The following is a 72,089-nucleotide window of genomic DNA, read 5'->3' as shown; positions in this document are numbered from 1 at the left end:
AATAATGGATAGGAATTGGTCATAAGTAAAGATGAAAATTAATATAGTCATTTGGTTGCATGATTAAAAAATCTAATCAAAATAAATTACCTGAGTGCTTATAATAGAGAATTACATGTTTTTCATTCACTTATTGTTATATCTTTCTTTGAATTTATAGTGGTTGTTGTAAATGAACACATATTTCACATTTCTAGAAGATATTTGACCATTTTCTACTATAAGAGATGAACACTATGTAAGGAGAACTAGTAAATAAGAAATCTAATCTCTAAGGTACACCCACCTTGGTCCTCTAGAGGCCAAAGTGTATAAAGCCCTTTATGCTTTTTTAAGTTGGTTGAGATTTGAATGAGTTCTTGCTGACCATAGGAAATAGCTAGCCCCTAAGCATCCACTTACATTTTTCATTCTAGTGGGTTTTTTAAGGCTTGTAGTTTTATAATTCCAACAAAATGGCAACTCTGATAGGGAGTTGTTTGAAGAAACCCATGTTCTAAATTACTGGAGTCTCTTGTGTTTTTCCCATGCTTGTACTATTTTTTTCCTAGTGACAAACCTTGAGAAATAAAAAATTCCAAATCAACAAGAGGAATGTGATGTGGATTTTGTTTGAAATGGTGCCTTGTTTGCAAAGTAGAGTTTACATTTCCCAGAGTATACAATATTAAAGTCTTTTAGGATCAGGCCATTATGTTAGATCTATTTTTCAAAAGTTTCTTTTTTCATGAAATTTTATCTCCTCTATTCATAATAAATTTCTTTTCCCCTAGTGGGTGGTGACTCTATCAAGGTTTTACTAACTAGTGCTAATATTATAAGTAAGGAATGGATGATAGAAGGAAAAAGACAAGAGCATAAGAAAGTTTTGCCTAAAAAGAAAGGGGAGTCTATTCATACATGGAAGCCTAGAGATAATCCACAATAACAATCCCTAGTTGAGAAATAATTTTAGTCCCATAGTTCTATGTCTAAGAGTACTAGGCTTCTAGGTAATCTCTTTACAACTCCTTTTCGAGAAGACCAACTTTACCAAGATAAAATGGTGTCATCCATGGGAGATACTAGTTTTAGACTAGGTATTTTAGGAGGAATAAACCAACATCTAAGACTTAGAAGCATTTAGTCAACTATATCTCACCCTAGACATGTTCCTTTTATTGAGAGAAACCTCATTGATCTAAGTGACCCTATAGAATCATAAAAAACTATTACTAATCCTGATGATCTATTGATAGAAGTAAACACATTTTTTTGGAAAAGGAGAAAGAAAAAATCACCATGAATTCTCTCATTGAGAGAGACAACCTTCTTAGGAGAATGGTTTCTCTACAGGAACAAAATAAGAAATTAGAAGATATGTCTAGTTCTTTGCATCCAAATCTATTTGGAAATGTTAAGGGTATGAGATCTAAAGTTCAAAAGCATGAGTAGATTTTAAAAGCAAAATAAGGTCTAGTTATTGTAAAAATTTAGCCATATAATCCTATTGGAAAGGAGAATGGAATCTAAGTAATTGTTCTTACCACTAAAGCCACTGATAAAGGTAAGTAGAAGGTAACTAGTTTCAAGATAAATGAACCCACTATTACATCCAAGAATTTCCCTACCATGTCAAAAATAGACCTACAATTGGAGAAGGCTAGGAAGGAACAAGAGGATGTAGCTAAGGAACTTGAGAAGGTAGAGAATGAGGCTCAAGCAACAAAAATGAGGAAGAAAATTCAATTTTTGACATCTAGCTCTAGTCTAAATACAAAATAGAGTTAATCCTCATTAGGAATACCTTCTAATACAACTTGTGGGCCCATAGTTAGTAATTTCATTGCTTCTCAAGTTGGCCCTTCTTCTTCTTCTTCCATAGTAGAATAGAAAACTAGCTTTTGCCTAGTAAAAACAAATATTCAAACCCAAGTTGTTGGATCTAGTTCTACTAGTCTTGTAGGTTATACAAAGAGAGCTATGTATATGTAGGGATATAAGAAAATATCCTTCTTAGGTATCCCTAGTCATCCAAACCCTATTCCAAATGATATAAGGGATAAGGCTTCAAAAATTTCTAGAAATAATATTATAAGTGGTGAAGAACACCTTAGGAAGTTTAAGGATATGTTGAATGATTATGAAGTTGAACATGAAGATGTGGTCATGAAATAATTTGTGCATTCCCTCATAGAAGATGCCAAAGATTAGTATAGGAGACTGCCTGATAATAGTGTTAGTTCTTGTGAAGATTTTAAGAAGTGTTTCAAAGAATAGTATGGAGATAATACTAATGCTAGCTTTATATTGAATGAGTTAAACAATATAAAGAAAATTCAAAATGAGTCTACATTTGACTTCAATGTCAAATTTCAAAAGGGGATGTACAAATTATTCCAATTAATGAGGTTGGAGGAAAATATTTTCCTTACTACCTATTTTGATTCTTTTGACAACAAAATGGCTTACATTTTAAGGGATCATGATCCTAGAACATTAAGAGATGCCCTTAGAATGGCTATGAAAATTGAAAATAATAGGAAGGCCTCTGGAAAACTAGGAAGAAGAGATGATCATAAGCTTTTCAATCCTCGTAGCAATAAGGAAGAAGGTGATAAGCCTCATGCTAATAGGTAACCTAAGGAAGATAAGGAAGATTAGATGCTGACTATATTTAAGAACATGAATCCTCAAGTGGGAAATTCCCACAAAGAAAATATTGGTGGTAAGCCATAGTTCAGCAATTTTAGCAAACAAAATGGAATGCAAAATTTCCCTTATACCAACTAGTGGAAGGATGGGAAACCCTTTGTTCTTCCTATCAAGAATGGTAATGAGAAAAATACCCTAGATCCCTTGCAAAAGACATCTATTAACAAGGTTGATGACCCTCAATGGTCTATAGTTTTTTAGTCACCTCATGAACTAGAACAGTGTTGTTGCATTATCTCTTTCTACTAATCAAGGTGAAGGTGAGTAATAGTTATAGTAATAAAGATGTAAGATGCAACATGTTTGAGTCATGTTATGATGATGTCTCTGATTGTGATGATAATGATAATGACATTCATGAAAGAAGACAATTCCATAGTGCAGTACATCATCAAATCTTCTTAGATGAAGATGAAGAGGAAGACACAACTTGTAATTTGGTCACATCAAAGGATGAGGTAATTTTAAGGATGCCTACCAAAGAAGAGATTGATGAAAAAATGGTTGCCCAAGTAAAAACTAGGGGTATGTTGAAAATAACTAAAGGAAGCATAGTTTCTATCCAAAGAAGACATAAGTAAGTAAACCTAAGGACAAATGTAGTATCAAGGTTAACACTATAAATAAAAAGTGGGAAGGCAAGAAAGGGGATATTGCAAGAGATCCTAATCCTCAAAATAATGAAAATAAAAAAGAAGAGGTCATTGTTGGTTACTATTGTGAATGAAAATCAAAAGAACCAGAACATAGAAAGTTCATCTGATAAGAAAAAGGAAATAAAAGGTATGTCTATAGATAATCCTACCGTCTCTCCAATTGATATGCTATCAGTATTAGCTCAAATTAGAGTAAAAGTTTCTTTGTTAGAATTATTAAGGATTGCTGAACATAAGAATAAAGCCATAGCATGGGCCAAAGGTGTAGTTGATAAGATTGGTCATGATTGTAATTCAAATCAAATCCCTAGTGAGCTTAAGATAGCATTAGAAATTGAAGTTTTTATGTCTCAAATTCCACCCATGTATCTAGATGATTCAATAAATCAATGTTTGGGAAGTGTTGACCCCATTTTCCTAAGAATTATTGTAAATGGAAAAATATTGAAGAATTGTATGATTGAATCTAGAGCATCAAATATAGTAATGCCTTTTGAGGTAATGAAAGAATTGGGATTAAAATTATACACTCCTTAGGGTAGATGTTGTACTATGGATAAAAGAGAATTTACTTTCATAGGAAAAATAAGTGCATTGCCTTACAAGTTATTTGCTTATCCTAATAAAGAACAAATAGTGAGTGTACTAGTTGTAGGTATCCCACCCAAACATGGCATGTCATTATCTAGGAAATGGAATGTATTAATGGGGAAAAGTCTCCAATGTGATTTATCATATGCAACATTTCAGATTGATGATAAGGTGGTAAAAGTAAATAGGGAGCCTAAAAGTGTCTATATGATTGAGTAATAAATTGAAGATGACATAACATGTTTTGTAGACACTGATGTTAATGCATTTAGGGATGAAGTTTTGGTATTATAGAAAGAAAAAATTAAGTCACCCATTGTAGTGGAAGTTGAGTTAGAATCAACAAGGGATGATTTATGGGAAATTTACTTTGATGGAGCTTTCTGCAAGGAAGGACCAGGGGTAGGTTTTCCTTTGATTTCTCTTGATGATTGCACTTATAAGTTCACTTTTACTTTGAACTTTCCATGTACAAATAATATAGTAGAGTATGAGGCTTTACTGTTAGGATTAAGATTGTCACATAAACATGGTATTCGGTGATTATATGCAATTGGTGATTATGAGTTAATTTTTTCCCAAATAAGAGGAATATATGTCTCAAAAAATAAAAGATTGAAATAATATACAAATCTTGTTTGGGATGTAATAAATGTTTTTGATGCTTTTGGGATAACATGGAAGGATAGGAGTAATAACAAGATGGCTGACTTGTCAAAAAATATTACTATAAATCCTAATGCCATAACCTTTGTTGTCTTATCAAAGGTAGAAATACAATCCAGACCCTCAATCTCTGATAATATCTAGAATTGGTAGGTCTTTCAAGAAGACAAAGATATTATAAGGTTTTTAAATTGTGAAGACAAATTTTGGGGACAAGAAATTGATTGTGCAACACTTGTGGAGATAGTAGATGGTAAGAATACCATTTTTGGTGAAGAGGTGGTTTAGTTAAAAACAAACAAGATTCCTAAAGGGTTGGTTGTATTAGAAACTATTTTTGATAACCATGATAGATTCAAGAAAGCTGAAATTGAACATGATACAAAGGACTTAGATGAGATCAATCTTGGAGCCAAAGAAGCCCCAAAGAAAGTATATATAAGGAAGAAGTTATCTCCTAAAATCAAGTAGACTTTGTTTAGTTTACTAAGAAAGTATAGACATGTTTTCCTGGTCATATGATGATTTCAAGGCCTATAGAGGGGATCTCTTTTAGCATGAAGTTCCATTGAAAGAGAGGGAGATAAACCTTTCAGACAAAAATAGAGGACTATAAATCCAACTCTTGCACCAAAGATGCAAGAAGATTTGATAAAGTTGAGGGATGTAGAAATCATCAAACCAATTAGGCATTCCTCCTGGGTGTCAAAGCTAGTTCCTATTAGGAAGAAAAATGGTGATATAAGACTATGTATTAATTTCATAAATTTGAACATCTCATCATTGAAGGATAATTATGGTTTGCCAAATATGGAGGCTATGTTACAAAGAATCACTAGGTAAGAGTTAATGTCTATGATGGATGGCTTCTTTAGATACAATAAAGTGGTTGTAAAGTAATTAGAGCAATACAAGACTGTATTTACAACACCTTGGGGAACATATGTTTACATTAGAAGTCCTTTTGGTTTAATTTTTGTTGGTGCTACTTTTTAGAGAGCCATGAATGTGGTCTTTGCAAATATAATTGATAGGTTTTTAGTGGTGTATCAAGATGATATAACAACATAATCAAAGGATGAAAATTATTATTGCATACATCTTGAAAAGGTATTTATCAAACCTCTAAAGTATGGTATCTCTTTGAATCCTAGGAAGTGTGCCTTTGTTGTTACTAAGGGTAAATTATTGGGTCATGTGTTTGAAAAAGGAGTTAGAATAGACCTAGAGAGGGTAGAAGCTATAGATAAGATTTAGAATCCTAAGAATGTGAAAGGCATTCAATCTTTCTTTGGGAAAATATACTTAATCATGAATATTTCCAAGATGTTAAAGAAGGGCTATGAAATTAGATGGGATGATGAAACAAGTACGGCTTTTCAAAGAATAAAACAAGAAATAAAAGATGCTACTATTTTAAGGGCCCCTATTTATTCTAAGCCAATGCACATATTTTCTTTTGCTTCATTCTATACCATTGCAATAGTTTTACTATAGAAGAATGAGGATGGGTATAAATGACCAATGACATTTTTTAGTAAGTCCTTGGAGGTTGCAGAATTGAAGTGTGACATAAATGAAAAGTAGGCTTATGCATTGGTCATAGTTGTGAAGGCATTTAGATGCTATCTAATGGGAGCTATAGTAATTGCTTTTGTACCTAGTGTTGTGTTGAAGGATATATTCTCACACCAAGAAATTTTAGGGAGAAGTTGTAGAGGGATCAATGGGATTCAAGAGTTCAACATAGATATCCAAATTACCAAGTTGGTGAGAGGACAAGGACTTGCTAAGTTGATGAAAGAGGCTAATCTTGAAGTAAATAAAATAAACCATCTTGATGATGGTTGCAAAAATCAATTATGTGATATGGACATCTATGACTAGTACAAGGATGTAATATATTATTTTCAATATATGAAAACTCCATCGGGATTGAGTGGCAATCAAAAAAGAGCCTTAAAACTGCAAGTTATCAAATATCTTATTGTAAGTGGACAGTTATGGTGGAGGAGTATAGAAGGTGTACTAATAAAATGTGTTGATGAAAATAATTCAACAATAATCCTAAATGAAATTCATGGTGGAATATGTGGAGGCTATTATATGGCTAAGATAACAACTCATAAAGTGATCAGAGCGAGATTTTGGTGGCCTACTCTTTTTAAGGATGCATATGAACTTGTGAAAAAGTGTGATTCTTGTCAAATATTTAATGGTATGTTGAAATTTTTGGAAATATGCCATTGAAACTAGTAGAATTCCAAGCACCATTTCAATAGTGGGGAATTGATTTTGTAGGGGAAACTACAAATAAGTCAAGTGGAGGGCATGCTTGGATTCTGTTAGCCACTGATTAGTTTGCAAAATGGGTAGAGGAAATCCCAACTAGAAAGTCTACTAGAAAAGTAGTAATGGTTTGTATCTTTATTAGGTTTGGTTGCCTTAAGAAGATAGTCAAAGACAATGCAATGTGTTTTAGATTAGAAGAATGTAAGGTCTTCTATGAACAATATGGCATTATTAGGTCTACTTCATCACCATACCATCCCCAAGGAAATGGATAGGCATAATCTAGTAATAAGAACCTACTAAAAATTATTAAGAGAGTCTTAGATGAGAATAAAAGTGCTTGGGATTCAAAATTTCCATTAGCACTATGGGCTGACAAGGTAACGATAAAAAAGGCCATAGGATGTGCACCATTTGATCTAGTATATGGAATACAAGCCAAGTTACCCCAAAATAATTTGAGGGGAATGTAAAATTTTTCCCAGTAATATGATGAAGGTCCATCATTGATGAAATTTAGATTAGAATGAATGATATTGTATAATTGGATGAGACAAGAAGAGATTCTTTTGCAAAAAATGCAAGGTTCTAGGTCCAGGTAAAACATCTGTATGATAAAAAGATAGTAACAAAAAAGTTTCAACCTAAGAATGTGGTATTACTATGGAATACTAGGCTAGATAAAAAGGGCAAGCATCGAAAATTTGATCCCATTTGGTTAGGTCCATACTTGATTCATGAAAATTGGGTAGAGGATTCTTATTTTATCAAAGAGCTGTCACAAAGTATTTTGGAGTTGTTAGCTCCTAGAAAATTCTTGAAAATATATTTATATTAAAATACTTATTTTTCCATGAACAAAAGTCTAGGATTTTTTATATTCTATAACTTTGTGTACACCCTTATGTTTCCTATTTGTTCTATTGGTTTCCCTTGCTTTATTAGGTGTTGCTCTTCAATGTTGTCATTTTTTCTATCATTTGTGTGGTCTACTTAATCCACAAATTCTTGATTCATGCATGGATACAAGTTATCCACCATCCCCAGAAAGAGCCACTAATGGTCTAAATTTTCACTCAACTTAAAATTTTGATGTTGTTTGAAAATAAAGAAGAAACTATATTTCAATTACTTAAGGTTTCTTAGAATTTTGTCATTCCTCAGGAAGAAAACCTAAATTATTACCACTACCTTATGGTTCATGAGATTAGTCATAATTTGGTATGTAGTTAATTAAAGGGATACATTAAAACTTATTTTATGGACCTATTTTCCATATCCTTAGGTTCTTTCCTTTATTTCATATATTATAAAGTTATGATCTTAAGTGTTTTAAGTTGCAATGTCACAGAATCCTTTTGATCACTTCATCTCCCCATTACATTGTTTAACCATTTTATAGATTGTGAAGTAGAGAAGCAATTAGTTACAAGGTCATTAAAACATCATGGGAAACAAGGTTAACTCTCAAATTAAAGTTTCAAAGTTGCAAAGCATAGCCATGATAGTCAAGTTTTAAGTCATCGCTACATCTCCTATAGTTAACAATAACTTGGGGTTAAAGTGGAGAATTGGAGATAGTTAGTCATCATAGTGTCATGGGGTTAAGAGGTGAGTTAATTTTTATAGTTATGAAGCCATGAAAATTGTGAAAATTAACTTTATGGTAGTGTACCATACATCACAAGGTTTAAATATGTTATGTATCTGATAGCTACAAGGTGGTGAGAATGCTAAAGCAATTTTTTTTGCAGTATCATGTATATAATGAATGTTAATTCATAAGCCATGGAGAAGTTGCAAAGTGGCCACTTACAAAGGTTTCACTACTTCACAAGGATAAAGGGTCAGTTAAGAAGGTGAGCTACAAAGTGGAGATAGCCAGTCTCATGCTTTTGCAAGTGTTAAGCCATGATTAAAGTTTAAGGTAGGGTTATTGTGAAAAAAGGTCAAGTAACCATTTCACTAGGTCGTTGTGGTTAGCAGAGTGGAAAGATGAATAGTTGCAAAGATGTAAGATGTTTAGATAATATAGTTTTCTACTTCATGGAGTATTCATAAGTAGTTTGATTCTATGTTGTGATAAATTGATAATGTTAGTTTGATAGTTATTGCTACATTTCCATAGCCTTTAGTGGTGAAGCTGATGCAGGAGCATCCAGAGGTATAAGGGCAATCCTGTGTCACCCAAAAAAATGTACTTAGACTTAGTTTCTGTTTTATGTCTTTACATTTTTGGATACCCATTTGGCTCAAATAAAGGTTCCAACTCTCATAGTTCAACTATCAGTGCATTTGAAAATCCCGAAAAAATAGGAGCATGCAATTTGACCATCATTTTTGTGACCTAGAAGGTGTGACTTGGCCAGATGAATGTAATTGAGATTTAGAGCATTCCAAAAAAAGAATCAGGTCAAAAGGCCCCACGGTTTGAAAGTTATTGCAGTTTTTCGAGTTTTGGAGACCTCCTAAGAATGCTTCAAAGTCAGGTTTGGGGCATTAAATGACCTCGAAAAGGGTCAAAAAATGGGGGACAAGATAAGCTTGTCCATAGGGCTATAGAGCGCTTCGAGAGCTTTCTGAAAATGTAAACGGTTCGTCAATCAGAGTTACAGTTCAAAAGTTATGCCTCCCGGAAGTTTGGCTACCGTTTCTGGATTCTTCTAGAATTGTACCGACTTCTAATGCAGCTTCTGGAACCTTCTATTTTGTCGGTGGATGCCTACTAGCACTTTCTAAAATGTACTCCTAGTCCTTAACCTTTCGGGGTCTATTTAAGGAGATTTCTGGCATTGTAAAAGGCAGTTCGGGGTGGAGTTTGAGAGGAGGTGCTATAAGGAGAAATATTCTCCAGATTTATGCTATTGTAAGCCCGTAGGGCATGTTTTGAAGTTTATTTTCTCTACACTATTTGTACTAGCTTATTTTCTCAGTTAATATAATTCCCCTTTTCTATTGTGTCCATTCTGTTTTTGGGTTGTGTCCCCATCAAGTGGTATCAGAGCGGGTTTTCCTGAGTGTGTAGATAGAGCGCCGACTGTGAGGCAGTTTGCACCAAGACTGTGTGGTTGTGGGTTCGAGTTAGAAGATGCCTCCACAAAGAGAGTGTGGCAGAAGGGCTAGAGCTATTGATCCTGAGGAGGTTAGAGCCCTCCAGAGACAGGTACAAGCATTGCAAGAGGAGCTTCGTAGAGGAGCAAATATTGCCGCAGATGACAATAGTGAGGATGACAATGAAGAGGAAGTAATGGAAGTTGACGGGGAAGTTCTGGATCCTGTAAAGGAAAGGCTTTTTAGGGCCATTACTAGGTTTGGGAAAAGACCTACAATTGAAGTGGGTATATTTTCAAGAAATTTGAAACCAGATGAGTTGATCGATTGGATCAATGAACTGGAAGAATACTTTGAGTATGAGGATATAAGGGACCCAGATAGGGTTAAGTTTGCAAAGGCCAAACTGAAAGGCCATGCCAAAATCTGGTGGCAAGAGATTCAACTGGAAAGACTTAGAAGAGGAAAGGAGAAGATCACAAGATGGGATCGCATGGTGGACAAATTGAAGAAGCAGTTCATTCCTGTGGACTACGAGCTTGATCTGTTTAAGAAGATGCATGGGTTAAAACAAGCAAGAAGATGAGTCCAAGAATATACAGAGGATTTTTATCGACTCTTGATTAGAGCGGGGCATGCAGAAGCAAATAAGGAGAAGGTGGCATGTTATATCAGTGGGTTGTGACCTAGCATCTAGGAGGAATTAAGTCTGGTAAGAATGACCAGCGTTGAAGAAGCATACCAGTTTGCCCTACACGTTGAAGAGAAGCTGAGTAAAAGGTTTGAAGGAAGACAAAGAGGGCATGGTCAAGGAGGAAGGGGAAGTGGTAGATCATCTAGAGGTCGCAATGAAACTCAAAAGAAAAATGAAGATGAGGGTACTAGCAGGAACCAGAGGAATGAGGGTTTCAACCGCTCCCGTGATCAAGACTTTGGAAATCAAAGAGGAAGAGGTAGAGGACGTGGACAAGGAAGAGGAGGCTTCCATGGTACCTATTTCCATTGCAATGAAGAAGGTCATCGTGCCTTTGAATGTCCTCAATGACAAGGAAGGATAGATAGGAGAGCTGAGGGCCAAGCTAGGGTTGCTCATGTGGATGAGGATGCACAATCATCACATTCAGAGAATGCAGAAAGAGGAGAGACCTTGGTAAATGAAAGAGTCCTACTAAGCGGTGAAAATGAAGCAGGACAGCAAAGGAGTTTGTTCCATACCAGATGCAAGTGTGAGGATAAATGTTGTGATGTGATCATTGATGGTGGTAGCACTGATAACTTGGTATCAGAAGAGATGGTCTCTAAGCTGAAGCTCAAGAGGGAGAAACATCCCCAGCCCTATTGGATTTCTTGGGTAAAAGATGATCATAAGGTCTTGGTAAGTGAACAATGTTTAGTAAAATTCAAAATTGGGAGTTACCATGATGAAGTTCTCTGTGATGTTATTTCGATGGATGTTTGCCATCTATTGTTGGGTAGACCATGGTAGTTTGATAGACATGCAATACATGATGGACATGCAAACACATACTCTCTGACAAAGGATGGAGTTCGCCACAAATTGAAGCCCATGAAAAAGGAAGGTGAAAAGGTATGTAGCAATGCTAGGATTTGTCTTGTTGATGGAAGGAAGTTTTTAGATGGCATGAAACATCAGCGTATGTGCTATGCTTTGATTCCTAGGAAAGATAAAGAAGGTAGTAGTGAAATATCATTTGAAGTTTTAGATTTACTAGGGGAATTTGGAGATATTATCTCTGATAATGTTCCAGATGGATTGCCACCAGTAAGGCAAATCAGTCATCAGATAGATCTGATTCTAGGAGCTAGTTTGCCTAACAAGGCTGCTCACAGGATGACTCCTACTAAAACAGAGGAGCTAAATAGATAGGTTCATGAGCTGTTGAGGAAGGGCTTGATTCGAGAGAGCCTGAGTCCATGTGCAGTACCTGCAGTACTCGCACCAAAAAAGGATGGAGAGTGGAGGATGTGTACAGATTCTCGAGCTATAAATAGGATAACCATCAAGTACCGATTTCCTTTGCCAAGGATGGATGATCTTATGGACTGCTTGAGTGGAGCTGAGTACTTCACAAAGATAGATCTGAAGAGTGGCTATCATCAGATACAGATTCAAGAAGGAGATGAGTGGAAAATAGCCTTCAAGACTAAGGAGGGTCTTTATGAGTGGTTAGTCATGCCCTTTGGATTGACGAACGCCCCAAGCACCTTCATGCAGCTCATGAATGAGGTACTTAAGAAGTTCTTGGGAAAATTTGTTATTGTCTATTTGGATGATATTTTAATTTTCAGCAAGACTTTGGAAGAACATTTACTGCATATTCGTAGTGTCCTTGAAAGGCTAAGGGAAGAGAAACTGTTAATTAATCTAAATAAGTGTGTCTTTGCAAAAAGGGAGTTAGTCTATTTGGGATTTGTTATATCACCAGAAGGTCTCAAAATGGATCCAGAGAAGGTAAAAGCCATCTTGGAATGGCCTACTCCAAGGTCTGCTACTGAGGTAAGATCATTTCATGGTCTGGTTAGTTTTTACAGGAAGTTTATTAAGAATTTCAGTGGCATATGTGCACCCCTAACTGATACAATAAGAGGGGATAGAAAAGAGTTCAAATGGACTGCAGCAACTAAAAGAAGTTTTGAATTGCTGAAGAAGAAGGTGACTGAACAACCTATGTTGGCACTTCCAGATTTTAGAAAAGTATTCCAGGTGGATTGTGATGCTAGTGGTAGCGCTATTGGGGCTGTATTAAGCCAAGAAGGTAAGCCTATTGCATATTTTAGTGAAAAATTGAATGATGCAAAGAAGAAGTATTATGTTTATGATCAAGAGTTCTATGCAATAGTTCAGGCCTTAAAGAAATGGAGACATTATTTATTGCCAAAGGAATTTGTTTTGTATACTGATCATCAGGCATTACAATACCTAAATAGCCAAGGTAAATTGAATCAGAGGCATATGAAGTGGGTAGAATTCTTGTAGAGTTATACATTTGTGTTGAAGCATAGAAGTGGAAAATCTAACAGGGTTGCAGATGCACTAAGTAGGAGACAGTTGTTGCTTACAACAATGCAGGTTGAAGTAGTTGGGTTTGATGAACTCAAGAATTTGTACCCTGAGGATCTTGATTTTGCTGAAGCATGGAAAGCTTGTAAAGAACCTGTTGCTGTAGATAGAACCAAGTGGTTAGAATATTTGATTCAGGATGGCATGTTGTTCAAAGGTAGTCAATTGTGCATTCCAAGGAGTTCCATGAGGGAAAATCTGATTAAGGAGAAACACAGTGGAGGGATGGCAGGACATTTTGGTCAGGATAAGACCATTGCCATTCTTAGAGAACATTATTTTTGGCCTCAAATTACACAGGATGTGAAGAAGTTTGTACAGAGTTGCCAGGTTTGTCAAGTTGCCAAGGGGTTTAGTCAAAATACTGGCCTATATCAGCCATTGCCTGTTCCATCAAGGCCATGGGAGGACATAAGTATGGATTTTGTTCTTGGATTGCCAAGGACACAAAGGGGTAATGACTCAGTATTCGTGGTGGTTGATAGGTTCTCCAAAATGGCACATTTCATTCCATGCCACAAAACTCATGATGTTGTCCATATTGCAGACTTGTTTTTCAAAGAGGTGGTAAGACTACATGGTTTTCCAAGAAGTATAGTTTCTGACCAAGATACTAAATTTGTGGGGTATTTTTGGAGGACATTGAGGAAGAAGTTGAGAACAGACTTGAAATTCAATTCCACGCATCACCCACAGACTGATGGCCAAACAGAAGTGGTAAATAGAAGTCTGGGCAATTTGCTGAGATGTTTAGTTGGAGATAAGCCCAAGGGATGGGATTTGATTCTACCACAGGCAGAGTTTGCTTATAATAACTCTATAAATAGGAGTACTAGAAAATCACCATTTCAAATTGTATATGGAAATAGCCCAAGGACTGCACCAGAATTGAGGAAGATAGAACAAGGGGAGAGAACAAGTGCTGAAGCTGAGGAATTTGCTGGACACATCAAGTGTCTACATGAGGAGGTTCAAGCACACATTATCAAGATGAATCAAGAGTATAAAGCTAGGGCTGATCAAAGGAGAAGACATAAGGAATTCCAAGTAGGGGATCTTGTCATGGTGCACTTACGAAAAGAAAGATTTCTAGTTGGTACTTACAACAAGCTGAAAATGAAGAAATTTGGCCCCTGCAAAGTTTTGAAGAAACATAACTCAAGAAATGCATATGAGGTGGAGCTGCCAGATGGTATTCACATTTCTCCCATTTTCAACATTGCAGATTTAACAGAGTATCATGATGATGGTGTAGATGAGGAGCTGGTTTTAGAGCCATGCCCAATTCCTGCTTCTAAGAAGGAGGAGATAGAAGACATTCTAGATCATCGTGTGGGTAGGAGTACCAAAAATAGGCAGTATGAAGAGTATTTGGTCAAATGGAAAGGACGACCGATCGAAGACTCAACTTGGATTTCAGCAGCTGAGGTTTCCCATTTGGGATTTCCTCTACCATCTATAAAGTGACAAAGTCACTTTTCAATCTACCCTGGGTGTCTGATGCAGGAGCATCCAGAGGTATAAGGGCAATCCTGTGTCACCCAAAAAAATGTACTTAGACTTAGTTTTTTTTATATGTCTTTACATTTTTGGATACCCATTTGGCTCAAATAAAGGTTCCAACTCTCATAGTTCAACTATCAGTGCATTTGAAAATCCCAAAAAAATAGGAGCATGCAATTTGACCATCATTTTGGTGACCTAGAAGGTGCGACTTGGCCAAATGAATGTAATTGAGATTTAGAGCATTCCAAAAAAAGAATCAGGTCAAAAGGCCCCACGGTTTGAAAGTTATTGCAGTTTTTTGAGTTTTGGAGACCTCCTTAGAATGCTTCAAAGTCAGGTTTGGGGCATTAAATGACCTCGAAAAGGGTCAAAAAATGGGGGACAAGAAAAGCTGGTCCATAGGTCTATAGAGCACTTCGAGAGCTTTCCAAAAATGTAAACGGTTCGTCAATCGAAGTTACGGTTCAAAAGTTATGCCTCCCGGAAGTTCGGCTACCGTTTCTGGATTCTTCTAGAATTGCACCGACTTCTAACACAGCTTCTAGAACCTTCTATTTTTTCGGTGGATGCCTACTAGCACTTTCTAGAATGTACTCCTAGCCCTTAACCCTTCAGGGTCTATTTAAGGAGATTTCTGGCATTGTAAAAGGCAGTTCGGGGTGGAGTTTGAGAGGAGGTGTTATAAGGAGAAATATTCTCCAGATTTATGCTATTGTAAGCCCGTAGGGCATGTTTTGAAGTTTATTTTCTCTGCACTATTTGTACTAGCTTATTTTCTCAGTTAATATAATTCCCCTTTTCTATTGTGTCCATTCTGTTGTTGGGTTGTGTCCCCATCAGAAGCCTTAACTGTTATGATGTTGAAATGAAGGATTAAATGAAGACCTCACTCCTTTACAATTCCACATGGTGAATGAGAAAATAAGGTTGTGAAGTAGAGATCAATGTGAAACACAACATCATAGGGTTAATTTGGTAGCTCAAAGATCGAGTGGCTAGGTTGCGAAATAGTCTAATTAACAATTTTCACATAGTCACGACCCAGAATAAAGAAAGACAAGAAGCCACTAAGAAGAAGAGAAAAGAAGTTGATCACTACTTCGCCACTCTTAGTTTTAAAGGGGAAAAAAGCTAAAAGCACATGTCTAAGATGGTAAAGGATGATGAGTTGGAAGTATGAACAATGAGAAATATGAAGACAAGGAAACTTTTGAAGGACTAAAAGGATTTCGAGCATGCCATTTTTCATGTCATTAATGTCACACTCCAATTTGCAAGAAATGATAAAAGGTAGAAAGAACAAGGATTTTCATTACCACTTATAGAGTTTTTTAAATTTTTAGAGTAGAGTTCAAGTTGTAGAGAGAATCCTAGTATACATAGTTTAGAGTTATTATGCTAATTTGAAGACATGGCACAGAAAGAAGGATAATTAATTGCCTAAGCTCATATTGAGGAAATTGCATCAAAAGAAAGAATACCTAGCCCTTTTGTTAATGAATGGTTAGATATCTTACTAGGTTTGAGGAACCTTCAATCTGCAAATGATCATGCTTTAAGAGACCCATATAGTTTTTCTAGAGATGCAAAAGTACTAGATAGGAATGGGAATGAATTATTCTAGTACTTCTACAACAACAGAGTAGAAAAGGTTTCTATATCCAACCCTTGGAATAGGAATTTGATTAAATTGATCATGCTTGAGGTATTTGTTGATGTTGATATGATGAAAGTATTTATTAGATCATACAACCTAGTCAAAAAATATTTCCATAAGAGAGATAGAAGTATACTCCATTCATTGAATAAGAGACTTTCATTGAAGCTTTCAACTTAAGGATACCTATGTCATTTCCAATTGAATTGGATAAATTAAATGAGAGTTCCAAGAACCATAAGAGTTTCTACACTAGTAGAACCATGACAAGACATATCCCAATGTCAAATAAGGAGAACAGAGATATACCAAGAAGGCTAGGAAATTTTATACCTCCAAGGTTTTTCTAGAGATATCTTCAAAACATGGATTTTGGTTAGAAGAAAGCCCTAGGCCTTGATGAAACTATGGATGCTACTAGTGCATATTATATCATGGCACTAAATATTCAGGACCCCTACACCAATTTTGGATATGACTTTGTCAATTACATAGCTAGTCAAATTCATGATGAAATCATTGTAGCCCAGTAGGGAAGATTGGAGAACTTTAAATTTCATCACTAATCCTTGCTCATGTATTTTATTCTATACAAGAATGTTCAATTTATTGACTAAAGCTTCATTGAAATTACAAAAAGGTGGGAGGAGAAACTACTTGTGCAATGATGGACAAGGCCATGCAAAATATTCTACCCCTACTTGAATGCTATTTTATTTTATAGTGATTATGTATACCCTATTTTGAATTTGTTGGGAGCTATAGTAGAAAGAGTCCCTAGAAATGTTAGAAATTTAACTAAGCCCAACAAATATTATGAAAAAGGAAAATAATTAGGGAATGATTGGGGAAGTGTATTTATGTTTGAAGATTACACAATCATTAGGGATTTTGGATGCCCTCAGCTACCCCATATAATCTCAAAATTTATCCCAATGAGATTAGGAATTATGGAGTTCTTTTGGCTATTAATCTCATTAAATATGGAATACCTAGTTTGAAATGTTAGGAAGGACACATTTTTGTTTAGATGCTCCAAAGTTCAAGACTTTGAAATATTGAAATGATATTATTAAAGTGAAGAAGATTGATGCAACTATCATGGAACAATCATTGTTTTTCACTAATGTCAAACCTACTACTTGCTGGTGAGACAATTTCTTACTTTGTTTTGAATTCTATCATTTGTTTGATTGATGTAGAGGATTTGAAAAGAAAGGATAAGAAGAGAACCTAGAGAAAGGTTTCAAGTTATTTCATGTATAAAAGGTGCACTAAGGTCAAGCAAGATATTGATGATTTTGTGTATCATTGATCCACTTAAGACTAAATGTAATGGTTACTTTAGTTCAGGCCAAAAATAATTCAACTTGTGTCAAGCATTAGAAAAATATAGTTAGTGTTGAGGATCAAAGAAATGATAGTAGTGACCAAGCAAGGAAGACTTGGCCGATTCCAAGAAACTCAGTGTTAGAAGACTGTTATTACCAAGTGAGAAATGTGTATGCCGAGTGGCAGTTCAAAGAGTTTAATTGAAGATTTAATGAATTTGAACTAACAAAGTTAATTTCTTGAATTGTGTGAAGCATGAATTCAAAGAGGATTGTAGAAGAATTTTCTAGATGGGACTAAAATGGAAATGTGGGTAGATTCATTGAATCTTACCTAACCCTAGAATGGATGGTTGTGGTTAAGAGGCAAAAGACCTAAATTGTCTATTTATAAAGATAGTAGGATAGAAGCAATAATTGTTATGTGTGATAACCTAAGGAAGACAAGAAATCTAGGGTGTTCCTTCATATGGTGTCCAAATAGAAGAGTTAGAAATTAGAATGCAAAGCAAGAAGGCTTAAGAGGTTGAAGGCTTGAAGGGTGAGAAAGGAATTAGAGGTGAAGGGTAAAAATGCCAACTAGAATGGAGGACTTAATGTGTGATTTGTAATTTTCAAGTGAGTTGTGTTTTATTATCAAATCAAGTCCCACTGCTACTTTCTAATCATTGCATCAGTTTGGATAAATCCTTTGGATTAAGGTTGACCTAATAGTAATTTTTAAGTCCTTTAATAGGGTGATATTCTAATGGAAAGTTCTAAAGTCCTCTAACAAGGATAACACCTAATAGGTAGATTCAAATCCTTTAACCAAGTTACATTTAATAATGTGCTTTCTAATCTTTAACAGGGTTGGCTCCTCATAAAGATCACTTCAGGAAAGTGAAAATTGATAGCATGTTACTATTTTTTTTTCCAAAATTGTGTTTCCACATTAAATCTTTGTGTCAAAATGTGTGATTGATTTCGTGGTTTTGCATGTTTGCATTTTTGCAAAGTTATTTTGACATAGGGTAACAACATGCATATGTTTAATGTATTGAGTATTCAATGCATGCATAAGGATACTAAAAAAAAATTATTTTTACATTTGGACGTTGGATAACTAATTCAGCTCCCCCCCCCCTCAAGTTATTGTTAAGTATTCAAACATGAACTTCGCAAAAGCAAAATTGAAGAATTATATGTATTCCAAATTATAAAATGCCAACTATTCCTACAAGAACATATGACCTTTTTAGTGTAGTTAGGAATGCCTTAAAAAAAGAAAAGAGGATAGAACCTACCACCAAAAAATGGTTTATGGGAGGAAGATGTAAATGCAGATTACCTAGATGAAAACACATGCAGAGAAAGAATGATAAATGGAGAGATTTGATGAGATTTGAAGAAGAAATGAAGAAGGTTGATCCATCCTTCAAAGGTTTTTTTCATGAAGAGAGTTACTATCCAAGGTTCAATAACTGTATTGAATATTTTGATAAGATTGTATCTTAGGTTCCTAAAGAAATCAAGAACAAAGTAGATCCTAGGTCTCTCGAACAAGATATTATTGTAGAAGTGAGTGATGATGAGGACCAACCAGAAAGCTTAGCATGGGCTTAGGAGAGAAGGAAAATGAAAAAATTAGTTGAGATCCCTCCAAAGGAAAGAGTGAAAGCCTTACAAATTTTGTCAAGAAACAACCAATATTTTGACAATGTAAGGAGAAGCTTCCTAATGGCTCAAGCTACTAAAGATGAGCAAAGGGTAAAGAAGTTGGAGCTTCAAACAAAAATTTTGGATGATAGAATTATTGAAGCTAGGGAGTTTATGAAAGATGAAACTTTCATAAAAAATGGAAGAATTCAAAAGCTTCCTATTCAAATTGGAATAGTTCTTAAATTGTCATTATCACTAAAGCTAGGTGACTCTAATGAAAAGGAAGCAAAAATGTTAAAAAGGCTACAAGAGTATGATCCTCCAAGTGAAACTTTTATTATAGAAGAGGAAAGAGAGATGATATAGAGAAGTGGTATGATCATCTTCCTAGGATGGGAAATTAGTTGCTCTTTCTTGCTTGATTAGATGAGAAGACAAAAGAAAATTGTCTCTTTTGAGGATATGAACCAATAGGGGGAGTTGAGAGGATTTGATTATAACATTGATGCTTAGACCATGGGCATATGGTTCTTGGCTCCATAAAATAAAAAACCTACTCTCATGGATATCAAAAAGTGCCCTAGTGGGAATGTTATCTTTTGGAATGTCCACTCTACATCTAATACCCAGATCTATGAATTGATGACTTCAACATCTCTACTAGGAAAAAATAGATTTGATGTGTTGGAAGAATAGTTAGATGGAGCCTATGACAGGCATGTCAAGAAAAAGAGGAATTATAAAAAGGATATGAAGAAGTCCTATGATGTAGAATAGAGGAGTCTCCAGTTAGAAAATGAAATAGTTGCCTTCAGAAACATTGCTAGGCCAACCACTGAGATTGAAGATAAAGGTGTGCAAATAGAGAGCTATGCACTTGATATAGGGGATGTGATGGGATAGGTCATGGCTACTAATGAGGATGAATTGGAATAAAGTAAAGAAATATAGATCAAAACTATCAAAAATTTGTTGATTCATAAAATATATTCCTTAAAGTATGCCTCGCAAAATGTAGATGAAAATTACATTGTTTTGCAAGGGGAAAAGTATCAGTGCACTGGGGTAGTCTCCTTATTGTCTCCTTTATTCACCACACAGGGCCCATACACTTAATTTTTTGAAAGCCTTGTACCCATGGTGACACGAAAAAATGATTTACCAAAAGGATTAATTATTTCTACAAGGAAACTAATTCATAAAGTAAAGGAATTAAACGGTTTGTTTGTAGGAAAATTGCAATTAATTGAAAAGAAAATGAAAATAATTGCTATAGGAACTCCAAATTTTGTGTCCACTATATTAGATGAAAATGGAGGAGTAAAGGAATGCTAAGAATGGTCATCCCCTTTTGATGGCATTCTAAATCATGCTAGGTTTTTAACATATTGTAATGGCAAAGCATATATTGTGGTTGTATATGATCTAATTTATATTTTGTATAAATTAGAATTAGAAATGGGCAAGGTGTTCACAGAGGTTAAAGCCATCACAGATGCTAAGTGGAATAAGTGCCTTGAAGAGTTAAATGGGATTAGAGATGCCAATTGGCTAGATGTTGAAACTGGCATAGCCATCTAGGAAGTCATAACTGGCATAAAGGTCTTGTCATCTAGGAACACTAATTGAACAGTTGAGATAAAAACCAAAAATTAGAAGAGACAAAATAAGGAAAAGACATTAACAATGACAAGTTGTTAAAATGCACACTTGCTCATCCTATAGATACTTGAAGAAAGTTGCCACCTTTTAGTTTTGGAACTACCTCCCCAATTTTGTTTGGGTACAAATAATGTTTGTAAAGAAAAAATATATTAAATATCTTTGTATTTGATTTTGAATCAATTTTTTACAAGTGTCCTCCCATATAGAGCTTGTTGCAATCCTTGTCTATAAAAGGATTTCCAAGATGTTGAGTGAGGGTCTAAGTTATGTACTATTTTAGTGCTTATGCTATTTACAGTCGATCCAATATTTATGTCAATCATATGTTGTCTCAAATTTTTTATTCTAGGAACATAATGATTATTGAATGAAAAATTTGTCAAATTCTGAGTTACTGTGAGTTTTATATCAGTAATGTATTATTTTCAAGGAACATAAATACAAGAGAAATTTTTGAGTATACGTCTCTCTAAATTTCTATCTCCTTTTTCATATATTTTTAACTTTGAGATTGAATGAGAAAAGTTCTTTCAATTTAGTGCAACTTGGATAGGTTGTATGTTAGTTCATTTTTGCTTATAATTCAAACAATTAAGTAATTTATTTTTTGAATTGATAAGGTTTCTAAGTGTATGGGAGGGATATCATAAGAGTGGGATTTAGGGTTAAAAACCAATAAATCTAATTACAAGTCAATTAAATAGGTCAAGGTTTATTGATGTGACTCTGTATAGAAATGGATAAGGCACAGACCATTAATTAAGGTGCAAATGATACAACCATTTGGTTGCATAATCCACACTCTAATAAAAATAAATTAACTAAGAGTTTGTAACAGAGAATTACATGTTGTTCATTCACCTTGTTTAATAACTTTCTTTTAATTTATAGTCGACTATTATAAATCAACAAGTCGTTTAGATTTTCTAGAAGATTTTTGACCATTTTTTGCTATAAGGGATGAACACTATAGAAGAAAAACCAATAAATAGGAATTCTAATCCTTAGGTACACCTGACTTGGTCTTGCAGAGCCTAAAGTGTAGAAAGCCCTTTATCGTTTGTTAAGTTGGTCCAAATCTGAATGATTTCTTGCTGAGCATGGGAAACAACTAACCCCTAGGAATCCATTTTCATTCTATATTCTGATTTTTCTTTAAGGCTTGTAGTTTTAAAACACCAATACAAGGTTTCTTAACTAGTGTTTTAATTTTTGTATTTCATCAACATCTTAATGGTTAACAAGAGAAAAAACATGAGAGCATACATAATGGTACACCATGATGTTCCAATACAAACTAATTTACCCAAGGGTAATAGAATGGTATGGAATAATAGTCATGCTTGGAAATGTAGAAAAAAAAGGGGTTTTCCTCTTAAAGTTCTAACTCTAACAATGTTGGTATCCTGGGTAATTTTTTGGACAATTCTTTTCAATAGAAGAAATGTGTGAAGAAAAAGAAGTCTCACATGTGGAATATATCAAATCTCAAGATTTGGTTCAATAATTATGGATAGACATGAGAAATAAACAAACTCCCAACTCATTGGATCTCATGTAGAACATGTCCTTTTCATTGAAAGAAACCTAATAGATCTTAGTGAGACAACAACATCAAATGCTACTACTACTAATACCACTGATCTATATGCTAAGTTATAGGTCCTTAGAAGACAAGTTGTTTAAGAGGACCCCAAATGAAATTTTTTGGAGAAAGATAAAGCAAAAAAATCACGAAAGAACTCATGGAAAGGGATAATCTTCTTAGAACAATATCTTTGTTGAAAGAACTAAATAAGATATTAGAGAAGAAACCCACATTTGTACATATATATGTATTTGGAGATTTGGGAAACATGAGGTCTGAATGTATGGCATAGGAACAAGGTTTACATGAAAATTTTGAGTCTATGAAGGAGGGACTAGTTATTAGTGAGATCCATTAGTATGAACCCATTGAGAAGGCTAAAGACATAATGAATACACTTAAACCCACAACTAAGTAATTAAATTTATTAACATCAAATAGCTTCATTTATACATTTTTGTCTACACCATAGCATCAACTATGTAGATGAGAAAAATATTCTTATGCCTCTGATTCATCCTTTGAAACTTTAGAAAAATCTACATTTAGGTTTATAGTTTTTTGCACACTATTTTACATCCAAAAGGTTGTATCTATAAAATAACGAGACCTCCAAACTACTAATAAACATTTCAATATCATTATGTTCTTTCCTCATAATTACAACTTCAAATGCTTGTACAAAACTAAAAAAGGTGTCAACTTATCTTAGTGAAGAATGATATGTGGAAAGGAGTGGTGAATGATATGGATCTTTTTTTTTGGAAAAGAATGATATAAATCTTGTCACACAACTAATCAATTTATTTTTTCTTGAAAGTTCTTTGTAGTATCTATCAAGATGGTGAAAGGAATACCATATATACAAATTAATTGGTTTAATTTGAACATAGAAATTTGTGTTATAAAGTGGTATGAATTCAACCCATTCATTAGAATATTATGTTTCTATTATGATATAATTATGACTATTGGAAGATGTTGGATAAATCATTGAAATCAAGTAGAATCTCTTTAATAGAAGGGATGAGATGTGGTCACTAGGTGTAGTTCTTGAGATGGTACATGAATTAAGTTTCTATAAAATTGACACTTATTATACACTTTGATAAATTCAATAGAATCATTTTCCATTTTTGGAAAAAAAATCTAATCCTAGGGAGTTTTATCACTATGTTTAAGCTACTCAAATGTGACCCACAAATTCCTTCATTGGTTTCATGTAAAGTGACTTTCAACTCGTCACCAAAGTATTGTTTTTAAAAACTTTCATAATATAATGTGTCATAAATAAGGGTAAAATTAGGAGCTTGAAGAATAAAATCTCCACTTCAGTTTTAGGATTTTTTTAGTGGTTAATAATTGTCATTAAGATTAGTATAGATTCCCTAGTGGTGTCCCTAGATTAATGTATATATTGTGTATTTAGTTATACATTTGGATTGTAGTTATAAAAAACTCTTCTACATACAATGTGTTATAGTCAATCATAAAAGAAATGTGCCAAGATTATGATGTTTTGTGCTAGCACTTAAACTTCTTTACAAATAAATGCAATGCAAAGGACATTGACCAAATATTTGTTTTCCACAAAATGATTAAAATTTGTGAAAATAATTAAATTTAAAACTTGGATATTTTTATTTTAACCAAATCATATTGTAGAGGGAAAGATCAAGTTGTACAACTTAGCGTGCTAAATATTTTTTCCTCAATTTTGATCAAAATAATCTCCAAAATATAGTGATGATGCCCAAATTGCAATATTATACACCTATAATTAGATCAAGCTAAGATTCATATTCTTAAGAATGGGTCTACAAACCCTAAGATCTCCAATATAATGTTAGAGCTTTATGTGGCCCTAAAACACTTGCAAAAATAAAATGAAAGACCAAGATACATTCCACATGAATGGAAAGATATTTGCATTAAGGGAAAGAATGACATTTTTTTAATATTTAACATCAATGTATCATTATAAATTACATTGATTAATTAAAAAGTAAATAATAGGACTCCTTATAAAGGAGCAAAAAAAAAATGAAAGAATAAGGAGAAGCTAAACTATAACCTACACCATGTGGAAACATGTGCCCATAAAAGGTGGATTATCCTCCATTATCTAGTAAAACATGTTCACCTGATGAGGATTTTCAATGTGATGCAAAAACATCTTGGGCCAATGAGAAATGTCACATCAACTAAAAATATTTCTTATTTTTTATATTTAATTATTGTTCACAGTGTAGTTGTTTCTACATCAAGTCTTGTGCTATATGCAGCTTGCATGTTTTTTAGAGCATATTTCTAGTCCTTGCCTTAAGAATTTTTTTTTTTGGTTTGTCGTATTTTATGATTTTTGTATCATTCTTTCTAGTACCTATTTCCTATTGATTTTATCCTGAATGGCATCTTGTTTCTATTTGCTTGGTTTCCTATAATGACAATGTGTCTTTCTCAGTTGGGAGTCAATTCCCAACTAGTGTGTGAACCTATCAATATGATAATGTAAAGAATTTATGGACATTGCATGGGTTATGGTTTATATCTCCAAGACTAGACCTATATTATAGTTCTTGAGGTCTAGTTAGCTATGTAATATTGGAAAGTAGACATAAGGATAGAATGAAGTAGCATGATTCGTAGAGGGTAGAAAAAGACTATACATTTGAAATTTGATGTTCTAATTCTTTGTATAAGGTCATAACTCAAAAGTCCTCATAGTTGAGAATGTTAGTTGTTATCTTATCAAATCAATCAATATATCTATGAATTCTTTGGTCACTTTACTAAAATTTTATGTTTGGCTTCCATGTGTACTCTAAGAAGGGTGCTAGTAGGTTTAAGTTGTTCTTATCCCACTTATGCCTCATTACATCCCTTGCATTTGGTGGTATCATATATTGGGTGCTTTCTTGTGAATTAGATCATGGAGAATCTTAATTGGATTGGTTGTAGGGTGGAAGATCTAAAATCTAACCTATAACTTGCAAAAATTATCATCAAAATCATTCAAGGTAGAGGAAATGTAGATAATTATATAATGGGCATGTTGAGGTAGATTAAAATGAGACTTGAAGCTATTTAGATAGGCCAAATAAAAGGTGCACATATTTAGGATGTGAGTGATGATGAAGAAGCAGAACATAATCCTAAGCCTGAACCTTAGGTGGAACAAGATGAGGAAAGACTACTTAGATTTTTGTCAAGAGAAAATTATAGAACTATTGTGGAAATTTCTTTCTGTGATGGAAGACTTGAAACTAATGTAATTTTGGATTGCGTCTCTAAGATTGATAAATACTTTAAGTATAAAAGAACTCTGAATAATAAGAAGGTGAAGGTAGAAGTCACAAATTTGAAGGGTCATGCTTTGCTTTGGTTGGATCACTTGAAGAATTAAAGATGAAAAATATGAAAATTAAAGATCAAGACATTGGAAAAGATGATTGGAAACATGAAGAAAAAGTTCCTTCCTAATGATTTGTAATTCAACCCATTGAGAAGAATTTAGAATCTAAGACAAAATGACATGATTGTTAAGGAATATACTCAAGAATTTTACAAATTGGATATTAGATATGGACATGTTGATGATGAAGTTGAAGAAGCAACTAGATACCTAATTAGTTTGAGGACATATATTTAAGCTAAGATCAACTATGTTAAAATGGATGGTGTAGAATAAGTATATTAGTACACTCTAAATGATTAAGAAAGATTGGACAAGAAACATGATTAGAGACAAAGAGGTAGAGCTTGTAGATTTTAAAGAAGTAGAGGAATAACCTATGTAGAAAGTAGTAGATCTAATAATGCAATACAAGATAAAAGAAATAAAAAATAGAAAGAAGAACCTTCTAGGAAAATAGGTAATTAAAATAGAGGTGCCTATACTACTCACTCTAGAAATAACAATGATGATAAGAGAGAAGAGAGCTCTAGGTTTAAAGACACTTGTTTCAAGTGTGGAGGAGAAGGACATGGAGCCTTTGAATGCAGAAATTCTAGTAAGAAGATTGGAGGAAATAGAAGAAATAGCATATCTCATGAAGAAGTTGTCAAAACACCTAATGAACCTAAGCATTATAGGACCTTCATGATAAGAATATGTTCATGAAATGAGGATGATGATGGAGAAACTATTTTGAGAAGAAGCTTGCCCAAGACTAGATGTAGGATCACTAGAAAATGTTGCACAATAACCATTGATAGTAGAAGTTCTTATAATTTGGCATTTGAGGAGATGGTTAACAAGTTTTAGTTGCAAAAATTGAGACATCCTAAACCCTACCATGTTGCTTGGATCCAGAAGGAGCATAAATTACTTGTAAGTGAGAAATGCCTTGTTAAGTTTAAAATTGGAAATCATCATGATGACACCTTATGAAATATTATGCCTATGGAATTTTGTCATGTTTCATTGGGTAGACCTTGGTAGTATGATAGACAAGATTTTCATGATGATAGATTAAATTATTGTACAATTTGGGCTTATGGGAAGAATCAAGCTTTGTTACTTTTGATAGAAAAACTAGATGAGGTTCATTGTACCACAATTATAATATGTTTGTTTGAAGGAAATCATTTGCTAAAGATGTGAAAGAATTTTTTTTTTCTTTTGGCTTTGATTCCTTTAAAATTGTATTAGAAACAAGATGAACTAGAACATGCACCTAATATTGAATCTTTATTGGAAAAATTTCAAGATGTTATTTCTAATAATTTACCTCATGGATTACCTCCTATGAGAAGTATTAGTCACTATATAGAGTTGACACCTATTGAAAATGTTGAGTTGAATGGAGAAGTGCAAGAATTTCTTGAAAAAGGTTTGATCAGAGAAATTTTGAGTCCTTGTACACTACTTGATGTATTAGCACCTAAGGAAAATGGGAATAGAGAATGTGCATTGATTCTAGAGCTATTAATAAGATTATAGTGAATTATAGGCTTCCCTTTTCTAGAATGGATGACGTAATGGATTGTTTGAGTGGAGAAAAGTATTTTATACAGTTTCATTTAAAAAGTGTCTATAGTCAGATCAAAATGAGAGATGGGGATGAATGGAGAACAACTTTTATGACTAATGACAGTTTGTATTAATGGTCAATTATGGCTTTTGGTTATAACTAATGCACCTAGTACTTTCATGAGGTTGATGAACACAGTTTTTAAGAAACTTTTTAGAAAATTTGTGATTGTATATCTTGATGACATTATGATATTATTAAGACTAAAGAAGAACACGTTGATTAAACCAAAAAATTATTGTAGAGATTGAAGAAGGATAAGTTACTGGTTAATTTGAAGAAATATTCTTTCATGAAGGAGAAGATTGTGTATCTTTTTTTGTCATTTTAGCTAATGGTTTGAAGATGGATCTTGAAAAGGTAAGAATTATTCTTGATTGGCCTACACCTGAGAATGTTGGATAAGTTAGATCATGTAATGGACTCACAAGTTTATATAGGAAACTTATACAAAAAATTTGTTTGATTTTTAATGCTATGACCCAAACAATTAGAGGTGACAAGAGATTTGATGTGGGCTCATGAAACATATAAGATTTTTGAATTATTGAAACATAGAGTAGAAAAATTTCATACACTTGCTTTGTCTAATTTTTGTAAATTTTTTTAAGTTGATTGTGATGCTAGTGGAAGCCCCATTAGAGTTGTTTTGAGTAAAGAAGGAAGACCTATAGCTTTCAATAGTGATAAGTTGAATGATGCTAAGAAAAGATATTTAGTTTATGATTAGGAATTCTATACTATTGTTCAAGCTTTGAAGAAGTGGAGACATTATTTGATGTCTAAATTTTTTGTGTTGTTTATTGACCATAAAGCTTTGTAGTATTTGAAAAGTTAGAACAAGTTAAACTCAAGACACATAAAGTGGGTTGAATATTTGCACAATTTTTCCTTCTTGTTGATACATAAGCGTGGGAAATCAAATAAGGTTGCTAATTCTTTGAGTAGAAGAAAGAATTCACTAATAGAAATGCAAGTTAAGGTACTTGGTTTTGATGATTTGAATTTATTTTATGAAATTGATTATGATTTTGCAAAACCTTTGAAATATTGTAAGACCAAGTTGATGAGTAATAATAAGTGGACTAATAGTTTAATTAAAGAAGAGATAATGTGTAAGTTAACTCAAATATGCATACTTAGAGGATCTATGAGAGACAATATTGTGAAGGAGAAACATAGTGGAGGACTTGGTGGACATTTTGGAACTGATAAGATAGTGAACTAAATTAATGATAGGTACTTTTTGCCTTAAATTTATAAGGATGTTTAAAGGATGATTATAAGTTGTAGAATTTGTCAAACAACAAAATGAGTAGTCATAGTTTGGAATTATATTCACCATTTCCTATTCCTAATAAGGCTTGGGAAGATATTAGTATGGATTTATTTTTGTGTTTCGTAGACCTCACATAGGAAATGATTCTATTATGGTAGTAGTTGACACAGTTTCAAAAATGGTCCATTTTATTCCTTGTAAGAAGACATCTGGTGCAATACATGTGGTTAAATTTTTCTTCAAGAAGATAGTGAGATTGCATGGGTTACCTAAGATTGTTGTTTTAGACAGACATGCTAAGCTTACTGGTCATTTTTGGAGAGCACTATGGAAGAGATTGGATATAAAGTTGAAGTTTAGTTCTATATTTCATCCATAGAAAAATGGACAAAATAAGGTAGTAAATAGAACTTTGGGTAACTTATTGAGATTTTTAGTTGGAAATAAACCTGGTAATTGGGATTTAATTCTAGTAAAAGAAGAGTTCTCATATAACAATTTACTAAATAGGAGCACCGAGAAGATACTTTTGGAGATTGTTAAGGGAGTTTTCTATGAGAGAAAGAGAAGTATTAAAGCTGATGAGTATGTGGATTTCATGAAAAATTTTCTTTAGAAGTGAGAAAGAATCTAAATAATATTAACCTTAGATATAAATAGAAAGTAGTTAAAGAGAGAAGATATAAATATTTTGAGGTTGGAGACAAATTGATGGTTCATTTTTAAAAACAACACATTTCCTATTTTAACTTGTTATAGTAAGACAAAGAAATAAGACATGTGGTCTTCGTAAAATTTTAAGGAAGTTTGATAGTGGAAAAGATTTTGAAGTAAAATTACTTGGATACATGGATACGTCACATATATTCAAAGATGAAGATTGACATCAATGAGAATATTTTGGATAGTAGAATAAGAAATAGCACTAGAAGACAAGAATACGTGGAATACTATGTTCACTAGAGTGATAAACCAGATGAATATAGTTTATGGATAACAAAAGTTTTGTTAGATCTTTATGATTTAGGTCTTAGTATCAAGGATGTCTGATGTGGACATTAGCTCTTTGTTCAACCTAGCTATTTGATGTAGGAGGATCTCATGTCAATGAGTAATATTGCATCATGAAAAAAATATTTCTTGTTTTCTGTACATGTTTGTTTTTTTTTCCATGTAGCCATTGCTATGTTGATTTTTGTGGTATAAAAAGCTAGCATTTTTTTTAGGACCTATTTCTAGTCCTTTTCTTATGATCACAAATGATGATGTGTCACATTTCTTAAGTTTTGTGTCATTCTTTCTAGTACATGTTTCCTACTAATTTCATCTTGTGTGGTGTGTGGTTTCTTTTTACATGATTTCATGATAACATGACATTTTTCACACTTAGGAGTTGACTTGTAATGTGTGTGAAAACCTATTATTAAGAAAATTTTCATAATTTATGCCTATTACATGGGTTATGATTTACATCTCCAAGACTAGACTAATATTGTAATTAAATTCATGTCTAGCCGACTTGTCATCTATCTTGCTATATATGAACTTGGATTTGATGTAAGAGAATAGATAAAGGGATAGCATGAAATAACATTATTAGTAGAAGGAATAAAAGGACTATACATTTTGAATTTGATCTTGTAATTTTTTGTATAAGACCACAACTTAGAAAGCCTTATAGTCAGGCATGTTGGTTTTCGTTATCTTATCAAATCAATCAGTAAATCTATGAATTCTTCAGGTCTCTTTTCTGTAACTTTGAGTTTCAATTCAGTGTGTACTATAGCAAGCTGATAGTAGGATTAAGTTAAGTTTATCCCACTTATGCCTCATTTCTTCCCTAGCATCATAATGTTAAATGTGTACTAAACATAGATATCATACATAAGAGATAACTACTCTCACTAGGAAAAGTGTAACTTATCAACACCATGTGCTTAATTGAGGTGCAAACTCTTAGGTATCTAAATTAAAAAGTACCATGAATTGAATTATCCTAATTAAGATTATGTAAATTGTAATTTGTCAAATATTTAATTACACCAATAGGGTCTTTACAAACTCTTCTACCAAGAAATCATAGCATGTACTTTACCTTATTAATATATTATTCCTTGCTTGTGTTTGTCATCAAATGGGATCAAAGAATTATGAGGTTTCTTAGAGAAATAAATATTTTAAGAAGAAAGTGCATTCAATTCAGCATAGAAAATATGATGGGAATCACAAGAACTATAGTTTCTTTTGGTTTGACTTAAGATTTTGGTATGCTGGGGATTAGTCAGTATGGGATCATTTTCATCCTTTATAGGAAGATGAATAGAAGGAACCTTACTAAGTTGCGATATAGAGGATGTTAGATATTTGTATGAGATGTGTTATGGACCTAAAGAGATGTAGGGAGAAGGCAACCTTAAGTAGAATCAACTTGACTTAAGATTACAAATAGTTTTGCTCAGAGATACACATGAAAGCAACATACAAAACAATGTATACAAGGCAAGGTTCTATACTTTTACTTAGGTGTAATTAATAACAAACACATCTCAACAAAAGTCTTGGAAAATGGCAGCCACATTGGTGTAATAATTAAAAGAAGTCATTCAACATGCCCAATTGTGAGGTCATCCAGGTTTCGACCATATGTAATGAAATTACAAACTTAGAATCCAAGTTCACATCTATGTTGCTTCTCAATATCTCTTCTCATCTTCCTATGTGCTCTCCTAACTCTAACTAAGCTCCCTATTTAGCTAGTTAAGACACAAGTCAGCTAGTCAATAATTTAATTACATTATAGGTTCAACCTATGAAGTGTAAACTAAAATTGATGCTACATGAAACATAAGGCATTGCACACTTGAAGGAAGATCCACATGTGTCCTAGGAGTCAACTCCTAACTTCACAACATGTCAAAGAAACCAATGATAAGAACAAATACATCTAGGGTGTAGATACTTACCATATTCAACACACCTATTCAGACATTGGGGCCAACTATAAGGCTAAACTCCTTCTTCACTTCAAGCTCTACAAAATCTAGGTGGGTGGACCTTAGATTCACCTATATGACCAATACAAATATAGATCCGAATCTAGAAAAAGAAGATAAAACCCTTGAATCTTTTTCACTTATACACTAAAAAGGGTATGAAATAGCTAATAACAGAACCTATGTGAGTCACAAGCTAAGTGAGGGTTATCATTTCCACTCTTCAACTAAAAAGAGAAAAATAATATTGATCATAAATTTATATCAACATAACCCACATATGAAACAATAAGAAACATGCAAATCCTATGACTAATCAATGCCCTATCCATTTATTGCTCCATAAATCACAACATACATCGAGATATTGGTAACCTATCCATTCACTTTGTGAATCAGATATTAATGTTCAAACTAAATCTCATACTAATTACATCCTTCAATGAAATTTGTAGCCCTACCAGGATATATCAAGCATTTACATGATTCTTTGGACCAAAGGCAAAAGACACCAAGACATACAACCCAAAAATGAGTTACAATTAGATCTAGGTTCTTTCCATATGAAAAAAGGATACAAACAATAGAGATAAGAGACAAGAAATAGAATGAAACTATGTTCATTTGCTGCTTTGTATTCATTTCTTTGAGACAAAATACATTCAAGGTGAATGAAAATAATGCATAAAACACACAAAAGACTATAAATATCACTTATGAATTCATTTTAGTTGTTCATACAAGAGAGAAAATGTTAAGAGAATGGTGGAATCATAGCTAGAGCCTTGATCAATAGACTAGAACCAACAACCTCAAATAGAAAATCAAATCCCCATCATCTAATCTAACAAACAGATCAAATATCTCCAAAGTGATGAAAAATCACCTCTAGAAGAGAATATTAGATATGTTGCTAAAACTTGTGCTGAAATACCTACCAATCAAATGTAAAAGTAAAGTACCATTGCTAGGAATATCTCTGTCAAATCTGGAGACAACCCATTTGATAGTCTATTCTTGAAACTCAATTTGATGGTTCAATGCAAAGACAAAACAATCTATTTGAGAATGCCCCCTATTTAAAAAATTTGCTAATAAATTTTTCCTGGTTATAACTACATATGTTCTAATTGCAAAAATTGATTTTTCATCTAGAGACCTTTTCAATGATATATAATTGTTGCAGATTTGGCGAAAATGATGCCCTACGAAACCATTTGAACTTAGAGATCTTGAAAGTGAATAGGGTCTTAAAATGATGAAAATATTTCAATTTTTAAATAATCAAACTATTTAATTCTTACAAGCCCTTTTGAAAATATTTTCAATAAATGCACTCAAACCATGAGGTGAATTACCAAATTTTACCATGATATGCCTTTCCTCTAATTTTCTCACATGATTGAACATGGTTGACTACCTTGTAAGAACAATGTGTCATCATTTGACTTGCCCTTGAACTTGCATCATCACCACCTCAAATCCCTATCACTCCCCCTACCATATGTGTAATACTTGTTACTTTGCAGCTCTACAATGGGACTCACTCAAAAATGGTGGAGAAGTTGTGACCATGCTTGATCACATCATCGGAGCTTTTAACCTTAACTGCATATTAACTGTGGAGGATTCATGACTAACAGTTAGTCAAGACCTTAGGACTACTAGCCATTAATTTTCTTACACCCTAGAGATGTCACTCATAGATGATTTTTCATCCTCATAACAAATTCTATTAATTGTGCACTAGCCTAGGCGAAGTTGCAATCTCCTCAGTAATTGTACCTTGCGGCACTTTCCTATTCACCATCAAAGTACACATCATCATCAACTTATTTGCACATTAGTCAAAATTTCCCTAGTTGGTCACTAATTGTGCCATGTGGGCACTTCAATATACAAGCCTCCAAGTCTAAACTTTAGACATTCATATTTTAAGTGCAGGTGTATAAAAAGGCATATAGATTCATCTACACATGAAATGTGGTATAAATAACCTAGTTATCTCACATTAAATGAGCTATGTTACACATGGTTATGTCTCCTACGCATATGGGAGATGATGGTGGTGGACATGGAAAATACTAAGAACTCCAAAATATGGCCTTTCATGTTCATGAAGAGTGATGCCTTCTCATACCTGTGCAAATAAAGCTACACAGTTCCAATTTAAATTTATTGATATGGGTCATCCATGTTTATTTACAAAACTTGTAGAGATTTCCCCATGCCTTACAATTTCCTTATAGTGGAATTGTTAAAATCCTCACCAACGAAGGTAGAGAAAATGAAATGACTCATGATCAGAGATACTCTACATTTGATGAGTATGGTGGGAAAGTGTTCATATGACATGCATGATATATACTCCACTTGATATCCAGAGACCGTTATCATGTTGAAAGTTAGCAAGAACATAAGCATTCTATAATTGCATTTATTCCTGATGGAAAGGGAAAATGGGCATACATGACATTTGCTCCCACGATGAAGAGGGAAGATCCCACTACAAATGATTTTCCTTAGATGTATTAAGGTTCATTGTATTCAAACCATATTCCTTCTCCATATACCTTGAATATAGAGAACACAAAAACACACCCATGATGAAGAGGGAATATATCATACTATACACCTCCCAATCTACATTTTTCTTAAATAAATCTAGTGGTTATCAACCTACTCTCATGGAAGTTAAAAATCACATCCCTTGTACACCAAAAAAAATATCTCTTATGTGTAAGTGTGTTAGGAATGATACTCAAACAACATTGTTTCTTATCGGGGAAATGTTTGTTGTATACTGGCGGTAGAATTCAATATATACATCCCCTAATTTACTCCATTTTTCACTTTATTTGTAAAATTAGGAATATTATCAATTGAAAACACTCATTTATTTTCAGTTAACTCCTTCACCAATTACATGCTCACATACACCTAATGTTATAATCTAGGTGCCCATATTCAGTCATAGCATTGCTTTATACATTTCCAAATCCATATACTCATCTGGTACATTATGCATATATGGCATGACATTTTAATCATATTCAAAATGTACCCCTTTTGGATAACTCTACTATACCTGCTTCTCCATGACTACATATCCAAATCTAGATAGTATCAACCAACTAGAAGGAAACACCCATTAATCAATTTAGCACATGTTTTGAAACTCTTAACAAAACTCCATATGTCACTAATTTATCAACTTGTTTAATCTCAAAAATGGAAATCCTCAGTGACTAAAGCATGGCTATAATGTATACAATATTTTAACCTACATGTGAGTAAAATTCTAGTAGTATGCTTGATCTATAATTTGGTCACCATGTTAATGTTTAAGTAACATCAACCATCACACTATAAATTAAAAACATCCTTTAAAAAGTCTTCAATTTCCCAATGCTTTATAGGTTTGAAAAATTTATTCAAGTCCCAACGTAAGTTTGACTAAACAAATTTTCAAACTCAAACATCTTACCCTTCGAATTTGATCCACTAAGATCATTTCATTAATTGGCATCAAGTTTAATCATTGATAAAAGAATTTCAAAACTCATTTGAAACAATCACATTATTCTATAAAAGAAATATCCTAATTGATAAATTGAGTCACATGGTGGTCAAGCTAAAAAAAAAATTGAACTCAAATAAATGAACCCTTGATAATGTTCTGATCAACTTTTATGCACTGATTAAATGATCACAAGTTCATTTTTCAATCTTTTTTTGACATCCTTGCATTTGGAATCGTGTTTGAAAACTAATCAAACATATTTATCATAAGCTCAAATATGGGACATAACATGTCTCTCACACCTAGAATTCAATAGAAAATTAATTTCTTAATTAGGGTAACCTAGGGAAAAGTTATAACTGGTCAAACATGGCTATTGGTAAACTATCAAAAAGGGCAACTAGGCAATTTTAGGTTTCTACAAATGGAATCAGCTTGAGAAACTTATCAAATGGATTCATCGAGCCTTGAAAATACAAATGTAGTATTTATTTTATGATCTCAACATAGTAGTATGACCATTTATTCATAATTTTTAGTGGGTCATAAAATATGCACTGTCAAACATGGCTTCCCAAAATTTTGAACAATGTGCATCACCAAAACAAAGATGAACATCCAACTTTGAGGAACTCAAAACGCTATCAAAGCATGTTGAAATAACTTGAAATATGAAACATAGGTTATCTCTTAGGCATAATAGACACTACCAAAGTAGAGAGTCATAACACTTAATTGGGTGTAAGATATTCAATTGTAAACTAGGCTATGAAATTTTGTTTGACACTTCAATAAAAATGCAGATTTGACAAGTTCTCAAAACAAAACCTCACTGAATGATTCAAGACTTCAAACTAATGAACTTAGGTGTATAAATATATTGAATTAATGATAATAAGAACCTTAAACACATCCCATGACTTAAAATGACAACCTAACACTTAGGCACAAAAAGCATTTATAAGGGTTCATTTAGAAAAATTCACAAAGTGGTACTCAAATTGGGCTTGCACTTTTGAGTCCCAAAAATTGGATGCATGCCCTTTTTAGGCATGGAAATAATTCAAACCTCTAGAAAAGACTGACCACTCTAGAAAACTCTATTTGAACAACTTTATTGTAAACACAAAAACTAACTCTAACTATGCAAATGATGGCCTCAGGCCACCAAAACTTCAAAGAAATTTCATAACTCTATTAAACATCTAATTTTCATTTCTTCCTTCCAAGTAATTTTAAACCATTATCAATATCAATTTCACAAACTATACACACATCTTTGATCTCTTCCTTAGGTGAAACAAACTCTACATCTGCACCTTCATGGTGGACATACAAACTAGGTAAAACTTCAACATAATGTTCACTATGAATGTAAAAATAAGTATTCTCATAAAAAAAAAAATTAGATTAAAAAAACCATTCATTGAAAAACTCATGCATGATACCAAATTGAAAAGTGAAGCACTTATACTCAACTTGATGAAAAAATTCACACATACCATGATCATGTGAATCCTCTTGTGTAACCAATTGACATATGAATGAGCAGTATGATTTGTGCTCACAAATATTAGCAAAAAAAAGGTTTGAAAACACATCAACATACTCCAATGAGACTTGCCATCCAAAAAGTGGATTAGAAACCTTACCAAAGTGTTCACATTACAAGTTATTGCATAGGATCTGTTGAACCACAATAATAACTTCATCAAATGCATCATCATCATAATCATTTTCAATTTTGGAAGAAGATCAATCTAATTTCTTACAATAGAAAGATGATGTATCTATTAGCATGAATGTTGATGAAATTCCTTTGGGGGAGTATCCTAAGCATTAGAGAGCACACTACTACATTTGGGCCCAAATTACAATGACCACTCATCACTTGAGTGATAGTAACATAAATTTCCCCTTGTCAAAAGGGTGTTAGAATTTTTGTTGTCACAAATTGTGATAGTAAGGGTGTCCATCACAATGGTGATAGACAAAGCTATCACAATTTCTAGAAAAATATGGGCAAAGACTTCTTCATCATGTCATTGTATATTTGACTATTTACTATCACAACTATGATGATGTACATTTTCAAACAATCCTCACAGTTTTGACTACTTTCCTGCAAGCCTAATGGGCATCTGCCAAAAGGTATTTCATAATGGTGACAATATCTGATGATAAAGCCATTGGATAGAGCACCCTCCATCAGTAATTTCTATTGCAATAGTGACAACATGCATTGTGACAACGTGTGATGAAAATGTTGTTCAAACAATGGCTGCCCATCAGATAAGCCATAACAATTGTGAGGGATTGTTGCATTATCAATTTTATTTTTTTTAAAGATGGTCATATATGTTTATTGAGTAGCAAAATGTGCTATCTAAAACCTGAGATAAATTTTATATGTCTAGGATAGTATTAGGCATTACAATCATGAAGTCATTAGGGAACAAATTTGACAAGAATAAAGAGAACTTATTTGAGATAGAGAAAATTAGAAATCTAACTCAATAAGGGAAAAAAATTAAAAATTGTAATGAGATTGAATAAGAAATATAGCCAATAACATACTTATGGAATATCATGGCTCTAAAATTAGAATTAAATCTAGATAACTTTTGAGTGTAGTGGAAACATTACAATATATTAGATAAAACCTTAGATTATTGTGCCAAGATTATACATCCATACCTAAGATGACAACTATGATGAAATGAGATGTTAAGTAATATAATTAACAAAAGAAGTGAATTGTATAAGGGAGTTTGCAAATTTTTATATCAACAATGAACAATTGCACCTTACAAATTACAAAGCACATGATACATGACAAAATATAAAGAGATCCCAAATGGGGACATTATAATCATATAAAAATAAGAAAAGATACTCCATTATATCCAATTGATGAAATTCATCCTTGCTTGTTTGAATATCAATTATCAGTCTTACATAGGTAATATCATCATTATTATCCATGCAAGCTCCAAATTTGTGATCTAAGGGAAGTATTAGTTAGCAAGAAGTATCCATCAATAGAATTTATAGAAATTAGTCCAAAATCTTATACAACAAGATAGGGGATATTACAGGAAAGCAATAGGGCTCCTCTTGGAGAAAAAATTTGAAGACCAATTTTACATTGATCAATCCTTATCAACAATACATCCAATTAGAGTTTCTTCCTTTTTTGAGGGTGCAAAACAAACCTTCATGCAACAATGGGAATTATTGTTACTAAATTATAGTCCAACAAGAACAGGTACATGGTCGGCTGAAATTATTGTAGGCATTGGTTCAATGCTTTGATAGCAATGATTTCAATCTAATGGAAGGTGATCTTGATACATTATCAAAGATCAATGAAGATATACAAGAGCAGCTAGATGCTAGTGCACCAAGCTTTTGGGAGTGACCTATCGATATTTTTTTGCCTAGATTACTTTAGTTTTTTCAATCACAATATGTTTCTCTCAAGAAAATGGCACTTAGCTCTATGAACTAGTATATTGAGTTTATGCCTAAACTATTCTTATCATCTATGGATAAGTATATTTAGGGTGTATTCACTCTTTCTCATGATCTGGCTATTGAAGTGAGGAAATTGGTATGTGTTGCATTGGTTCATCTCCTTGAGGCTTAGCCTTATTTCCTGTAGCCCTAGATGAGAAATGTAATTGTATATATGTTGCAAGAAAATCAAGATCTTGATGAAGAAGTGGCTCTCAAGTCATGTGAATTTTTGTCTGCATTTTGTGAAGCTCATCTTCATCCACAAACAATGAGGGATTTTCTACCATGCTTGATTGTGGTTCTATTTTTTAGAAATAATAGTCCACTAAGATAACTAGTGGGGGTGGAGGTGAATCAGTTATCCAACAATTAAAACATTTATCGTCTTTAAGAAAAACCATTTAACCAAATTAAACAACAACAATAATAAAATGCACATAGATAATTACATCAGATATGTTGAGTAAGGAAACCCTTGATTAGAGGGAAAACACCAATGGGAATGATGCCCACAAGATGATGTACTAATATAAATATTCCTTGTTAGAGGATGGACCCTATTAGGAGACTTTGAAGTCCTATTAGGAGATTCCAACCCTATTAAGAGTTGTAGTACAATGTATGTAAGAAGAGCCCACTACCCAAACATATAATTTCAACAACAAGAAGAGCTCATTGCTCAAACATGAAATTTACTATTATCTCCTTCTTTCCTTTTTTCTGTCAACTGAACCAATCACTATTAGACCTTGTAGACTAGGTCACAAACTTTAGATCCAAATACCAAACCTCAAATCACTCAGTAAAATTGTAACAATGAAGTTTCCTTCACTTCCGCACTACTCTACTCAACTTTGCATTTTACTCGTACTGCTACATGTTATCAATTCATAAACTAGATAATTCCATACCATGATAAAGGAAAATGTCCTTTCTTTATACCAAGTCCTCAAAAAAATTCCTTGAGTTGGTGGTTAGACCTTCTCAATCAATTATTATAGGACCACATTAAGACTATGTTACACTTAGTGATTACATAAATCTTCTGTGTTGCAACTTGAATAACTTTTTGTACATGCAATATTCTGATAAGCGAGCTTAGCCATGTTATCATCAACATGTATTCTTTATGTCATCAACCTTGATTCATATAATATCAAATCTACTAAGAGATATAACAAGTTTTCCATAACATGCCTCTGCAAACTCTATCTTAGAATAAACATCACAAAAACTTACATAACTTCTTCCAAACTTATCATTTCATCTTCCAACATTAACTACATATACTAGATATTTAAAAGTATCTCCCATAACCTCAAATAGTTATAATACTCAACTAGTTGTCCATACCAACTTGATCTTTCCATTTTTCTTCTGTTAGATACCACAAAAATCTGCTATGTTGACATCAATGACAAACACAATCATGAATGTAGCATATCTACAATACTCCTCCATAGGAATATCATCATCATTCATGCTTACAACCAATCTTCTAACAATCTTGCCACTCTTCCAACACTATTGTCAAACATGGTGTGTGCAGATAATGATGAGGCACTTGTTGATGTTGAGATTGATGAAAATATTTCTTATAGGGAGCATAATTTGAAACCTAGATTTTTTTATTCACAAGAAGAAGGGGCATATGGAACTTATGATAGAGAAGAGGAAGAAGATATCATCAATTCATTGAATTTGAGAAATGTAGTGCTACAGAACTTGATGGTTTCTTTTCTTGTGCCTCTTCTTGATGAAAAGTATCCTTTGGAGTGAAGCATCACATGTTATACTCTTTTTTAATATAATAAATGTATTGTTTAGGTCATAGATCATTTATATGGACATGAATATTTTTTTAAGGTATTTACTAGTCTTCTTAGATGAATTTTAGACACAAAAAAAAGAGAGTTTAGGAGGTTTCTTTCTCTTGCTTTTCGAACCTTGAAGAGGAGGCAACAAGAGAGTTGGCACCACATTTGGAGCTTATTTTATAACACCTTTTGTGTGCCTTTTCTAAATATCAAAGGCCAAATCTTTTTATTTTATATGATGTGATTGGTACACATGAAGATATTGTGGGCAAAGGGTGGAATCAACTAGGAAAAATATCTTGATATTTTGGTACCTCCACTAATTTCCAAATGGCAACAACACTCAAATTCAAATAGGCATCTTTTTCCTTTCCTTTAATGTTTCACAACAATAGCATAGGAATTGGTTCTTATGTTTACTCATTATGTTGAACCTATATTTGTAAGATCTATCAACTTGATATGAATCAAAAAAATTGCAAAGGTTGATCCTATAAAGGCAGGTGATCCATATGATAACGAGTTGATTTTTTTCTCATGGAATTTCTCTCCAAGCTTGTTGAAGGCCTTGGAAGTGGAATTGAAAGTCTTGTTAAAAGGAGTGATTTTATAAATCTTCTTTTACAATGTTGTGGATATGAGGCTATTGATGTTTGTCAAAGTTCTATTGCACTACTTGGTAAGTTTGTAAAAGTCTTTGCAGTGCAAATACAACCAAATCTTGTTGATTTCCTAAATGCTACCACAAAACTGCAACTAGTAGAAGTGAATAAATTTTTTTTGTTGCATTTCTCATTAGATTAGGCTGCATGTTTATTCATTTGTTATACTTCTCTAGGAATCTCTCTTGAATCACATGATAAACCTTTTCCATTTTTTTCTTAAACAATTTTTGTTTTTTTTGAAATTGTATACATAACAATGGCACAAGGATTGTTTGACAGAAATAATGTGTGATATATTTGCAATAGTAAAATAAATAAAGTTGTTAAATCTTACTGGACTATTCCAATGTAAAAGTTGTGTTGGATTTTGTTGTAGCAAAAGTTCACAATTCATTCAAATTTATCAAAATAACTGGTTGTATATCCAATGCCAAAGATGGGACCCCACAAATACCAAACAACTCACTGAATGAGTCACAATTTTTTATAAATCAATCAAGGAAAAATATGACTAAATTGGTGTAAAAAATAGGTAAATTTATGAGGAAAGAGAAATTAGTTCTAGCTACATGTAAACTGCATGGATCTTGAAGCAATTCAATACATTCTATATATCCTAAACTAGAAGGGCCATATACAATGTAAACAAGAACATTCTATATCACTAGGAAAAAAAGACCATTTGTATATGTTCATGTTAACAGTTCATAATTTTAGTTTGGGCATTTTGAAATATATTATATGAGTTTTTTATTTCAAGAATATTTGAATTAAATTCTATAATTCATTTTCATCATGATTTATGGAATGATATTTTACAATTTGATGTCAGGATGAGCTATTCAATAAAGAAATGAATTTAGGATCAAATACTATGATTCAATTCCATAATAAGCTATCTAGTAGTCAATTATAGATAGCTAAAAATATGACCCAAAATGTTGATAAAAGAAAAAATCACATAATCTAATTTAAATATATTCAAACTTAAACATAAACTAAAGGAACAAAAATGTACTAAACATCAAAGTTTAGACAACAAATAAAAAACCAGTAGTTGTTTTTCACATTGATCACATTTCATTGTTTTTTTTTGTTTCACCTCATGGAGCATGTCATACAATTTTTTTAGAAGCTACTTCAAACAAGAACATGAACCTTCTCAAAACAAGAAGATTGTGGATTACCATGTAAGGAAAATAAAATAAACATTATAAGCATAAATTTTCTTTTATCTTGAGGCATTTGGCCACTCCACAAACCTTAAGTGGTAGAGCTCTCAACCATGAGAACCCTCCACATAGCAATAACATCGGATCTAGTCTTTTTCTATACTTTGATCTGTGCCCCCACATATGCATCTAAAAATATACATTTATAATCCCCACAAATCACATTCAAAAGATTCAAAATTAGACCTTCACTCATAAATCATAATTTCGCGACAATATATGATCAGAACAAATCAAATTCAAAATCAAGCCTTGCACTCATGATAAACCATATTTTCATTAGTAAGTATAATCTCAACAATAGAATACCTTAGAAAGGAATAATTTGATGCAATCCCATAGAAATCCATTCTTTCGAATACTTTGTACACTACAACTAAATTTCATAAATCAATGAGTTTGACTATGGCTCCTTTTGCATTGCCTAAAACCAAGAGATTCACATAGTTAGTTGTCATATCACTTTGTTTGGAGAATAGTTTAATATTCTCTACTAATCAGGGCCAACCACGTGAAGGTGGAAGCTCATTTGACCCCATCCCCCTAACATCTAAATTCCCTCTTAACATCTAAAATTCATTAATTCTATTAATAAATTGCTATTATTCATGAATTATCACACAATAACATTCATTAACACATAAGTTTCATTAGAACATTCACATTAACTTTAATATATAAGATTTATTAGAACATTCACATGACCATTCAATATAATATAAATAAAACATCTAAATGTAAACATCACTCAATATCAAATAAGTTACATAAAAAAATTACATAAGTTCACATGAATAATTTATTTTTTCTTTCCTTTTTAAATTTTTTTTTGTCCTTCCCTATATTGTTGTAGAGGCATATCCATGTCATCATGGAAATTTCTTCTCACCTATGGACATACACTCATTGTCCGTTGCAAAGGAAAGTCCTCTACAATAACAAATAAAAGGGTTAAATTTTAAAAAGTTGAGACTTTAAAGATTTTAAGAAAAATTGTAGCTCTCTATACCTTTTTAGCTAATCAAACACACCCGATTAGTGATATTATTCTTCATCCATCTCATCATTAGGATCATTGTCGTCATTGACATCATCACCACCACTATCTTGGTCATCCTTGTCCTCATCGGCACCATCACCATCATCATCAACATCAACATCATCATCATTGTCGTCATCATCATCATCATCATCATCATAATCATCATCCCCCTCATCATCATGATGATTAGTAGAAGCATCATCATCATAATCGGTAGTATCATCATTTACATTAGGAGCACCATCGACTAACTTTTGATAGTGATCCACTTCTTCCTCTTCCTCATTATCTTCTTCTTCCATCACAATATACTTTATTAGCCTTCCCCTTGGATCATGTCTAACAAAAAATGACCAACCCAATTTATGTAGAACCTCTAAGTAAAATACCTACTCACATTGTCTTGGAAGAACATAGGTCACATCCCCAACTAGCTCAAACAACCTTGTATTAATCATTGGTAATCCATTCTCATGCTCAATAATAGTTTTATCAGGATCATTTTGATTGAGTCATAGTCTATACCATTTGACAAAAAAGAGAACTAATTTGAAGGAATTAAAGTCACAATCAAGAATAGTAACAAAAATGCCATAGTATCAATTTTGAGATTCTCAAGGATGTAAGTCATTTATAGATGAAATATTGGTCACCTAGAAGGCTGCACTTATCTTAGAATCACAAATTCTCTTTGTGTCATCTAAATATTTGATGAAAAATTTATAACCATTCTATAACATAGACTTGTGGTGTTTCACTTACAATAATGTCGAACATGTATAAATTATTGCATCACAAGTTCAAAACATATGATTGACTAACAAATTTATAAGTACCTGTAGATCTCTTAAACCATATGCTAAATCTATTTCCTTTTGTGTAGCATTGGGATCTATATTATAATGAGCTTGTTTAACCAATAAAGACATAGATTCCCATTTTAATCTATGACTAGAATGTTGACATCCTCCAATCCATACCATCATTCAATCTTTGATTGTTTGCAATAAACAAATGTATTGCATCCCACTTTTAAGTAGCTATACAAAAATAAATAGATGACTTACAATAGATTTATTTTGAAGATTAACAATTAATTAACTACAATAACATCTCATAATTTATTACCTTTCACTTTCCTAAATCTACCATTCCCCACCAAGTATGCCCCTTTGAATCTCTTAATGGAGTCAAGATCCCAAATGCAATCTACATGGGTATTTGCTGCAAGATTAGGAAGATATTGAGTAACATACACCATCATCTAGTATACCATTTATCCCTCAGTCATATAACCCTTCGGACCCACTCTTTGTCGAAACAAACCTTTCAAAATTTTCAAATATCTCTTAGCCATCCACATTGACCTAGGCTATATAGGTCCACACAATTCAATCTCCTCAACTAGGTGTATGAGGTAGTGTTCTTGTGCATTGAAAAAGTTGAAGGTAAACACTTTTTCATTTCACACATTAGAATATGAATTATTTTCTTCAAATATTTTATATATTCTTTATGGATTTCTTTAGATGACAACCACCTACAAGAGATTCAAGACACCAAAACATATAAATATGAGACTTTACAATTTATTACTTGTTTGATATATTGAAATAATATCACTTCTTACCTCATGTATTTTCCAAGATCATTTATCACATGTTGGATACTATTGTCAAAGTTGTTTGGGAGAGATAGGGGTAGCACATACTGTTGTTAGAGTTTATGAAAGCCAACTCAGAAGATGCCCAAGATCACCTGCATGCAAAAACCTATCAAAGAGAAGCCAAGGAGAGGAAGAGCATAGAGCAAGGGAAAAACTCTAAATGGACATGACAGACCACAAATGTAAACACAAGAAGAATATGTATTTACAATGAGAAGTGATAATGTAATGTGAAGTACAATGAGGGAGCTCGGTTATAAAGAGCTCATGGAAGTTTGTAGAACAAGCTGAAAGGTGGTAGAAGATAAGGATGACAATTCAGAACATATCCACAAAAGGTGGAACATGCTAGAAGGGAACAAACTCCCGTGTTGTCATCAACTAACTACTACATGCATTAAATACTAAATATTAAATAAATGCATTTTCCTAAGTAAGCTTAAGTAATAGAATAAATAATAAATAATTAATTATTTACTCTAACACCCCCCTTAAGTGCAACTTAGGGAAATGCCTTAAGCTCACAAAACTAAGATGAATGTTGAATGGGTCCCAACAATGAGGCCATGTTAGGTACCCAAGTACAATGCAAAAAAATGCAACCTTTGAAAGTGGGAAAAGAGAGAAAACCACATGGGAAAAAACCTCCCCCAAAAAGAGGTAAGAACCTAGTGAAGAACTAAAGAAGCCTCCAACTAGGGAAAAGTCCCCTAAGATAGGAACAAGGAATGATCATGAAGAAGCATCACTGAAGCATGAAGAAGCTTGAAATCTACCAAAATGCATATCTAAAAAACCTCCATGGAAGAAGAAGGTATGAACTGAGCATGTCTATATGGTAGATGATCCATCTCACTGAAATGCATAGGTAGCCAGCCACTGTAATCACCTTGTATATAGGATCAACCACTGAATACATAGTTCACACTATCAAACCATCAAACCACGGATGCATTAGAACAACAACATAACCCCTCCTTAATGTAGACAAGGTGTGATGACAAGCAACTAAGAAGGTGGGCCAAAGTCTCCTGCAGATGAACCAAGAATGATGAGAGAGGGAAAGAGGTACAGACACCTATAAAGACACAGTCAAACTGACTCTACATGGGGCTAATGTCATGGAAGGGACACTCACTTGACAAAGGGAGAATGCTTAAAACAGCGAACAACAATCCCCCCCCATGGTGCTTTATGAAAATAGTGCATGTAAAACTGACTCAAAATAACGTTCACGATCCTCGAAATGCAAAAGTAGCACTTTATCTAAGTGCAATACATAAAAGTGCTTCAAAATGATAGCTACAATGATCAAAATTAAAAACAAGCTGCAAAAAAGGAAAGTACAGCCAAAAAAAAGTGAAACCATGCCAGGAAAATGATCTTTGGGCCTAAAACACTCAAAATATCCACCATTTAGCAAAAATGCCAAAACTATGATAGAAAGAGCATGAGCTAAAAACTTAGAAAAAGGACCACATTTCCGAAAATTTGACAAAACTAGCTTTCCAAAAATATAAAGTTTTCAAAAAATAGGCATGGGACGCAAAAGATATGCTTGTTGGAGTCAAAAAAAGAACTTTGGACTTCAACAAAAAAAAAAAAGGCACTAAAAAAACATCAAAACCTAAAAATACCTACACCAATGTCTCTGTCTCAGAACCAACTTTTCGACACTTCTTTCAGATTGGAAAAATACCTCTATATGCTCAAGTTATGGCCAAAAAACCACAAGTAGGTCCAAAACAAAATCAAGAGAGGTACATGCAAGGTCTGATGACATCATGCTAATGTCAACAAACTAGTGCATTAAAATTGACGACCACGTCAGCCGCCACACAAAAAAGAAGCCATGTGGTAGATCAGATGACGTGGCAAAAGTGCTGATTGGGCGCTGACTGTTCAAAAAGTATGCCGACTGGACCCAAAAATTTGACTGTGCAAAACTGACACTAGGGCACTGACATTGGAGAGCAAAGCAGCTTGGATGGTGGAGTGCAGATCAGTGGAGGCAGAGAGAAATGGAAGTGTCGCCGATGGTGCTCTGCGAGTGGGCGGCGGTCAAGTTGCGGCAGTGCTGCGGCGCGCAGCCGGCTGCAGGGGCCCGCGGGCTGAGCGTTGGTTATGCGGTGGTGGCTGCCCAGTGGCACGCTGGCAGTGCACCCGAATTTTGTTTTTAAAAAAAATTTTTTGCCAAAAAATTGTACGGTCTATACGAAAATGACCTGCAGCAAAAAAAATTTGCCTCTCGGAGCTCTGTCTCCAAAAATGAAAAACTTTATATGACTCCTAATTGAAAATGGCCTTTTAGATCCAATGGTGATGTCTGTTTGGTCCCAATGTGCTTCGAAAAATTGTTGATCCCCTGATTTGAAGAAAAAATGCACAAACAAACTAGAGTTTGTGACTTCAAATCATGGCTTCAAAATTTCTTCAATCAAGCAATAGTAGGAAGGCTCTAATACCATGTTGGAGTTGATGAAAGCCAACTTCAAAAATGCCCAAGATCACATGCATGTGAAAACCTGTCAAAGAGAAGCCAAGGAGAGAAAGAGCATGGAGCAAGGGAAAAACTCTAAACAGACATGAGAGACCACAAATGCAAACACAAGAAGAATATGTATTTACAATGAGAATTGATAATGTGACGTGAAGTACAATGAGGGAGCCCGCTTATAAAGAGCTCATGGAAGCTTGTAGACCAAGTTGGAAGGTGGTAGAAGATAAAGATGACAACTCAGCACATATCCACAAAAGGTGGAACTTGCTAGAAGAGAACAAACTCCTATGTTGTCATCAACTAACCACTACATGCATTAAATATTAAATATTAAATAAATGCATTTATCTAAGTAAGCTTAAGTAATAGAAATAATTAATAATTAATTATTTACTCTAACAACTGCAATAATTGTCAATTGATTATTTCATTCTTTTCTAACGTAATAGAATGAATAATGAATGAGTTTCACAAATATATTGTAAATACAAAAGACTATGACTTACCATGATGAAGGTATTCCAATCATGCATTTTCAGCCCTAGGCCAAATTCACTTTTCTTTGATATGAGATTTCTTATATCTACAACAAACTTTATAGGAAATTGAATTTTTCGTATAACTTCTTTTATAGAATTACTTTGATGCTTCATTTATAACCAAATAAGGGAACTTGCATTAATCTAGTCTCCATTTCTATTTGATTTAATGATATATTCCATTGCATGATTGGAATCATGAATGTCACTACAAATTTTGGCAAGTTTTTCTTTGTCATGCCTTCCATCCAATATTTTCCACAATCTCTCTATTACAATCTTTCTAATATGCATAGTATTAGACAAATGCACAATTTGTACCTACTCCTAGTAGGGAAACCTACTAAGTTCTCTTAAATAAAATTTTAGTCCCTTTGGAAGGTGGTCAGTATTGATGCCTTGACAACCTTGAATTCTATTATATTCCAACTACCATAGGTGAGGTGCCATTCTTCATGGCTTTGATGTAGTCTCTTCTTTCCCATTGAAAAAATATTTTTCAGACCTTTGATACTTAAGATTTATGTGGAGGAAGTGTTGATTCTCATCAAACACCCACTTTCTTAAACTTTTGGAATGACAAGATTTCATCTTTGGACCAAACATTGGACATGAAAATTTTCCCTTTGCTTGAATACCTACAAGATAACGATACAATTTGATTAAATATGCTCATTTTTGGAATTAATATTATCACATACAACTAGATTTTAGCATAACATACCACATAAATGTGTCAACCCTAGGGCATCATAAATTGTCCACATAAGAATTTAATGGATTTTTTTTTTGTCCAATTGATCAAGAGATATCATACATAGTGAAACCATTTCATAACACTAGCAACTCATCAATAAGAGGCACAATATATATATATATGTTTATATCTTTCACTTGGTACTTACCTAGTTGAATAAAAAATATCAATTAATTATTATGGTCATTTCACTCCAAGACTTATAATTACATGTAGGTAACAATAAAATAATAAAAATTACCTAGAACAATAATTGTTAACATAATGTGCTCCCTCTTTATTGAAATCCATGGAGTAAGGTTATTGTTGATGACAAAAATAGGCCACACTGAGTAAATGACTCTCATCTCTCCAAGTAGATTGACATCGTCATTTGCCAGAGAAAGCCTGAGATTTCAACATTTTTCTTTAAAAGTGTGGCAAATTTTTCTCTGTGTCCATAAATTTTGAACCATCCATAGGCATTTGAATAATGTCATCTCTAATTCTATTGCATGCATGGTAATCCATAAATTGTGCTAAGTTACTACACCTAAATAATTGTTTAAGACATGGAATAAAGGGGATGTAATAAAAAACCTTGTCAGACATCATTTTTTGTCACTTGATCGTCTTGACATCCACTTGTATGTCATTTGGGGCATTCTATTGTATTTTCAAGTTCTTTATGATAAATTACATGATCTTCAAGGCAAATAACTATTGATAAAGACTACATTACAATATGTTTAATAGTGGCACATAATTCTTGATATGAGCAAGGAAGAAAAATTGGTGTTGGTAACAAATAGTCACCTATCAATCTACAACAAAAAATAAAGATCCTTAGTATAAACAATCTTAATGGTATATATTTCACCTTTTACATACTATAATGACGTATATCACAAACCTTATCATACGTGACATTGTTATGTGGATAACCATTCATAACCTTCAAATTTACCAACAACAATACAATGGAGAGAAGAGTTGATTGGGATCTTTCGTAAAGGGTCATGTTTTCCTTTCAAGTAGAGGTATATCATGAATGGCCTAAATGTCATTCTCATCATAATCATCATCATCATCATCAATAGTAGCAACAATAATAGCAGCAACACTAGTACCAAATGTGTCATGGATCAATGTATTTCTACCATCATCTTCAAATGTGTTTATTGGTGCATGGTCATCATATTCCTATTGAAATAATTTTAGAATAACTAAGAGGGGGGGGGGAGGGTGAATCAATTATCCAAGGTCCAAATGTATAAATAAAACATTTCACAACTTAGTGAACTCATAAAACATTCATACCCATTCATGCATCCTTTATGTAATTATTAAAACTTGTATGTTACTGTCAAATCAACTTGCATAAATGTAAAGCATGAAACACAACACATTCACTACCACACTTGACACAATAATTTATGTGGAAACACAATTTGGAAAAAACCACCAATAACATGCTACTCTTTTTCACTCTTCTAAAGTGATGTCTTGTAAAAGGCCAACTTTGTTAAACGTTACAATATACATTGTGAAATTTGACCCGATTAAGGGATTTCAATCACCCTATTATAAGTGAACCTTGTTACAGAACTTTAGGCCATTCACTTGGAATGCCACCTAGTTAAAGGATTTACAAATGACTATTAGGTTAACCTAATCCAAAAGATTTACCCTAGACTAATATAATTGTTAGAGAGTAATAGTAGAGCTTTGATCTTATACAACTTACAACTTCTCTTGCCGATTACATATCTCTATTTAGTCCTCAATTATGCTTGGCTTTCATACTTTACAACTCTGATAGCTTGTTCACCCTTCAAGAATTCATCTTTTTAAGCCTTCTTACTTAACATGCCATTGCAAACTCTTCTCTTCTTGGGTCACTTGATGAAGCAAAATCCTTAATTCCTTCTTCTCCTTAGGTTCTTGCACATGAAAATTTTTTCTTCATGACCAGATATTTCTAAAAATAGGAAATTAGGACATTTTTCCACTCATTTTCCATCATCCAATTTTAGGTTTGGACAAATTAGGTAGCGTACAATGTATCTACCCCATATCTTATATTTTCTAAAAACTTCTCCTAGAATCCATTTGAATTCACCTAAAAGTGCTTTAAATCAAATTCTGTGCCACCACCTCAATAACCATATATTTTCCTAGTTCACAAGTTGCAAGAAAAAAAACTTGTCAGCTTAGATTTGGCAAATCTTTTATATTTAACATAATGCAGTAGCTTGACATTATCAACCTTCTAATACTTGGCACATACTCCGTTGCTTGGCATCAACTATAAAATCCCTTAGCATCAACTAAAGTTTACTGATGCTCGACATCAATTAAAATTTACTTAGCATCAACTATCTTGCTTGGAATCCACTAGAATTTACCTTCAGTCAACTCCAACTAACCTTTTGCTTGACTTGCATTGACTTTTCTTGGCCCCTACTATCCACTTGGTCAAGCTTGGTAGAAAAACTTCATGTAACTTGTTCTTCTAAACTTTGTAAGTGTAGCCAATATTTTGTAACCTTAAGTAGATTAATCAATACATCATGTCATCACTGCCTGAACTGATCCTTGTACTTCATTACATAATCATAACTCAACCTTTCCTCTAGGTGCTATTGTTACCTCTTATTGATCAAATCTTCTTCATCAATCAACTAAGTGATAGTACTTTGATCTTATGAGTAGTTGTCTTACCAACAAATACAAAGTTTGACATTAGTGATAAAACAATGATTAAAATACATAGTCTTCTTCAACAATATCCCTCTTTCAATAATCTCTCTTAACGATGATCTTTTGAATCATATATCAATAATCTCCCTCTTTGGCATTAATGGAAAACCAAATTGATCAACTAAGTCAATCAAATGATGAACATCTTGTTCAACCAATCTGACTGGGTTAAAATAATAAGGAAATACCAAAAAGGAAAACTTGTACTGAAATTTCTCCTTCTATCAACAAATTCCATCTTCTGATAAGGTCACTTCCATCTTCTAATTAGGTTACAAAACTCTTTCTTATAACTCCCTTTGAGTTCCTTCTTGTATCTCCCTCTAGAAAAGGATTTCTCCCTCTATGATTACTCTTTCTTTCTTTGATGTACTTTCTCTCTTTTTTATAAACAAATATCTCCTTCTAATAATGATCAATTTAATGTACTTTCTCCCTCTTTGTTTTGGTAGCTCTTGATCAATAAATCTCTCCCTCTTTGACAACAATGCCAAAGACATATACCAAAAATTTGTCATCTTAAAAACATGCAAATATTAGCTTTTACAATTTCTTCAGTTTCTCCCTTTATCACCTTGCTTGTGACTAATTTGAAGTTTTAGCTCTATTATTACTTTAGGCAGATCCTAAAGTAAGATCCACTACATCAATTTATATTATATGAATATCGGCTTGTTTGATGCAAGGCAATGCTTCTATTACTTAAATAGCCTTTGATAAGGGTATCACACCTAGTTTACCTCTTAGATGCTCACGAGCATCCTTAGGTAATGGTTTTGTAAAGATATCAACAATTTGCTACTTTGAGTTAACATATTCCATCTTCACTTCTTTGTCTTGAACTAACTCTCTCAAATAATGATAATTTATGACAATGTGCTTTGTCTTTGTGTGCATCACTGGATTATTTGATATATTGATAGTACTTGTACTATCACAATAAAGTATCACTAGTTCTATGATTTCTTCCTTCATTCCTTGGAGTAGTTGTTTGTTCCATACAATGTTTGTGTAGTTGATATTAGTAGAAACATATTTAGCTTCAACAGTAGATTGTGAAGTAAAACTCTTCTTCTTGCTAGTCCATGTAACTAGTCCCTTGCCTAAGAAAAATACTCCTCCATTGGTACTCTTTCTATCATCAATGTTTCCAACCCAATCAGTATCAGTGTAGGCTCTCGATTCAAAATTTTCATTCTTCTTGTAGTATAGACCAAAATCTTCAATTCCTTTCAAATATAGCATTATTCTCTTCATGGCCATTAAATGATTCTCCTTGGGATTATTAGAGAATCCTGCAACTATCCTTATAGATAATGCAATATTAAGTTTGGTATTTACTACATATTGCAATTTTCCAATCATAGACCTATATATTGTTTGATTCACCTTACTTGAATCATCATTCTTTGACAACTTGTGTCCTCTCACCAAAGTTGTACTTACTGGTTTGGAATCCTCTCATCCAAAAAATTTCAATATTTTTTTGACATACTTTGACTGAGTGATGTATATACCATACTTCATATGGTATACTTGCAAAGCCACAAAAAATTTGATTTCTCCATACATAGACATTTCAAATTCTTGCTTCATCTAATTTGCAAAATCCTTACATAAAGAATCTTGACCTCCAAATATTATATCATCAACAAATATTTTAGATAGTAAAATACCTTTTCCTTTTTCTATGTTTATGTATAGATTGTTGTTATCATCAGTCCTTTTAAATCTAATTTTTATGATATAAGTATGAAGTCTCTCATACCATGCTCTTGGTTCTTGTTTCAAACCATATAGGGCTTTATGCGGTCTACATACCATGTTCTTATTGTTATCATCAACAAAACCTTCTAGTTATTCTATGTAAACCTCTTCTTCTAGTATGCCATTTACAAATGCAGATTGAAAATCCATCTAATAAACTTTGAAAATTTTGTATGTAGCATAAGAAAGTACATTTCTTACTCCTTCCATTCTAGCAATAGAGGAAAATGCCTCTCCATAGTCAATTCCTCCTTCTTGTGCATATCCTTTTCAAACTAATCTTGCTTTTTTTTCTTGTGACTTCATAGTTCTCATCTACCTTATTTTTGAATACCCACTTGGTTTCAATCACATTCTTGTCTTCTAGCGTAGGAACTAGACTGCATGTTTTGTTCTTCTCTATCTATTCAATTTCTTCTTCCATGGCTTTGTACCAGTCCACATCTTCTAATGCATATTTCACTATTTTGGGCTCCTTCATGCTTAAAAAACATGATTCACTTCTCAATCTATTTCTTGTCATTGTTCTGGCATTTTTATTTCCAATTATTTGATTAGTAGAATGGTGTCTTTTAACATATTTAGACAATCTTGCCTCAACTCTTGTTTCTTCATTTTGTCTTCTAGCTTCAGAATGACTATGTACATCTTTGTTAGGTATCTTAGCATCTCTTTCATGTGTACTAATCTTAGAATTAGAATGTGCACCCACTTCATTTTGTAACTCAGTATCTGAATGCATCTCAATTCCTGAATGCAACTTAGCATTCACAAGATGTGACTCAATAGTTACTGATACTTGTTGTTGATTTGTAACAAGATTTGCATCATCTTCTTCAATAGGCATTCATTCATTAAAGTATACAAATGATTTGTATTCTTCTAGTTCTTTCATAGGTTTAGCCTCATGTACCTCTATAAATTCATCAAAATTCACATTTTCACTTTCCACAATTTTGTTAGTGTTAGTATTCAAACACTTATAAGCTTAACTTGTTGTGGAGTATCCAAGGAATATATACCTTCTTCACTTTTTGCATCAAGTTTTCCATTCCTAACATCTTTAAGAATGTGACACTTACTTCCAAATACCTTAAAGTAGTTTATATTGGGTGGATATCCATACCATAGTTCAAAAGGTTTTGAATGAGTACCTTTCTTGATTTGCACATGGTTCAAGGTATATACAGCAGTACTTAAAACTTCTCTCTAGTATTTTAGAGCAACATTTTTCTCCATCATAAGGGTTCTGGCACAGTCCATTATAGACCTATTTCTCCTTTCAATAATCCCATTTTTTGGAGGGATCCTAAGAGTAAATGTCTATCTTTTGATTCCTCTATCATTATAGAAAATCTCAAACTCATTTGATGTGAATTCTCCTCCTCTATTTGATCTCAAGAATTTTAGACTTTTACATGTTTCTTTCTCAACTCTGGCCAAGTACCACTTAAATGTTTGAAAAGCATCATTTTTTTTTTTTTAAACATAATTTTCATCATCTTAGAATAATCATCAATCAATAGCATTATGCACTTATCTCCCCTATAACTTTGTACTTTAGTTTGTCCACACAAGTCAGTATGAACAATCTCTAGTATTTCTTTAGAGGTATAAGCTTTACTCTTAAAGCTTGACTTTGTTATTTTTCCTAGCTGACATTATTTTCACACTACATTATCAGGTTTCTTCAACTTAGGCAAACCTCTAACTTTCTTCATGTTATTGATACTAACCAAGTTATCAAAGTTAACATAACATAATTGTTGGAAATATTCAAGACTATGCCAAGTTACTAAGAGGCGAGGGGTGAGTTAGTAACTTCTAAAAATTCCACCAATCTTAATCCAATAAACCATTTAGGATTTAATTCAACATATCTAATCTAATTGCATACATGAGAAACTAAAAATATAAGAACATTCACAACACTTGAACACAATGATTTGGTGACCCAAGAACCTTCCAAATAGAAAATAAAACTAGGTTGGAGATGATACCCACAAACTTTAGTACTACAACATAAAGTTGGCCTGTTAAGGCTTACATTGATCACTTTTGTTAACCTGCGTTGTTAGGAGCAAATAGGACTACTAGGTCCACCTTGTGAGAGGATTTTAAAACATACAATTAAGTATGTACTTGATAAAGAGATTTAAAAAAGGTTGTTAGGTCTACCCTATTAAAGGATTTTTATTGGTTCACTTGTTAGGATGAAGCAGTACATCTCTGACTTACAACTAGGTTTGTTGATAGAGATTCCTTGATGTACTGATCACCTTTCTGTGATAGATTTTTCACTGCTGCTCCTTGTACTGATATGGCCTTTACAATTCTTTATCTACTAAATTTATTTCACATTCACATTCTTGCACTTGCATTACACATTGTTACATTCCATGTATTGGATATGATACAATACATTACATATATATACCAATGCAAGTTACAAAATTACAAAGTCGACCATGAGACAAGTTAACACAAATATTACAAAGTTGGCCCACATGAGGATACTCAGGTTTTGAAGACTAACTCAATTAGGTTCTGATACTCGGCATCCACTTTCACTCCTTGGCACCATCATGCTCCTGGTAGAAGTAGAAGTTTAGTCCATATTGATCACTTTCAAGTAGTCTTGAACTCAGTCTTCATTGGTGACTTGGTAGATATTGTACAACTTTACAAACATTGAATCACTTGGTTACCATGGAGTAGCTCAATTAACACTATCTTCACATCATATAAAATGAGTATTCGATAGACATTGCAATGCTCAGTAACCATTGATAAACATGGTATACACAGAACTACTCGATTTGATCTATTGAACTTCATAGTAACTGAATTTTCTCAGTAACCATTAGAGCTGGTCCAAAGGACTTGGTAGTAACTGTAGAAGCTCATTGGCTACTGAATCTGAATAAGTGTGTGTTACTAATGACAAACTTAACTAATATGTCAACAATCTCCCTCTTTGGCATTAGTGACGAAAAGACTTATTAGCCCAATATTGAATACCTTGTATTCATAACATACATCTCCCCCATACTATGTGATCTATTATGTACATGCAACTTTTCTCTTATATACATTTCTCCCTTTGTAACTCTACTCTTCTCCCTTTTTGACTTTTCTCCCATATCTTATCTCCCCCTTTAACTCTTCTCATCTACCCCTTTTTGATAGTAATGCCAACGATTTATTCTAACATATTTACATGGAGACATCAAAATGAGTTAAGAATTTAGAGTGTACTTTGAGGGTAATTTCCAAAGATTTATCCAAATTTTCATGAAGAACCTTACATGTCTAAATGGAAACTTGAACTTCAGTTGATAGTTCAACCATGTGGTTAGCAACAGAGAAGTTGTTATCATGAATCAAGGTTTTTGAATAAATAATATGTTTCTGCATAGAGTCCATGATAGGAAGGATCATATTTTGGATATCAACCAGTGTTGAGTGAATCCTTGCTTCTTATCTTAAAAGCTCTGTTTGCATATCTAACAAAAATATAATCCTCTTAAATGTGTAGAGCTTGAACTAGGGTCAAGTTACAACTGTTGAGCACTTGCCTTAAGATCAATATGAATTTTGGACAATTTGTCCTTAACTTCTTTGGTATACTCGATGACATCACATAGTTTTGTAAAAAGTGATGACACATTGGAACATGACACCTCAAGATTGACCAAAATTATTGATAACTCAACTAGATAAATAGCAATTTGTTGAGCAATGTGCTCTAGCACTTTATTATTGAATTTCTTTTCTTTCTTTTCAATCAATTTCTCTTGTCCTTCTATGTCCTCATTGAACTTTTGGACTACCTCTTCAAGCTAAAAAAAAATAGGTTGAGAAGAATCAACCTCAATTCCAATAGCCTTAGATAAAATATTCTTAGCATCATCTAATATCTTGTTTTCTCTATCTCTTTCTTCTCTTAATCTTTGTTGCTCGACTTTTTTCTGGAGGAGTTCACCAACTATGTGCATTTGGTCTACAAATAGATTATAGAAATCCCATTTAGGAATTTCTATTTCCATATCCAAATCTATATCTTCTTCTATTTCCTTTCCTTTTAAAAATTTTATACTTGGTTGATCCTTAGACTCAACTTTCCTTGCACTTATTGCCTTAGTACTCAGAATGGAAACAATAGTAGACATACTTGAGCTTGCGGTAAAAAATGTTATAGCATTGACTAGTGGAATACTTCTAGAGATGCTAGAAGAATCCAAAGTTTTTGAAGCCAAAATTGTAGAATCTAAAACTGAAGTAGAAAAAACTAGAGTGCTTACCATGGATGAGCTCAAAACTAAAGAAGTCAAAATTGGAGAGGAGATGACTAAAGAACTTAACTCAGTAGATGAAGAGAGAGTCTATTGCTCAGCTAATGAAGTGGAAGTCACTTCTTTCAATGATATGTTGAGCTATGTTGGTGCAAAGAGTGATTGGAGATTTGATGCATCTGATGTAGTCACAACCAAACTTGCTGAAGCTACCTCCATACTTGATGTTATCAAAGGTTTGCTCAGGGAGTGAGAAAGTGAGGCAATGACTATAGCTACTATATTTATTGGATTAGTCTCCTCATCATCTTCCTTGGTAGCTTCGGCACCTTGCTTCTCTTCATCTCCCTTTTCTTTAGCTTCTTGCTCCTTATGCTCTTCATAATCAACAGTAACATAGTGAGTTGATCCTTCATCATCTTCTTCATCCTTACATTCTTCTTCATCATCATCCTTTACTTAAATTGGATATTCACTTGGCTTATGAAGATGGAAAACATTCTTCCTAGTGTTTTTAGCATTTCTCACAACATTCTCTATATCCTTAATCAAAACTAAACAGGTATTACATGTTAGAGTTAGTTTTTCTTCATTTTTCTTTAAAGACTCTTTAACCTCAGCATCTATTATGCTTAGTAGTAACTACCTTAGGTTTTGTGCTTATATGTCTTTTACTGTTTGCATTGCAAAATCCCATCTTGGCTTTATTTTCTCCAATGATTCATTAGAGATTTGAGAGGCGATCTAGTCTGGTGAATACTTCCATTTGCCCATTTTGGTCAGAACCAACTCTTCAACTTATTTCTACTCTACCTCTATCCTTTTATCATACTTCAAAGATATAAAAAATTTTATGCTAGCATCTTCTTCCATTTTCTTTAACTTTTCTTGGAAGGTTGGAGGAGTTCTACTAAGTACAATGTCACTTCCTTTCTTCCTAGACCTCCTTGTGAAGAGTATAGTGGATGCCTTTGCAGGCTTGGTGATGATCACCTTGTCCTTTTTCTTCAAAGGTTCTTCTTCCTCTTTTGATTATTCTTTATTCTCTTCCTACTCTTCATCTTCACCTTTACCTTTGGTTAACATGAGAGGTGCACTAGATTTTTGTTTCGCTAACCTCCTCTTTCCTTTGTTGACTGCCTAAGGTAGCTTGATTTCTAGCTCTTTTCTTGCCTTTTCCTCTTCATAGGTGCCAAAGTAAGTGGCCTTTAGATCCAAAGGTTCATTGATAAGGGCTTCAATGATATCCTTGGTCTCATCAATTTTTACTTCATAGCCAAGAGGCTTGACCAACACAATTCTAGGCTTGACTATCTCGATGTATACCTTCTCACAATCAACCATGAAGCACACATCATCCTTTTAGTCCTCAACTAACTTCTTCAGTATCCTGAACCTATTGTCCATTTTGTCTTTAAACACATCGAAGTAGTTGTCCATGATGCTACCATAGTTTTCTCCTATTCTTGTAATGTATTCATTTATTTGGTACAATACTGACACATCTTTACTCTAGACAATTGTGCCTTTGGAAGAGAAAAAATTTTGAGCATAAAAGAATAAACATGTTAAAAAAGAACCAAATTTGCATGGGTTGTTCTTGGAGATTCTAATTCTTTCCATATTCTTATTGAACTATCTAAATAACAACTCAGAAAGGTCATAAGACAAGTTATACTTCACTACTTTGTACACCAAGTCCATAGCTTCACATGATGCACTATTGAGATGGCTTGAACTATATATCTTGTGGGCTATAACATGAATACCAAATTTGAGTTCTACATCTATAGCATTTCTTATTTACATGCCTCTACCATCCCACTCAACTAGGGTTTTCTTTTCTAATTCAACTCGACCTAGGGCTTTGGTGGCTCTGGCTTTGGTAAGCATGGGAAAGCCAATGATTTGATGAATCAACGTTTTCATTATCAATATTGGTTTCTCCAACCATAGTTGACCATTGTGCACCTGGCTAAGGATATACCTAATCTACTTTATTTGAAACTCTCAGGGCATCTAGGGAATATGAGTTAAACCTTTTGTTTCCAAATGTTAATACTTAGGCTTCAAGGTTCTATCAACACATAAGTAAGCTAGGGCATCATCCATCTAAAGAGTACTAATTTCTTAAATTGTGCATTTCAGATGAATTCTAATGTCATTGACAAGTACCTTGTGAGGGATTTGTGATTGAGCTCTACTGGGGTCTAGGGTTTTTGCAACCACGAGCATGAGTTTGAAGTTCAGTGCCTTCTATTCAACACCATGAACCAACATGTCAGAATTTTTCTTTGCCTTACTACTATTGCTAGATGCCATTTTTTCTAGTAGCTTGAGAAAACTTCAAAAATGATTGCAAAAAAATTGGTCAATTTGCTTGATCGTACAGAAAATAGCACTTTGTAATAGCTCTCTAAAATTTACGGTGAAAAATGAGTTTACTTCCATGTTTTTTGTCAAAATTTCATCATTAATGCTTGGTATAGAGGTAGATGAGCTATCATAATGCTTGATAGGATATTATACACTACTCTGTATTGATCACTTCGAAAAGTCTTCATGACTTAGTAATCATAACTACCTTTATTACTTTCAACCTTGCTCGGTAGAGTATATGACCCAACCTTACTCGATAGAGAAGGTAACTTGGTAATCACTAATATAGATCTTACTTAGTGATCCCTTTGTATCTAGCATATGGATTTGGATCTTTGTCACCTTTCCAACTAGAACTAATTCTGATGTCTTCTTTGATAGCATGGTTCTAGTTCTTCATTAAGAACTTAATTAGGACTGGTAGAGTCACCCAGTTCTTGAGTGACTTGACCATCATTGCTTCGACCAATATCCTCAGTAGACTTAGGAATCCATTTCTATCTCATCTACTTTCAAATGTTATCATCTTTTTCCTTCTCATCTTCAATCTTACTAGTATTGATACAAATCTTGGTGCTATAACCAAGTTTTGTACAAATGTAACATCTTATAATGGTATCTCTTTTCCTCATATGATGTTTAACACAATTCATGCTAATGTGTCCAAATTCTCCACAGTAATGACATCTATGCTAGGTATTGTAATCCCACCTAAATATTGCCTTCACAATTTTCTCTACAAGATTCAATGTCTTTATTTTTTATTTTGATGCCTTGTGTCCATGTTTCTTGCATTTGTGATAGTTGCCTTCAAATTTAGGTTTTTCTTTGCATTCATTAGCCTTGTGACCATGTTGATTGTAGTTATAGAATTTTCCATCAAGCTTTGCTTTTCCATTACTCCAACATTTGTTTGATGTATGACCTATCTTACCATAGTGATTGCAAGTAGGTCTTTGATTACTTTGAGCACATTGTTTTGAGGATTCACCTTCTTCTTTGTATCCAATTCCTACTTTTCCTTTTTTCCTAGAAAGGTTTGTCTCATTCAATTGAACCATGTTTGCTTGAGATTTCATCATTCTTTCATTGATTTGCTTCTCAATGTTTAAGTCATTTTTCAGTCTTTCACTGATTTTCTTTTCAAATCTTAGTTCATTTCTTATTCTTTCATTGATTTATCTTTCAAAATTTGATCATTTCTTAATCTTTCATTGATTTTTCTTTGGCTCATGATTTCCTCATTTTCATTAGAGACTTGATCAACAAGGTCTGCATGGTAATGAGATTATTTTTGGATCTCTTTGTTCCTTCTATCCATCTCTTCTTCTATCTTGTTCCTTTGTTCTAGGACTTCACATAGCCTTATTGATTGAATTTCTTTTTCTCTTTTCAGCTTTCTTACTTCTTCTTGTAGGGAACCATTTTTCTCTAGGAGTTCATTGATTGCATCATTTTCTTCATCTAAACTGCTTGAAGGGAAAAAAATCTTCAATTCTTTCTTCAATGTAGAGATGACCATTTATTTGATTTGTAATTTCCTTTCTTCTTTTCAAGGATTGGGAAAGTTGTTGCTTAGCTTTCTTGAGTTGTGCAATGGCTATTTCCATATCCAACTTTTTAGTGTCAATAGCCTTATCAATTCTAAATATCTCCATATCCTTGATCTTTGCTCAAGCTATTAAACTTTCTCCTAAGAACCAAAATGCTCTGATACCAATTTTTGGAAATATTCAAGAATATGCTAAGTTACTAAGAGTGGAGAGGTGATCAGTAACTTCTAAAACTTCTACCAATCTTAATCCAATAAATAATTTAGCATTTCATTCATCATATCTAATCTAATTGCATGCATGAGAAACTGAAAATATAAAAGCATTCACAATACTTGAACATAATGATTTGGTGACCCAGAAACCTTCCAAATAAAAAGTAAAATTGGGGTGGGGATGATACCCACAAATTTTTATACTACAACATAAAGTTGGTCGGTTAAGGCTTACATTGATCACTTCTGATGATCTACCATGTTAGGAGAAAATACAACTGCTAGGTCCACCTTGTGAGAGGATTTACAAACATACAATGAAGTATGCACTTGATAAAGATATTTAGAAAATACTATTAGCTCTATCTTGCTATAGGATTTTGATTGGTTCACCTGTTAGGATGAAGCAGTAGGTCTCTAAATTGCAACTAGGTTTGCTAATAAAGAATCCTTGATGTATTGATCACCTTTCTATGATAGATTTATTATTGCTACTCCTTGTATTGATATGGCCTTTACAATTCTTTATCTACTGCATTTATTTCACATTTGCATTCTTGAACTTGCATTAGACATTGTTACATTACATATATATACCAATCCAATTAAAAAAATTACAAAGTCAGCCATGACACAAGTTAACACAAATATTACAAAGTCAGCCCACATGAAGATACTTAGGTTCTGAAGAATAACTCAGTGAGGTTCTGATACTCGACATCCACTATCACTACTTGGCATCATCATGCTCTTGGCAGACGTAGAAGCTTGGTGCATATTGATCACTTTCAAGTAGTCTTAAACTCAGTATTCATTGGTGACTTAGTAGATATTGTACAACTTGGAAAACTTTGAATCACTTGGTTACCATGGAGTAGCTTGATTAACACTATCTTCACATTGCATGAGCTGAGTACTTGGTAGACACTGCAATGCTCTATAACCACTAATAAACATGGTATACACTAAACTGCTCAGTTTGAATTGTTGAACTTTACACTAACTGAATCTGCTTGGTAACCATTGAAGCTAGTCCAAAGGACTCGATAGCAACTATAGAAGCTCAATGGCTACTGAATCTGAATCAGTGTGTGTCACTAATGACAAACTTGACTAATATGTCAATAATAATCTCTTGTGCCAAAGCCATACATGATCAAATTTTGCAACAAAAAAAGTAGCATCCTCTATATCAAGATAGAATAGATTACTTCTAGTTTGATCATGTTTTCCAATCAATTTCCCATTTATATCATATATCTTAGTAGTCTTGTTTCCAAATTCAACCTTGCATCCCAAATTATTCAATTGTGACACACTCAACAAGTTATAGTTTAATCCTTCAACATAGTAAGCATTGTCACATGAAATCTTATCTGCCAGTTTGATAGATCCTTTTCCTTTTATCAAACATGGTGCATCATTACAAAACCTTACACTATTTCCATCATAACAATTCAAGGTAATGAACTTACTTTTATCTCCAGTCATGTGATGTGAGCATCCATTGTCAATGATCCATCTATCATTTTTGTTCACACAAGTCACAAGTGCAGTTGCCTCATCTTCATCAAATTTGTCCTCCATTAGAGAATACACCACTTCATCATCATGTTCATCAGAATCATCCCTTTTTTCTTCGTTAGCAATGTAGCATGAATTCTTGCCTTTGTCTTTGTAATCTTTGTTGTCATATTCTCTTCTATTTTTATACTTGTTTCCATCTCTATAATTCTTCTTCTATGTACATCTTGTAGCAATATGACCAACCTCATTGCAATTGAAACAAATGATGGGTAACTTACCTTTGAACTTGCCTTTACCTCTGTGAAATCTTCTTTCTAGTAGTGCTTCCAATTGTTCAACATCTTCCTCATCTATATCATTGTCACTACATACATATTTTATCTTTCTCTTCTTCTTCTTTTGCTTCACCTCATTAGAGTCCTTCAATAAAAACTTGGCTTTGAATGCAGATTCAAGGCTCTTAGGTTTGTAATTATCAAAATTAGATAGCTCAAAGCAGTGAGTCTACCAACCAAACCTTCAAGGGTTGGATCACTTCCTAGAATACATCTTAACTCTTGAATTATAGAAACTCTAATAGCACAAAAATGTAGTAATGTTCTCAAGACTTTACTTAACTCAATATCATCATCTATATGACCAGTAGCTCCTCTTATTGCATTAACAACTTTTTTTATTCTAGCAACACATTGAGCAATATTTCAACCTTCTTCCATTCTCATATCATCAAAGTTACCTCTAAGACTCTTAGATTTGGCTCTTTGAAGTGTCATTCTCCTACATAGATGGTGTGTAGGGCATCCCACATTTTCTTGACAGTCTCACAACCTTTGATATCATCAAATTTGACATATCTTAGGGCAGAGGAAATCTCCAACATTGCTTGATTTTATTCTTTCTTCTTCTTTATATCTTCAATAGTTAGGGCTCAAACTAGATCAAAATGTTCCACTATAATGGTAGATTGTGCATCATCTCCAAGTCCTCCAAGGTGTAGCTTCATCAAACTTTTCCATGCAGGAAAGTTATCTCTATTGAGCTTGGGTATTTCTCTTTTAGACATCTTGAACTTTTCTCTTCTAGTACCTTAAAACTAGTCCTCTTATGTATATTTCTCTTATACTAATTGTTGAAATACTTTTAAAGTAATTGAAAGGGGGTGTGAATTAGTTATCCAAGGTCTAGATATAAAAATAAAACTTTTCACAACTTGGTGAACCCATAAAACATTCATACCCATGCATGCATCCATTATGTAATTACAAAAACTTGTATGTTACTAACAAATCAACTTGCAGAAATGTAAAGTATGAAACACAACATATTCACCAACAAACTTGACACAATGATTTATGTGGAAACCCAATTTGAGAAAAATCACTAGTAACATGCTACTCCTTTTCACTCTTTTGAAGTGATGTCCTATGAAAGACCAACCCTATTAAAGTTTACAATACACACTATTAAATGTGACCCAGTTAAGGGATTTCAATCACCTTGTTGGAAGTGAGTCTTGTTAGAGGACTTTAGGCCATTCACTTGGAATGCCACCTAGTTAAAGGATTTACAAATTACTATTAGGTCAACCTTAATCCAAAGGATTTACCTTAGACAAATACAATTGTTAGAGACTAATAGTAGAGCTTTGATCTGATACAATTGACAACTTATCTTGTAGATTACAAATCTCTATTTAGTCCTCAATTCTACTTGGCCTTCATACTTTGTAGCTTTGACAACTTGTTCACCCTTGAAGCATTCATCTCCTTGAGCCTTCTTTCTTAACATGCCATTATAGATTCTTCTCTTCTTGGATCACTTAATGAAGTGAAACCCTTAATTCCTTCTATTCCTTAGGTTCTCACACATAAAATTTTTGCTTCATGATCATACATTCCTATAAATAGGAAATTAGGACATTTTCTTGCTCATTTTCCATCATCCAATTTAAGGTTTGGATGGATTAGGTAGGATACAATGTATCTACCCCATATCTTGTCTTTTCTCAAAACTTCTCCTAGAATCCATTTAAATTCACTTTAAAATGGTTTACATCAAATTCCATGCCACATGCTCATCAACCTTATCTTTCTTTTGGTTCAAAATTTTTGAGAAAATAAACTTGTTAGCTTAGATTTGACAAATCTTCAATCTTTAACATAATGCAACAACTTGGCATTATCAGCCTTCTGATGCTTGGCACATACTATTTTGCTCGACATCAACTATAGAATCACTTGGCATCAACTAAAGTTTACTAATGCTCAACATCAACTAAACTTTACTTAGTAGCAACTATCTTGCTAAGAATTCACTAAAATTTACTTTCACTTGGCTCAAACTAACTTTCTACTTGGCTTGCACTAACTTTTCTCAACACCTACTATCCACTTGGTCAAGCTTGACAGACAAACTTTGTGTAACTTATTCTTCTAATCTTTCTAAGTGTAGCCAACATTTTTTAGCCTTAAGTAGATTAATCAATATGCGATGTCATCATTGCCTTAACTAGTCCTTGTACTTCATTACATAATCATAACTCAACCTTTCCTCTAGGTGTTATTGTTACCTCTTATTGATAAAATCCTCTTAATTTTGGTAATATTCTAGACTATGATAAGCTACTAAGAGGGGAGGGGTGAATTAGTAACTTCTAAAACTTTTATAATTTTAACTCTTAATCCAACAATTCAATTAGCAGTTAATCCTTCTTATATAATTTGATCTAATTGCATGCATAAGAAACTGAAATCTTGAAAGTATTTATAACATTGTGACACAAAGATTTGGTGACCCAGAAACCTTCCAAATAGAAAGTAAAACTAGGGTGGGGATGATACCCACAAGCTTTAGTATTGTAGTATAAAGTTGGCCTGTTAAGGCTTACATTGATCACTTTTGATGATTTTCCCTGTTGGGAGCAATAAGAATTGCTAGGTCCACCTTGTGAAAGGATTTACAAATATACAATGAAGTAGGCACTCAGTAAAGTGATTTACAAAAGATTTTTAGGTATACCTTGTTAAAGGATATCACTGATCCACCTATTAGGATGAAATAGCAAATGATCTCTGATCTGCAACTTGGTTTGCTGAATGAGATTTCTTTATGTACTAATCACCTTGCTATGATAGATATGTCTTTATTGCTCCTTATATTTTTGTAGCCTATGTAATTTTCCCTTTTCTATTCTTTTTTTATTACATTCAATTATATTTCATTCACATTCTCATACTTGGATATGATACAATACATTACATATATACCAATCCAATTATACAAATTACAAATTCAACCACTATGGAAGTTTAAAAAAATATTACAAAGTCAACTCAAGTGAAGACACTTGGGTTCTGAAGACTGACTCAGTGAGGTTCTAATATTAAGTATCCACTATCAATACTCAGCATCATCATGCACTCGGTAGACATAAAATCTTGGTCCAAACTAATCAATTCCAATTAGTCTTGAACTTGGTCTACATTGGTGACTTGGTAGATACTGCAAAACTCGTCATATAAATTGAATCACTCATTTACCTCTACATAGCTTGGTAAACACTCTCACCTTGAGCTTGGTATTAACTTGGTCACTTGGTTAATGTTGAGTAGCTTGGTTAACACTAGACTCGCAACACATAAAATATGAACTTGGTAAATACTTCATAGCTTAGTTTGCATTGGTAAACTTGGCATACACTAAGATGTTTGGTTTACAGTGTTGATCTTTATTGTAACTATAATTGCTCAGTAAGCACTGAGATTCATCCAAAGGACTTGGTAACAACTATAGAACTTTGCAACAACTAAAATTCTTGGCAAACATTATTAACTATACAATAAGATTAGTAGCTATTTACAATCTGAATAAGTGTATGTCACTAATAACAAACTTGACTGATATATCAAGAATCTCCCTATTTGGCATTAGTGACAAAAACACTTATCATCCAAAACTAAGTTCAAAAGTTTCCTGAATATGTATTATCCACCACCTTGTTATATTGGCTCGGTAGAGTATACTATTCTTTTTTAGATTTTTCAAAATTGATTTTGTAAGATATATATTTCTACATGGTAATGTTCTTTCCTATAGTATACTATACATCTTCTTGCTATATACAACATATCTTTCTTTACATATATCTTTCTCCCCCTTTTTGGCATTAATGCCAAAGATTTATTCTATTTATTTACATAGTAACACCAAAATGAGATAGAAATTCTAAATGTACCTTGAGAATGATTGCCAAAGTTTTATCCCAATTGTCTTGCATGATCTTACATGTGTAGAGTACAATTTGTACTTCTTCTGATAATTCTATGATATGATCTACTATGGAGAAATTGTTGTCATGGATGAGAGTTTTAGAATGTGCAATATGTCTCTATAGTGCATCCATATTGGGAAGAATCATGTTTTGTATATCTACCAATGTAGATCTAATACTTGCTTCTTCTCTAAGAAATTCTCCCTGAATATCTATCAAAAATCTTATCTTCTTGAAGTGTACAAAGCTTGAACTAGGATCAAGTTTTAGTTTCTAAGTGCTTGACTTAAGACCTTCGTTGATTTTAAACAATTCGTCCTTTATTTCCTTGATAAAATAAAAAAAAATTACATAGCTTACCAAAGAGTGATGATACATTTGTACAAGATGCTTCCAAAGAACCCAAAATTGTAGAAAGTTCTACTTGATAGATAGTTATTTTCTTAGCAATGTGCTCTAACACTTTATTATCAAACTTATTTTCTACCTTCTACACTAGCTTATCCTACCCATCAATATCGTCATTGAACTTTTGAATTGCCTCTGCTAGTTGATACAAAATTGGTTGTGAAGAATGAACCTCAATATCTATGGCCTCTGCCAAAATGTTCTTTGCATCCTCAATAATTTTATTTTTTTTATCTCTTTCCTCTCTTAATCTTTGTTGTTTAGCTTTCTTTTGGAGGGGTTCACCAAATGACTACATTTGGTTTGGAGTGAGCTTGGAAATATCCCAATTTGGGATTACAATTTCCTCATCTAAATCAATTTCTTCCTCCATCTCTTTTCCTCTATCCAAAATTTTTGTGGTCTGTTGAGCCTTGGTCTCAACTATCCTTGTACTTATTGCTTGTGTGTCTAGAATAGAAATTATTGTAGACATACTAGGACTAGCGATAAAAATATATACTATACTTATTGAAGGAATACTCATAGAAATACTTGAAGAATTCAAAATTGATGTGCTGAAAATTGTTATGCTCAAAATTGAAGTAGCCAACTTAGTAGAAGAGGAAAGAGTTTGTAGCTTGGTAGATGAAGTGGAGGTCACTTTAGTCAATGATGTGCTAAGCTAAATAGGAGTAAAGAGTGATTATTTAAATGTCCCTTTCTCTAATTTTTATGATATTTCAAGCCTCAAATCATATCTTTAAAATCAAACAACCAATATTTCAAAGATCCACCAATTTCTCAATAAACCCCAAATCGGGTATGCCAAAAATAGTGCCAAAAGCTTCACAACTTCACCTATTATTAATATATCTGAAAGTGGAAATTTTTATATAAATTTGAGCAGCATAAAAGCCTATAAAATGATATTTCTATATCTGTATAACATTCACACAATAGCTCCCAAATGGAGGACAAAAGTAATGCTCATCGGGTTCCCGAAAATAGCACAAAATAGCTCGGAATCACCACAAAAACTTAATAATCTATCACAGAAGTATAATCATATCCAAATACATATATTAAGATCTATTTTAACATTTAAAAGTCTGATATAGAGCAGAAACCCAAACTGATATGAAATACTCAACCAAAAACACCAAACTCTTACAAAAAAAATACACCCGAAAACCCACAAATCTGCACTATTCAGCACAAAGGAAAACTTTGCATGAGCATGCACATGGAATGGCTTCAAAATCCCATCCTTAGCCTTCCTAGAAACTTGCAAACTCTCATTCTTGGGTCTCCTTCTCCATAGGTTTGGTAGCCTCTGAAGAACAACAAAGCAATGCGCAAAAATCAAGTTCTGGAATGGGCCCAAAATGCCTCCAAACCCCTTAAAAGAGGGCATAACCCTAACTCACATCCAAGAGGGGTTAATAAAACATATTTTAATAATAATTTTCATTTATTATTCTATTTTCTTACAAATATTATCCCCTTTTTCTGAAACTTCACCTTTTTGGGCCTGCCTACCTTAGCAAAGATTATTATTTTTTAATTATTATAAAAGGGGACATGACAAGTCCTCCCCTCCCAAATATTGCTTGTCCTCAAGAAATGGCTGAAAAATAAACCAATCAATCCACTTGGATCCCAAATGTAGTCATGAACTATACTACTACCAATTAACACAGGCTCTTGCAATATCCTTTGCAATATGACCAAGAGGAATCCATAATTAAATTGACAATTACAGCTCAACCAAACTCCAAAATCACCACTGCCACCATTAGAAACACACGAGACACAAACTCTTAGAACATTAGGACCCAAGTAAAGTGGAAAAATCAAACTATCAACACAGTAAATACCATCAACGTATTCCACTGGCATATATAGAATGTAAAATTCAACTCTGCAACAATGGTGAACGCTCTCGAATGAAACTATACCAAGTATGCAAAATCCACACACTGTACAACTCCTATAGTAAACACAACTCTACAAATCACTAGCAACTATCTCATAACCATAACTCCCATGCACTACTAATGGTGAAAAGACATTACAAGATAAAGAGCAAGAAATGGAACCCAAACCAAATTTTCCATGAACAAGTGATATAGCCCACTGTGACTGACCACTAGCTAAGTCAGGAGATGTCATAGCCAAAGGAGTAGAATCAGTAACAACAACTGTTGAAGCATCACTCCCAAACTCCTACTCTAAGTCATGTATTATCAAGCTGTCAACTGCAGAACCTATTGCCATGTCATGCCCATCACAACTCTCATCCCAAGGTGTCAAACCATCCCATAACTGATGACAAGCACTAGGAACCAAAGTACATCTCTGTATCATCATCTCATCAACATGGTCACCAAAGGTAAATTGATGAGCATACCTCATAGTGTAGTGCTGATAGAATGTGCCAATCTCAGTCAGTGGCTCAGAGTGCAATCTAGATGAAACTAACTGCAATTGATCACTAACCAAGTTGGAATTGACAACTACCTCTGAAGACATTGCCAAGGGAGTAATATTACTAGCAGGAACCATGCCAACTGCCAGCTCACCAACATCACACATGATCTTTGATACAACATATCTAGTCTCTGTGCCATTAGTACTAGAGGCCACCACCATGTCAGGCATACCACAACAATTTGTTGCAGCACCCAACTCAATTGAACCTGACTCTAGTGGGAACAAACCTGATATGCCAATGTTAGTATCAAGGATGGATGCATCCCTATCTCCACTGTCTCTGAAATCTCGACCATGGACATCCTCAGATCACTAGACACTACAGCTTGTGACTGTATAGAATCTGGTAAAGATTGCAATCGCTCCAACTTCATGGTCACCTTAGTCAAATGAAATTGTGACTCCTCAAAAGCCAACTGTGTACTCTCAAGAATCTCAAAATTCACCTCAAATTGTTGAGTAAGCTCACTCACCTCATCTTCTTTTGCCAATAATGCATCATATGGTGTACTCCCCCACTCCATAAGATAATCTCTGTCAGCTACCAACTATATATAATTTTGTCTCAAAATCCGAATAGCCTCCCATAAAGAGTGGATCTCTATCAAGGAAAGATAACTGCCTTCCTACTCATCACTAGTAGGAGAACCCCATCCATAAATTGCTAACAACTAATGAGCAGCATCAAAATGCTGGCAAGTGATAGCAATGTCTCATTCACTAACTCTCAACTGATTAGACACATGATGGCACTGGCTAGATTGTCTCCTACAAATATCCTCTGATGTATTTTCTAAAGGAGTATCCTAAAAGTTACTAGTCTCTAGAGTATTACCATCCATATCCTGTGAATCAACTCCAAAGCTCATATCAACATATGGAGTATCAAAAATTGTAGCACTGTTGTCCAACTCCTCTATACCAAAAGAAATTTCCAAGGAAACTAAGTCTTCAAAACTGCCCATTGCCTCCTCCTGGATGTCATCAATGCCAATATGATCCTGGGACTCATCTGTACACACTACCAAATATGAAAGATCATCAACACATTCTAGCAAGTATGGTAGACTAGATATATGAACAAAGCCCAACATCGATGTATAAAAACTAATACCAACATCAGACAAGCTGCTGGCACAAGAAAAGACAACACCATGCAATCTGCTAATCAAATCCATGATAGCACCCAAAAAAACATTGCTACCAAAAAGTGTTAAAGATCTCTAGTCAACTGAATCCCAAATGCCAATATAACAATCTCGAGTCCATATCCGTAAACTAGAATCAGCTAGTAACACAAGCAAACTCCTCACCTGAGTAATATGACCAATACCAACTAACTCCACATACCTTTCATGATGAGATAATGAAGTCACAATACTATCTTTGTTCACTTTCAGCTAGTTAGACAAATCATGTGAAGTACTACTAGCCTCAACCTCATGTGATGAAGCATCTAACTGTGCCTAG

General features: G+C 33.4%; 1 pseudogene; it reads left to right on the top strand.

Moving 5' to 3' along the window:
* The first annotated feature begins 26,340 nt into the window (after positions 1-26,340).
* Positions 26,341-47,372, top strand: LOC149569095 (transportin-1-like; annotated as a pseudogene).
* The last annotated feature ends 24,717 nt before the right edge of the window (positions 47,373-72,089 follow it).

This window comes from Cupressus sempervirens, chromosome 3, assembly GCF_028749045.1.
Source record: "Cupressus sempervirens isolate cs-2001-9-10 chromosome 3, ASM2874904v1, whole genome shotgun sequence".
NCBI lineage: Eukaryota > Viridiplantae > Streptophyta > Pinopsida > Cupressales > Cupressaceae > Cupressus > Cupressus sempervirens.
The sequence above is the reverse complement of the archived record's forward strand: the minus strand, read 5'-3'. Positions and strand labels throughout refer to the sequence as shown.